We start from the raw sequence: 70,787 nt of genomic DNA, 5'->3' as shown, positions 1-70,787 counted from the left end.
AGTATTTCGTGATATAAAATGCGTTCTTTGAACTTTTAAAACCGTTTTAATTACTTCAATTTTGTTTGTGAAGTTCCCCATTTACAGTATAACTGGGCATGATCGACTTTCTAGTATACTGCCAATCTTGTGACAGCGCTCGACAGGCAAAAGTTTGCTCTACCTTTGCCAAAAGTGTGTCATTGTTATCACTGTCTGTTTTATCTATTCTATCTATAATCAATCATGTTGTTACGCCTGCAAAGGTTTTCACAGTCATTCTTTTTTTCGCGAAGTCTGAGACAGCCTGAGATAAGAACCGTGTGTAAGAGGAGGACAGATCATATGAAACAACAAGATTGGCAGCGGTTTGTTCAAGGGTGCATACACGTGATTCGAAGACATCAAAACGCTTGGTGACATTTAGAAGAAAGACTTAGCATTGGCAATATCTCAAACAATTTAGTTTTCTCCAGCCAACTGATCACTCAATTTTTCTGAAATATTGCTTGGGCAATATCTGGCTCAGCTGATGTATTATACAATGCACGACAATATAAATAGTGTTACATTTTTTGTTATATTAGAGGAACTGGGGTCTACCTCCATGTCACCGATAAGTACAAGCATGCATGCTTACGCAATAAAACACATTTGCAATACAAGTTAAAAAGGTTTCTGTCCAAGAGAGCAGCAGTAAATGTTGATTACCTCACTGAAAAATCTGGGTATAACCAGGGTTTGTAACTCCATGAAAAAAAAATGGCAGATCCCTCGTACAGTGGGAATCACTTATATGGGAAGCACGAATGAGAAATGTTGATATGCCACTTTAAAATGAGCACAACGTTACGAGGTGGAGGTAAATGATGGCGTACACGACTTCCGCGTCATGGTTATCATGTTTAGATGTGTCGTTTACCTCAGTCGCCTATTCACGTCACGTGATACCCAACTTAGTATATGTTGAGCTAGCGTAACGGCCGCGAACACGCTATGAGCGTGGTATGTTGTCATGTTTTTACTTGACACACGTGTGAGGATTATCATGTTTGCAGCAATCATCGAGTTCATCATTCATTCGCGTCACCTTACACCAAATTCGGTATATGCGGAGCTAGCAAAATGGCTGCGAGCGCATCATGAAGGGCCCAATATACTCCAATGTAGCGTTGACGCACGCGCGTGCAGGGCACAGCGACGCTACGTTAGAAACGCGAGCATTCTGTAGTCTGACGCCAGGCGCAACCAGCGTCCGTCGGCGTTGCCTGACGGCAACCGGCGCTAAATGCGACATGCTCCATTTCGTGCCGATGCGTTACCCAGACAACACTGTGTCTCCCTCTTTTCGTGACGGAGGGACACCGGAAGCGCTGAAACGCGCATGCGTCAAAGACACGCAGCGCGCGCCTGCGAGTATATGGCAGAACCGGCGCCTGGTGTGGCAACGCCGGCGTGACGCGACGAAATGAACGCGGGCGAGCACTCGCACCGCTTCACGTCAAAATGTATTGGTGCCTTGACTGTGGCATGTCTTCATGTTCTCACATGACACGCATCTCATGATTATCATGTTCGCACCAGTCACAGACCTTCGTCATGCATTGGCGTCATGTAATAGAAAATTTGGCATATGTGAAGCCAGCGAAACGGCCGCGAGCGCATCATGCGTGTCGCATATAGTCATGTTGCGACATGGCACGCATGTCGTGGTTATCATGTATGGATGTGTCGTGTACCTATGTTGTCCGTTCGCGTCACGTAATACCGAGTTTGGTACATGTGAAGCTAGCGAAACGGCCCCGAGCGCATCATGAGCGCAGAATATAGTCATGTTGTTACATGACACGTATCTCATGCTTATCATGTTTGCACCAGTCACATACCTTCGCCACCCATTCACGTCCCATCATGCCAAATTTGGTATAAGTGAAGCTAGCGAAACTGCCGCCAGTGCATCATGAGCGTTGCATGTTGTTACGGTGTTACATGACACGCATCTGATGATTATCATGTTTGCTCCAGTCACATACTTTCATAATCCATTCACGTACTGTTATACCAAATTACGTATATGTGACGCTAAGGAAACGGCCGCTATCGCATCATGAGCGTGGAATGTAGTCATGTTGTTACATGACACGCATGTCATGATTTTCGTGTTAGAGTCTGTCGCTTGTGTTCGCCATGCAATCATTACATACCAGACCAGTTTTGCAACATGCCTTGTGAACGAAACCACCGCAAGAGAAGCAAGACCATGAAATGTAAATCATAAAATTCATGGCACACATGTCATGATTTTCATGCTATGAATAGTGAAATATGTTCTTCATACAGTCATGTTATGCCATACCCTGTTTGGTGTTGCTACCATTATCGAAACGGCCAGGAGAGCTAAGTCATAGGCAGTTAGATAGATAGATAAAAAAAAGGCAGCATATCATCGGAGTGAATGATGGAGAGTGGGGCGAGGCATTCGTCCGTCCATTTGTTCTTGCTTCCGTCCGTCCATGCGTCCGTCTGTGTGACCGTTCATGCGTCCGTCCGCCCGCCCGTGCCTGCGTCTGTTCGTGCGTCCGCCCCTGCGTTCGTCCATGTATCCACCCCTGCGTCCGTTCTTGCGTCCATCCATGCATCTGTCTGTTTGTCCGTTCGTCCATCTATTCAACACTCCAAGTGCCACCATCTCGCATCTTCTCATCATATATTCCCCATATAGAAGCACCGCTATCCAGCGGACATAACAAGGACTGAACGAGAAGTAGCACACGCACACTTTTTTACGGCTTGCGCTTCGGGTCTACTTCCCACATTTAACCACCTCGAGTTCATGGTTTATACTAGTTCACGGTATTCATAGCACTGCGGCCCAACGCTCGCTAAACCTTTCTAAAACCAAGGAGGTTACGCCCAGTGAGTATAACGTAGCAACCATTTCCTGTCAGATAGTGCTCAATGTGCATGCCAATGGCTGCTAATGGGAAATGAGAGAAAGGAGAGTTCGGCTTTTATTTTTCTTACGACTTGTGCTTCGTATCTACTTCCCACCTTTAACCACCTCGAGTTCATTCATGGTATATACTAGTTCATTGTATTCATGGCACTGCGGCTCAACGCTCGCTAAAGCTTTCTAAAACTAAGGAGGTTATACACCCATCGAGTATAACGTAGCAACCCTTTCTTGTCAGATAGTGCTCAATGTACATGCCAATGGCTGCTAATAGGGAATGAGTGACAGGAGCATTCGGCTTTTAGTTAATGCGCACGCCGCGAACTTTTTATTGTTCAACAAAGCACAGGAGAAATCTCCCACCGGCACAACCTTGCAGGTCAAAATGTAACACTGGTTACACACTACGACTACGACTACGAGGGACGAACGGGTGCCGCTTTAAGGAGCTTCGCCCCTAAGAGATAGATAGATAGATAGATAGATAGATAGATAGATAGATAGATAGATAGATAGATAGATAGATAGATACGCTCAAAGTCGCCGAAGTTCACCAAGCTCCTTTTTTCACCAAGTTCACCAAGCTCCTTTTTTTAATGTTCGCATAAAAAAAAAAGACGTGGTTTAGCATCCTGTTCATGCTGCTGACTTCTTGTCAACTGACGAGAGAAGCCGGTTTCATGGTATTTACGTTTACCCCATATGTGTGCCCCTGTTATACCTTGATCTACCGCGCAGTTTTGACAGAAATAAGGCAAGTGACAGACTGTATTTTATTTTACAGTGAAGTCAGAGCCAACACTGAGTTTCTGTGAACAGCGAAGTGTGGGAGTAGCACAAACTTGCAATGCAAAGCTTTCTAGAATTAGTTTTAATGTACTACGAGCGTTATTTCTCGAAAGCACATGTAGCTGCTTTTTTTTTTTAATACGCTGAATGAGTGGCATCAAAATCTGCAAAATCGTAAAAGTGTCATGAAAGGATTGAGGTCTTTCACTTGACAGTATAACGCAAAAGTAGACAAAAAGAAAGGTCTATGGGAGTCGTTAAAGAAGCAGCGACATCAACTTGACGCATGTCGCGTTTTTTGCACCAACGCGTAGTTGTTCATCCCCTAGTAGCAATTCAGCACTAATAATGCAACAGAGGGACATATTGATTTGCATGACCAGTATCAGGCCCAATTTAAAACGGGTGCGAAACCCGCCAATTTTCAGCGCTGCCAGCGCTGCCAAGCGGTTACCTCCCGTATTCCCGCCCCATCTGATCACATGGCGACACGAAATGGCGACGCAAGTTTCAGTCGACATTTCGTCTGCTCGGCGCGCACGGGTGTCTTCGCCATCCCTATTGTCGTCGCCACTGCCATCAGCGTCCACAAACGACGGTGAAAGAGACTCAGGATTGTGGAATAGTGACTATTCACAGCGTGGCGAATCGTTTCCGGTTCGATTCTCACCTGAGCAGTCATTATAACGTATGCCGAACAGTGACGAGGCAGCTGGAGACACACGCTTGAACCACGCTGGCTGATAAGACAAATGAACGCTGCATGCGTCTTACGTGTTCGCGATGGCCGTAGCCTGAAATAATCACATTCACGCTCACGACTCCACTACAAATCACCCGAAGTGGCACAGCGATAACGCAGGATTGACACGAACGCGCTGCTCGAACCAAGCAAAACAGAGAAAGTAAAGTCGTTACTAGGAGACCAGGCGTTACCGCCAGGAGGTACCACATGTAGGCACCACGATGACAACACTAAAATTGTCGACGTCATCGCTACTGTCTGATCGTCAATTTGCTCCTGAGACGTAGCCTCGGAGCTTAGAGAACACGCCAAAATACTGCCAATGCTTCAAGGCCGGCAATGCGCCGATGAGCCATGGATGCTGTTTGCTCTTGAAATAGAATAACTTATACGTAACGAACGTGATTCATGCTTCGGTAAAAAAAAACATGCATACCAAGCAATCGAAATAACGAGACATCTCGAGTTTGATGAAATCTGGTGTCAGTGCTCCTTTAAGTACGCAGTTGAAGAAATTTATGGCTGGTCCGAGGGTTTCATTAGATGGATGATTGATTTATATGTGGCGTTTAACGTCCCAAAACCACCATATGATTTTGAGAGACGTCGTAGTGGAAGGCTCCGGAAATTTCGACCACCTGGGGCACTTTGATGTGCACCCAATTCTGAGCACACGGGCCTACAGGGGTTTAATTCGAGATCAATGGCTTTAGAATCTGAGCTGACCGATAGATTACTGACAGCAGAGTGAAGCCAGATTAATCGAGAGCTTGAAGCGCGGGGATAGCGAACGCCACATAGACAGCTTCTATCCTCAGACCAGGATAAAGGTTTCTTCAAGATAAAAAAAGAGTGAGAAAACATACAAAAAAAACTTTCTTTAAAACTTCATGTTACTCTCAGGTGGGTTACAACATCACGATTTCACTTTTTTTTTCATTTTGCACAATTTCTTACACCCTTTCCCTCACCCTTATTTTTCAATTTATAGCGAACAAATTCGGTAAACTATACAGCAGTAAGGCTGATAATAAATAAAATAAAAAAGTCAGCACAATGCACGCCTTGTGCAAATCCGTTTCATGCGAAGTAGTCAGCTAGTAGCTGTATATATGCTGCATTGCGTTACGAGATCACCCAGCCACGGTGGTCTGGTGACTAAGGTACTCGGCTGCTGACCCACAGATCGTGGGATCGAATCCCGGCTGCGGCACCTGCATTTTCGATGGAGGCGCAAATGCTGTAGGCGCGTGTGCTCAGATTTGGGGTGCAATTTAAAGAACCCCAAGTGGTCGAAATTTCCGGAGCTATCCACTACGGCGTCTTTCATAATCATATGGTGGTTTTGGGACGTTGAACCCCGCATATCAATAAACTACATGGTAGATCAACGCATTTTTGTAACTGGACTAGTTGTCAGCACATCGTTGGTTCACCAGGCACCTTGGCTACACCGGTGTGTGCTCGTGATTGTGTGTACCTTCTCATCTTTCTTCAACCTCTTTTCTCCCCTTTATCCCTTCCCCAGTGCAGGGTAGCAAACCGGATGTGCGTCTGGTTAACCTCCCTGCCTTACCTGGCATCTTTATCTCTCTCTCTTGGCTACACCGGCATTTGAAGCTGTATTCGCACGGCGGACGTAATCTCGGACGAATAACTTACGGGACATATGATGGCATTTGGATCAATCAGCAACCAGCATTCCCTCGACAGGAGATAATTCACGATACGAGCGAGAATTTCAGCGTTGCTCCCCGAGGATCCCAACCGTGACTTGGGCTTCCGTCGTTTCAGCCGTTCCTGCGTCCCCACTTCGATACACTTCGCGTGTATCGAAGTGATACACTTCGCGTGTATCGAAGTGGGGACGCGGCAACGGCTGACGTATGATGACGTAGTACACAATCCCCAGGCTTGAATCACGATTTCGTCCATCGTGTGAATACAGCTTAAAGAGTAACTTGTAGACGATCGTAACATCAGCACTAATGTTAGAGCACTGATGTCAATTTTATCGAAATGAAATGAAGAGTATAAGGTGCTATGACGCGAATATCATACTCAGAACTCGTTGGTGCACTCCCCTGTGGTCTATAAGCGCTTACATACAGCTTGCCGAGTGATAAGAGTGCGTACGTAATGCTTATTAAACGTGAAACCGGCATGGCGCCTGTATCGTTTAACTACGTAAGCAATGTTTATTAGCTTGCTATAAAATCAGACAGCCAGCCACAAGTGGTGTTGCACTGACATGAGACTAACATAGAATCATTTATACTTTGTATTTATGGGGTATAAAAGCAGCTACAATGTCTTTTGGAATTTCTGTTCTCGCCTATGCTGTGTAAAGATATGTTTTAGAAGTGTGCCGGGAAAGGTACTATCGCCACCACCTCTCACTTTGTGAAGCACTCAAGAGATGGAAAAACTTCGAGCTCAATCATTGCCGCTCTTTGAACCATCCGACAAGCCAAAGATGCCACCCGGGTCCAAGGCCTTTAAGCCGAAGCACGACCGTCGACACTTTCTACAGCTTTCACGTTCAGTGAAAGTGTCGAATTTCTTGTGGTGGGTTTCGCTTTGAAGGCGTCAACATCAGTGCAAATTCATCTGGGTCAATCATTTAAGAAATAAAATTCAGTGACCAGGTGTAAATGTTTGGCACGACGATCTAATACTACGAAGAACGCATGTCAACTTACGCGCGAACCAACTATCACTGGTCTACTATTATATATAGGCATGTGTGATAACATGTGAAGCATATTCAACCACCTCTCGGTAATTTATGTGTCTTATCATAAACTTTCTGGAGTGAAAAAAAAAATGGGCGCGATATACCGAATAATGGCAGTGTGTGAGTCCACGTGACATGCGTAGTCACGAATAATAATAATAATAATAATAATAATAATAATAATAATAATAATAATAATAATAATAATAATAATAATAATAATAATAATAATAATAATAATAATAATAATAATAATAATAATAATAATAATAATAATAATAATTACCTTTAACTTTACGTCCCAATACCACGATATGATTGTGAGAGACGCCGTTGACGGGGGCTTCGGAAATTTCGCCCATCGGGTGTTCTTTATCGTGTACTGATATCTCACTACTACGAGAGCTTCTTCCATTTCCCTTAAATAGAAATGCGAAAACCATGGCCGGGATCGAACCAGCAACCTTCGGCTGAGCAGCCGAGCACCAAAACCTTGCTATACTGCGACGGACCGTACTTGTAAATTTATCAAATGCATGTTGCACGATACAGCGCTCCACTGGAAAGTAATGAATATGCATTGACCTGGCATTGCAATACACACCCGAAAGCGTAATACGCAGATATACCAGCAAGGTTCAATACCAACAAGGATCAATACCAACAATACCAACAGCAAGGTTCAGTGGGAGTTTAGATCACTCATGAAAGCACACTGTATCTTCTCTGTCTAATTAAATACTGTCTTGCGAAACGTGAAACTGCATTCACGCCTTTAATGAAAATTATTGAAACAGCTTTATGACTTACAAACGATAAACAATTTGGAAACATGCTTAGGTCTACCCCCTCCCCCTTTTTTTTCGCAGTCATATAAACCACTCAGGCTGTTATGATACTTCGCTATTTTGAACTTGAGAAGGTGGAGCGGTGCTCCATCACGACTTTGTTCGTGCACGAAACCCGCCTAACATTGAACACGTTGTCTTTGACAATTCTTTGCCCGCTTTACGCCAACAGCCCCTGCCCACAGTACACTTATGAGTCGGTGGCGGGTATACTAACTGAAAACAAAAAGAGAAATTGAAAAAAAAAACTTCACGTGTTTTAATTTTGTACGTAGTCAATGGAACGTCAACACCTGGCGCACCATTTACAGAAAGAGGCAACAGTAAGTGATTCATTGAAATAAACTTCTACAGTGTTCTTGTACAATACAAGCATGCTGTATTCATGAGCAACTTGTTTGTGTTACAAATGTTGTAAAAGCATATGCTAATCGATTGATCATTTCATCGTTTGGGTATGCTTGTAGTGGAGACGTCCAGCAAATGACGAACAGCTTTTAACGAATAAAAATACTCGTGGAATGGATAAAGGAGAAGACACACACGCGTTCACGGCCAGAAAACAATGTGCAAATAAGCTGATAAAAAAAAATTAACGACAATAAGGCTTACACTCAGGAATTGTAGTTTCAAACAGTGCAATTTCTGTACAATTTACACAAACCTATACTTAATTTATGACCACAAGGGCCTTGTTTTCTCTGTAATACATGAAAGTGGTGCATACGACATCACGAAAGCCAGTCTGGTGACAGTATAAAACATTTCACACATATCACGCATATGCAATGTGAAACGACCCATCGGGCTAGCTTAGTATGTACAACGCTGGGCTTATCAGCTCGAGGGCTTGGGATCAGGTCCCAACCCCGGCAGCCACACTTCGATGGGGCGAAATGTACAAAAATCCGGTGTGTTTAGATTTATTTGCGGATTAAAATAAACCCAGGTAGTCGTAATTATTGTACATTCCCCGATACGGCTTGCCTCGAAGTCATATCGCAGTCTAGTAGGTAAAACCTCAGCAATAATTAATATGGTAATATCGTGAGATATATAGGAGGTCACACGATATGAACCTATACAAAAAACTCTCGCGCAGTTAGTATCAACAGCGTGAACTATGCGATTCCACATTATTCTATCCAAAGTGATTAAATGCACGTAAGAAATTAAACTCACGCATATAAGCACGATACAACTGCATAGTATCTTAGTAAGGCGTGTACTCATAACTGTCTGGGTTAACTTGAACGTCTGAACCTATATTCAGTATTCGTGAAGGAAAATAATGGGCCACGTGCAACACTGAATATGGTTTCATAAAATTGAAGATTGAGTACGAAACGCTGTCATTTTGCCGCTGGATAAACAAGAAGTTGTTACGTTGAAGGCCGAGGTGCCTGAACTAAGACCGCAATAAGTACCGAACGGCAACTTTCTTTTGCCACAGAGTCTTTTTTTTTCTCTTTTAAACATCGCAAGGACATCCTACAACCTCCCTTGAAACGTGACAACGAGCTTCTCCAGCATTCATTTGAAATGCAGCACTGTAAAATTTTCAGCGCACTGCCCAATGAAGGAGAATCTAGGCAGCGATCAGCACGAGCAAAACGGTGACTGGTAGTGCACCGATCGATCAATATCGAGTGCGGGGTAAGTTTTTTTTTTAATGTGCCTCTGTCCAGCCCTTTGTGTAGACATTGTCGTAGCTGGCAGTCACTCGCGCATTTCAATTACTTTTCGTGCTGCTAATCTCGTCTCACGCAATTCGAAAGGTGTTCACGAATAACGCAATCTAAAGAGTGGCAGCCAATGCGATAAGATGAGACCGGCTTTGCCCTAAAGCTTTTTTTCAAATGGTAGAATATCCTCACATAACCAATGCTCAAAAAAACTTGTCAGCAAAAAGAAAAAAAAATGCCAAAATAGAAAGACGAGGAACATGAATCCCACGATGCAGTTTGATCTACTTTCCATCAGCAGGAACAATCTGAAAACCCGTTTTAGGTGAGCATCGGTGAACTTTCGCTCGCGTCTCCTAGCTACTTTTGTATTCCATTGCTTTCGAACTAAAATTAATTATATTCTCAGCACAACTGAGGACACGCGCATAGAAAACAGTGAGACTCCGTGCCCCCGGTACAAGGCTGTCAAGGTCACGATGCAGCTCTGCCCCTTTCCGCTATGGATATGTGGGTCATCCATTGCTTTCTGCCCCACCTTAAGCGAGGAGGATATAAGGTTTCAAAATGAGTTGAAAACCGCCTTAGTAAAACATGCGTAAGCTGTGATACACCTTCCTTTTCTTGATCTTTTGTTCTCGGTCACTTTGAGACGGGTACTGCTAGGGCACTGCCAGCGCCGCAGATTTGGTATAAAAAGGAGACCGTGTGGTAGTGAAATCATCAGTTGAAGCTTCAGCAGCCGAACAAGACCATGGTAAGAAGCACCAGCTTGTTTCTACTGACAGTCTTACCCCAGTACGGGAGAGTCTCAAAGAGACCTCGCTTACATCGAAGCGGAAGCCAAAAGTGGGATGGTGCAAAAAAGTGACAGCTTTCTTGATCCGGGCGCACTGATTAAGCACAACTTGAATACATCGAAGCTACGCTCAATTCGGCTGCACGCAGTGTCATAGAGCTAGTGTAGGTAAAGCGTAAGCTCAGAGTAAATAACGTCGATCATTAGAAAATGTTCCAAGACGACTAATGCTTTGCGGCAGCCGGTATATACTGGATGCAGCAATTCTCTATTCATGAAAGTGTACAAGGGTATACAGAATCAATGCAATGTTAGCTCTGAAACACCAAGATTTCAGATATTGCCCTAGTAAAGAAAGTGTCTTGTTCTGACACAAGAGTGTGATGTTAAAACAACATTGTTTTCTTTGTCCAGATCCGTGCCTGCATTGTCCTGGCTCTGGCCACCAGCGCCTTCGCTGGCTACACTGGCAGCTTCGGCTATGGTCTCGGCCTTTCCAACTACGGCCTTGGCCATGGCATCGGCTACTCTGGTCTTGGTCTCGGCTACAGTTTCGCCCCAGCTGCCAGCTACGCCATTGCTGCCCCAGCTGTTGCCCGCACCGTGACCGCCGTTCACGCTGCCCCAGCCGTTGCCACCACTGTTGCCCACGCCGCTCCAGTCGCCACCTACGCTGCTGCTCCAGCCGTGACCACTGTTGCCCACGCCGCTCCAGTCGCCACCTACGCTGCTGCTCCAGCCGTGGCCACCACTGTTGCCCACGCTGCTCCAGTCGCCACCTACGCTGCTGCTCCAGCCGTGACCACTGTTGCCCACGCCGCTCCAGTCGCTACCTACGCTGCTGCCCCAGCTGTGGCCACCACTGTTGCCCACGCTGCTCCAGTCGCCACCTACGCCACTGCTCCAGCTCTGACCACCGTTGCCCACGCTGCCCCAGTCGCCACCTACGCTGCCGCCCCAGCTGTCGCTACCACTGTTGCCCACGCTGCCCCAGTCGCTACCTACGCTGCTGCCCCAGCTGTGTCCACTGTTGCCCACGCCGCTCCAGTAGCCACCTACGCCGCTGCTCCAGTCGCCACTGTTGCCCACGCCGCCCCAGCTGTGGCCACCACTACCGTCCACCACGCTGTTGCCACCCCAGCCATTGCTTCCTACCACGCTGCTCCAGTCTACAGCTACGGTATTGGCTCCCTTGGCTACGGCTCTGGCCACTACGGTTTCGGCACCGGTCTCCTCGGCTACGGCCTGAACTACGGTTACGGTCTCGGCAGCGCCTACGACTACACTGCTCTCCTCCGCAGGAAGAAGTGTAAGTGCTTCATACACATTCACTCTGTTCCTTCAGATAGACAGATAGATGGATGGATCGATGAAAAACTTTATTGGAGCCCTGAAGGATTCCGCCCCCATTTTATAGGGGTAGGATCGCGGGCCGCTCCCTTGTAAGGACGGGGGGGGGAGGGGGGGGCTAGCCTTACTGCCACATCGTGGGCCTTCTGGACAGATGTTCATGCAAAATATGAAAGCTCGTGCTCAGTGAAAACAAAAGACGTAACATGTCTTGTTGATTTTCTATAAGACCTCGTTTGTCTCGCAAATCAAATTACCTGCTTCTCTTATTATGTGTAATTTGTAACATTAAATTTACAAAATGCTGCTTTCTGATGATGACCTGGGAGCAGTGGGAACACTGTGCCGCGTAATTACGAAATGACCAAAATAAGATAATAACCAGTATATTGAACTACAATATATTGAATGAGATATCGTAAGAGCAGTGTGCTAATTTATATTGTTTTGTTTATTTTTTTCAGAAATCTCCTTCGTTGGAAACAACATAGTCATCAAAAATTAGAAGACTTAACCAATTTAGGCACCGTCTCCTTTTGTTCCGTTTCACCATGGCACAAGAGAAAGACGACAATAAATTTAACCAATTTTGAATTTGCAAAATGCTGTCTACTGTCTTTCTTCATTGACATGACCACTTTACTTTCGTCGTTTTAGAGCAGCAACATTGGTTAGTTAACGCAGTTATGACCAATTTCAACTATCGCTCCGATTAAAGCTTAGTTGCTTTAGAACAATCTTACAGTTATTCACGAGGCTGCATCGACCTGAACCATAAGCCTAATATTATCATGAATACACTGACTCGTCTAACGGCTTCAAACGTTATGACAAGTCCTGGCTATGAACAAGGATGGCGGGCTCGATTACCTGCGGGATATCGATTATATGAGTTGCCAAAGCGTGTTGTTACTGAGATATCAACAGTCTATCATTGTTTATTGAAGCTATCTGAAAGGTCCGTCAGTAATATACGCAATATGACAAAGCTAATATTGAACATGGCTGTGCCCTAAAGGAGACAAAAGACACATATTAGGTCGACGTTCATTGCTGAAATCGTGGTCCAGAAAGCTCGTAGCACTACTTTTGTTCCAAGAAAGTGCTTATTTCAGAATAATATGATGTTTTAGTGGTCCGAATCTCGTTAGCGCATTTCGAATCACCTTCTGAAAGCGGGCTTTCCGGCGTCTCTGTTTCGATGCCCAACGTTGCCCATCTTCACTGCGCGGCCGCCGACACTAGCAGCAGCAGAGCGAATATAGCGGGAGCCACAGCAGCAATAATCGCCATTGAACATTTTTCTGCTTGCTTGGTTCAACTTAAACCCGCTAGATAGTCCCACATATTCAGACTAACCTGACGAAAAAAGAACTAGTTCAACCACTCGCATCGCTCGTCACAGTGACGCCAGGTGGTTGTTTTTTTAATGAATCAAACAGAAATTGACAAGCAGCCTGTCATTGCGCGTTTTAACACACAGGAGGTTCTTTCTTTATTGCAGCTGGTTTAGCTTCCAGTGATTAATTGTAGTCGAATGCTGTCACCTCATCGAGATCGTTTCAGAAATGTCCCATTGGTGGCGCGTGCGGTGTCTGACTTTTAACTTAATTCCTCAACTTGTAGAGCACTCTTTGATAATATTGACGTTTCAGAGATTCATAAAGAATGATTTTTGCCTCTGACGTAAATTGTTACTGGCGTAATGTATCTGCCTTTAGTGTCCCTTAAACACTAATTATAGACACCTTGAATTTTAGGTAAAGGTGCGCACATCAAAACGTGTAACGGTTAATATCCGGTTTGGAGACAGTCAATACTATGTGTCGCGAAACAACCCAAATTATTAAATGGTTACGTACACGCTTAAATGCTAAAATGCCTACGTAATGCCGAAACGCTTACGCATCAGAGGATAAATTTTATGCAAGTGAACAAATACAACAACGGTCAAACCAAGACAGCAAGACGTACTGGTTGTGAGAGCCAAGGCAACAGACCATTGCGACGCGAAAAGCTACAGGTGGGCAAGCAGTGTGCGATCAGCCTTACAGGCTGTCACTGTCACTCAGCTGAGAACACTCCTCTAATTATAAAGGGGCGTGGTCAATTCTTTTAGGATGCAGGTGGTAACAATGAAACGAGCATGATTTGACCTATGTCGAGGTTATTTCATCTTCAGAAAGAAACTCAGGGGGAAACGAAGTGTTATTTAAGTGCCATGTAACGCTTACCAAGGGTATAGTTGCTAACTTGGTGTAGAAAAATATCAACAAGTATCTCTTATAAAAGCTTTTAGTGTGTCTCTTATCGACTGGCCTCCTAAACTTAGGTGTTCATCTAGTTGAGACGCGTGAAGTGTGGCCATCGGAACTTCGATTTCAAATTAACTGAGCCTGTGTGTCTTTCAAGCACTAGTTTCCGGATACATCAGCGCTGCAGCTCCACCGACGTAGAAGTCTTGCCAAAACACCGTGACATCTCGCAACCCATCGTAGAAGACTCGCCGCTTCCGTCCATATCACGTATGCTTTCATGTATTTATACTTTCAAACTTTCACAGCTTACGCTAGTATAGGTGTTCGCTCGATTCATGTCCGCTCTTAAGGTTGATGTACTGTCTGTGTTAATATTGACGCGTGTGTACATGTGGACAAAACCGACAATGAGGAGATTTAGTGGGATTCCCGTAGTGGGCCTCTGGCTATTCGATGACGAAAAAGGCGATCTTTCTAAAATGATTGATTTAAATTATTGTTCCTGTCTGTCCTGTTCGCGTCTACGTATCGCGCTCTTATTTCATATGATCTTGCTGGTTAGTTGTTGAGAACAAACTTGTCCCAATAGTTCAGGTTCTTGCAGTGGTTGAATACTTCCCCGCAATTAGGTATAGAGGAGAACCTTTTCACGCTGATAGGATGGAAGCAATAACAACGTGGACAGAATATCAACACCTAAAATTTCCGTACAAGTCGCATTGGAGCCAATTTCGACAATCGGAAGTTACAATCACCAGATTTTGATGCCGTGTTCTCACATTAAACTTATACTTTCACAAGGTTGACCCCTCTGCCAATTCTGTGGAGGATCAGAAATTATTGTGCATTACTTTTTGTCATGTTGAAGATTATCTAATATTTGAAATAGACTTATGATTACTCCGCGCATTCAAAAATAGGCCTGATCTTAACTGAATAAATTGTTTTAAGCTTCGGTGCCTCAGGCTTGGGATACTGCCACAAATATGTGTTTGATATCATGTGTAATTTTATTAGAACTACCCAACGAGTAGCATTTGAACCTGGTATTTAAAAGTCTTCGATATATCAATAAAGTCAAATCTCACTTTTTTCTTCAAAATTGTTCCTAACAGGTTAATGCGGGTAAGGTCAATAGCATAGTACTTGTAATGTTATTTATTATATTACTTATTATTGCCATTTCATTGTTTTGTTTCTTTTAATCACCTATAATTCTTAAATACCATTTCAAATTCTCAACGTTGCTTCTTGGCCAATGGCCCAAAGTGGGTGTTTGTCATGTATGGTAGGAAAAACAAAAGAACAAACAAACAAGCAAACAAACAAAAAGAAGCATGCTATTTTCGCTCTCTCAAGCTGAACGTGCGTTTTGTTCGCGTTGCCGTGTGACGCTGGTGAAGGTGGTGGGTGTAATGTCTACATGTGGGGACGCGTCAATATCACCTATTGGTTGTTATTTCTTAATAACACAGTACTGTAAGCTCATTGATCGATTTGTATGTTTGTTAGTTTGCTTGAAGTGCACTTCCTAGGAACCATGTATGAAAATACCGCTAAATAAAGCTTGTTTTGTTTTCCAAACACGTCTGTGATCATTTAGCTGTGCCTGATTCCGCGCGGATCGACCTAACCTGCTGCCGTTCTTGTTGCCAACATCGGGCTTGCATCAGGCTGTGATCGTACTTTATAAAGCCGTCGTCGTAAATCCACCTCATAAATATCCATTTGAACATTTTGCAGTAGTGGGCAAGTAAGCCTCAACTTTCGAACCGACTAGACACGTAATACAACACAGACAGTCAGCATATTCACGTACACATCTGAGAAGCTCATCACCTCTGCAGAGGCAGCTCAATGTTCCTGGATTAAAGCACTCTGGTACCATGGTATTGTTACGTCACTATTCTGACTTATGTTAGTCTATTGTTAAAAACTTGATTGGATCTCACATTACCGAACGTTAACAGATTATTAACCCATAGTCTTGTCATACGTAGCCTTGTTATGTGAACACCGAATAAGCCTCGCCCTCTGCATCGCCCTTAAAAGTTGATGCTGGCTTACAGGTTTTCGTCTCTGACGGTACACTGCTCCACGGGGCCCGCTGTTCTGAAGGCATGGTCCCCAGTAACGCAGCTCAGCGAGGCCACACTTCCTCTGGAAGACCGGTGTTTATCGGTCGCGTCAACTATATATACCACGGCACGGTTTGTGGCAGGATTCAACTTTCGCTCAAGTCGCTGTTTTTGTCTCTTACGCTGGCTGTGAGCACCGATTCATGGACTACGAAGTCCTCGTCTGTGGAACGGCTTCAGAACGACGAGGAACATGCACACATGGCACCAACTACACATTTTCGAGTCTTCGAGTTCACGGATGAACAACTGCACAGGCTTAATACCCTGTCACGATTTGCGCATAAAGAAAGGGTTTCGCAACTACCGACGGCCTAACGACGGCTGGCTGTTGGCTAAGTTTGTCTTGTGTGCATGGGTAGTCAGGATGATCGGGAGTAAGATGGCTGTGAAGCGAGCGTGCACAAATAGTGGGCGGCAAAAATAGACTAACTATGAACCAGTGTGTTGACTGTGTTTTATGTTAGAACTTAGACAAACGGGTGCCACTTCCGTATTTTTAATTAAGGATTCTATTGTATTTGCAAAAAACTTATTATGCCCTGTAAGATGTACTCGATTGAATTTGGTCATGGTGAATGAAGTGAAAAGTCAAGTTTTTCATATCTACAATGTACTTCTTTGTAGCTGGAGTGATATCTCTGTGCCAAACTGCATTCAAGTGTGAAAACACATGATGTTTCCGGTTTTTTTGAGGACCCATCGATAGGCCTTGCATGCGAAGTGATGCTTTCACACGCACCTTCAGTGTGACGGAGATCATTTCATCTATGCTTCAGCCGCGTTTATTCCCAAGACTCACGTGCTTTTGCTCTCACACATAGAACATGCAATCCATAATAGGATTCTGTACATGTGGACGTAGACTTTATACGCAACCGGACGGCGACGCCAAAAACTTGTCCAGAGTGTTCATAGAATCAATATCGCGATAAAAATTGTCAATGAAATCTTTGAAAAAAGACTGTCAGCCTAGATTGAAGCAACGTATAAACCCAGGTGCAGGGCACGAACAGAAAAAAAAATTGGACAGCTAGAATTGTCTTGTATATTTCATTTGTAATTTATCGCATTTTTGAATGAACTTTAATACCAATCTATGTTACCGGCTCCTTTTTTAATTTCTACAAATTTGGGAGCAATGAACCGTACGGGTCGTCGGTGCACGCTGCCTACGTAGAGCGTGTTACGGGGACAGGAAAGCAGAGGTGCCTGACTTACGTTCATGGCAGCTGCTCTGTTCAAGCGGTTGAATGATTGCTGCTGCCCGGCAAAACAAAAAAAAAAAAAGAAGAAAGAAACCGATCCTGCGTCGCTCGTAAAATTTAAATTGGTGTTTCCAATCCCCTATTCCCCTCAACACACGCACACACGTCCTTTATTGTTATTCTCACTCATTACTCGTTAATGCTCATTGCAGCATATCTAAGGAAAGCGAGATTATGCATATGTATATACGCCTATGTGACAAATGGAAGTAGGATGATTTATCATTTGTCACTGGGTCAGTGACCTTCGCAATGTGAACCTGGCTGTCATAATACGTCATTGCTGAACTCAAGTGAACTTTCCTGTTTCTTTGTATCACATTCAGGTAGCATATTCTGACGTACAGCGTTGTCAGTCTACCGGTGTCACATTGCATCATGCACATATGTTAGTGTAATATAAGCTAAACGATATACACACAGAGGACTCAAGAGGACGTGTGTTACTACACTGCTGTGTCAGTTTTGTCGGTAGCTTTGACTGTTTTCCGTAATATTGCACCTATACCACCAAGGTACGTGTTGGAGCCATTCCACGAAACTGCACGCTCCCGTAAGGTAAGCTTGCTTAGTTCGTGTGGGGGCTTTTCTTTCAGGTTTTGATAAGGTCGGTAATTACTACTGAACAAGTTAAGCCGTGAACATATTGGACATCAATATATTTCCGACATACGTGAACGTTAAAGGCACAATACCTGCATTTAGGTACTGATTGGACTACAAATATCTCCGTTTATCTCAAGAGCATGTCTGTAACTTAGCATCTCATAGTTCAAGCATTCCTGATGAAAGAACACTATGAACGTAACACGGCGAATAGTCAGATGTCCTGGCCCCGATGAATGAAATACCCCAAATGAGTGGTGACATCAAGTGTCAATGCTATAACAAGTCTCTTGTGGGTTTCCTCTGGATTCAATGACACTCCATACGAATAGTCAGACACAGCAAACGTTTATATTATATATTAATTCACTTCAAAAGTGTACCTAAATTCTCAATTTCCTGACCAAAGGGCATCGCAAGAGCGTCCAGCATCAGGGCTGCCAGATATCCGAAGAGAAGAACAGCCGCAAAATAACCAAAGTAGCCATAACAGTGACCAAGCGGCAGCCGTTATTTTTTTTTTATTTTGGAGCCAGAAAATAGAAGCCAAACATGATTTTAGTTTAATTTAAGTATCACCACATTGTGACGCTTAAAAATGCAATAATATACAACACAATTATGTTTATCGCGACAAAATGGAGTAAAAAAAAAAGATCGGGTGACTTACTTCCTGGAGGAGATTACTACTGCACCGACAGTAAAGAGTATACGTAATCAAGTTCACTTTTGCCAGCATGTCCCGCGGCACTGTTAATGCAGAGGGAGCAAAGCACTTCGTATTTCGCAGTAACTTTAGCGCAGTTTTCTTACCATGCTATTCTAGAGCTTGTAACATCTTTCAGACATAGTCGAAATTTGATCCTGATCGCAACAACTACGTGCAACAATCCATTCCTTAACTAGGTGTTTGTGAGAGGCACAGCAGAGAAGGCTCGCTCCACTTTTGCGGTAGATTTGCAGAAAACAGCTTCATTGCCCTGTTTCCAATGTCTTACAAAAAATTGACTTGCAATGTCTTGCCCTGTCTGCAAAGTCTTGCATCGGTGGTGTTGTCAGTGGTGCAATGTCTTGCACCACTGACAACACCACCGATTCTGGTAGCACATTTTCTGCCACTAAGGCTCCTTCACGCTGTGTCATTAAGATTTTCAAAGTGTAAGCATGGTCAAATTTTAATGGTAACGAAAATTTGAAAGAAAATTGTCGAAAACGTATTGCCAAGGGCATCAACGCCAGCTTACGATTGAAGTGGGAGGAGGGAACAAATAACCAGAGCTAAAAACTCAATATAATTTTTTTTCGAATAGCCGTAATTTTATATATCTCAAAGCTAAGTATAAATTTACGGTTTATCTGACACCTGGCTAAACTGTTGATTGCCTCAATTTTCGGTCGGGTGCCATAAATGGGGGAGGGTGGGGAGGAGCGTGTGCAGGCAACCGCTATTAGATCTTGTGTTTAGCTCGGTGCATTGTCGGGTCAACGAGGCATCGCTCACTTTTTCGTGCGTGTCGTCCTTAGTTTATTTATTTGCCTATGTGCTGTTTGCAGGCATGGCATTTGAAAGCTGAACTAGCTCACAGATTATGCAGATAGCCGCTCCTATGACTGCCGACTGCCTTCGCTGGCGCACGGCCGGCGGGCCCTCGCCTTGCGTGACAGTGATTGCGACGCACTAAGCAACGAGGCGCAGTGCTCTACGTTTGCCAAACCGATATTCTCAAGGCTGGTGTTCCAATACAGTGGTTTTGCATGACAGAACAACATGAGTTTTCGAACGATTATTGTATTGTTCTCCTGAGCAGTTATACCACAATTACAACTGTGAAGTTTTCGGTGCATGTATATTGCAAGTACTTCATTTGGCTAACAAAAAATTTTGCTTCTTCAATCTTTCTTGTTGGTCTTTCTTTTCTCTCACGCACGCAATTAGCCAACCATAAGGCACAATGAAATAGCATATTTATAGCGCCAAGTAAGTAAGCAATAATGGAAAAAAAAAACGGCAGCATATCCCCGGGGTGAACGACGGAGAGTGGGGCGAAGCATCCATCCATCCATTCGTTCTTGCTTCCGTCCGTCCATGCGTCCGTCTGTGCGACCATCCGTGCGTCCACACGCCCGTCAGTGCGTGCGTCTGTTCGTGCATCCGCACGTCCATCCGTGCGTGTTTCCCTGCGTTCATCCATGCATCCGCCCCTGCATCCATCCATGCGTCCATCCGTCCGTGCGGCCATCCGTGCGTTCGTCCATGCATCTGTCTGTGTGTCCGTTCTATCTAGTCAACACTCCAAGTACCACCATCTCACATCTTCTCATCATTTATTCCGCATATAGACGCACCGCCATCCAGCGGACATTCAAAGGACTAAACGAGAGGTGCCACACGCACACTTTCTTATGGCTTGCGCTTCGTGTCTACTTCCCAGCTTTAACCACCTCGTGTTCATGGTATATACTAGATCACTGTATTCATGACATTGCGGCCCAACGTTCGCTATACCTTTCTAACGCCAAGGAGGTTGCACCCAGCGAGTATAACGTAGCAACCCTTTCTTGTCAGATCGTGCTTAATGTACATGCCAGTGGCTGCTAATTGGGAATGAGAGAAAGGAGCATTTGGCTTTTAGTTAACGCGCACGCTGGGAATTTTTTTATTGTTCAACAACGCACAGGAGAAATCTCCTACCAGCACCACCTTGCAAGTCAAAATGTAAGATATGTTACGCACTACGACGAGGAACGAACGAGTGCCACTTTAAGGAGCTTCGCCCCGAAAACATACGCACGCAGAATCACAAAAATGCATTTAATTATCAAGAACATAACATTCAAAAAATTAAACCACTGTCCATCTCGTTATTGCATACATACGAGAACAGCGTCCAGCCACATGCAGAAATTCACACTGAATAGGAGTATAAATAGGCTTGACATGTGATTTTTATGCACCCTTTGGAGCCGTCGGTAAACATGACGGGAAAGGGCCAACAACCGTGCTATGTGCATATATATGTATTGACGCTAACGCTAGGTCTATTGGGCTGATGACGTACGCACATACATAGATTTTCGTGCACGCTGTTCACCTACGCTAAGCTACTAAGGCCTCGAGAATTTCCTTTATTGTAAAGTCATGTCACTACATCTGAAAAATGGCAGGAAGGGGAAGATGGAAGCTTGCGATGAAAAATTCCGGAAACGGGAGTTGTGTGCCCCGGTATTTCAACAAGTGAGTTCTTCTTCTAGCCTTGAAAAAGACGTCCACTGGTGCAAATGTCGGCTGATGCATGCAATCCCTGCGTGCGAATTTTTTTTCGTCATATTCTATTCGGGGCAGCCACAGCTATGCCCGTAAGCTCACTCTCATCTTGGCTGCCTCTACACAGAATCCGGGGCTGTCATGCACGTGCATTTTCACCAAATAGATAGTGCTAAAGCTAATTCTTTCTCGGCTGGCACTTTTCACCAATTAATCACGTAAAGCCAGCAGAGTAAACTCTCGTACGCCACGTGCACGTGTGCTGACATAACCAGCGCTCTTGTGTCACAACGCAGCTGGCTTCACCGCGAGGACTATCACGTTGTTCTTTCGTATTAACCGTTGCGAAGCGGCTGTCGGAGGAGAAACGCAACGAGTTAAACTGCACCCGGAAGACATGAAATATCCCCCTAGGATGTAGCCGTGGAAATGCTCAATTTACACGTCCACTTTGAATCATGTGGGCCATAAATCATACTGCGAATGCGGAAGATAGCGGCAACATCCGAGCAAGCTCCGAAGGGGTGCGTTCGATTTCGACACCACTGCTGCCGGTTCTCGTTATAGTGTCGCTAGGAAACTTTCTGAGGGCTGAGCTTGACTCAGATATAAATGCGACAGTTGAGCCTCGTTGGTATCAAGTTTTGCACTGTGACCCTGCGAGCACAGCAATCACCTCCTTAGACTGAAGGTCCCTTTCCACTTGAGTCGTTAAGGGACGCTGCTGCATCGCACTGACAGTTACTGAGAGAGCAAGCAGGCGCTTCACTAGCAAGAAAGGCAAAAGGCCCAAGGCCGGTAGTTTTATTCACTACATTGTTTCAGCACGAACATTGGGTGAGTGCATTCTATCACTTCTGCAAATGAAAAATATTGATACATCTTGTTAGGCTATTGCTGTGCTACCTTGAGTTTGCATTAGTTTAGAAAGACAAAAGATAGAGCACTTGGTAAGGATTGACCATTAAAAAAGGTAAGGTGACTGTCGGAGCGATGCTACCTTATGGCACGGATCATTTTATAAGCAGCAAAGCGTCTATCGTGAAAATTTGAGCAAGTGCGAAGTCAACTGAATATATTTATTGAAGATGTATCTCGGACATTGCGCATCCCATGACCTGTTTTCTCCTGCCTTACAGTGGAACACCTGCACTACATGATTGTAGATGTCTGGCGAATGGTACCTGCGTCAGACGCGCACTTTTTAAAAGGTCATCAAGAGGAAATGCCAAAGTCTATCGACTCGATTAAATTGTCGCGCCGCTACACGGCTGTATTCAACGAGTAGGTAGTTTAACCGCTTCATTACAAGGTGCTCTGGCATAATCAATCACAATCGTCAATAACGTCTGCAGCTTCGTACAGGCGCGCGTATTGCCTCACGAACGTGTACTGCGTCCCCCTCTTATTCAGGAGGACAAATGGCATAGCGGTTACTTCGCAACTGTAGCTCCACATAACTGTAAGACAGTCTAAAATGACCAATGTTACGCACACAGACGCCCCTTTATTTGCGGCTCCATTTAGTTGCGCGCCGAGAAGAGGAGTGCGGCAGGCGAATGAGAAGGAAATGCGATCGGGTACAGATTACGCTATTGCGTTGCATTCTCGAAAACCTGTCTCTCGCATCCTTTAAAGTTTCTTGCTTTAGAGTGAAAGTTTTTAGGGCCGAAGCTCCTTATGGCGTGGCTTGTGCGTCCCTCGTAGTACGTAACCACCAGTGGCACATACCCGAAATAGCGGTCCTTACGATTTTGACCTCCAAGGTGGTTCCGGTGAGAGATTTCTTTGTGCATTGTTGAACAATAAAAGATAGTGCTCAATGCACATGTTAATGGCTGCTAAGGGGGAATGAGAGACAGTAGCATTCGGCCTTTAGGTAACGCGCACGCTGCAATCCCCATTAGCAGCTATTGGCATGTACATTGATTGATATGTGGGGTTTATAGTCCCAAAACCACCATATGATTATGAGAGACGCCGTAGTGGAGGGCTCCGGAAATTTCGACCACCTGGGGTTCTTTAACGTGCACCCAAATCTGAGCATTGGCATATACATTGAGCACGATCTGACAAGAAAGGTTTGCTACGTTATACTCGCTGGGTGTTACCTCCTTGGTTTTAGAAAGGTTTAGCGAGCGTTGGGCCGCATAGCCATGAATACAGTGAACAAGTATATACCATGAACTCGAGGTGGTTAAAGGTGGGAAGTAAACCCGAAGCGCAAGCCGTAAGAAAGTGTGCATGTGCCACCTCCCGTTTAGTCCTTGAAATGTCCGCTGGATGGCGGTGCTTCTATATGGAGAATATATGATGAAAAGATGCGAGATGGTGGTACTTGGAGTGCTGAATAGACGAACGAACAGACACACAGACAGATGCATGGATGCACGCATGAACGGACGCAGGCGTGGATGCATGGACGAACGCAGGGACGGACGCACGAACAAACGCACGCACGGACGGGTGGATGGACGCATGGACGGTTACACAGACGTACGCAGGAACGGACGGAAGCAAGAACGAATGGACGGACGAATGCTTCCCCCCACTCCCCATCATTCACTCCGTGGATATGCTGCCATTTTTTTTTATATTGCAAGTCAGCCGAAGCGCAAAAGGCCGATTGCTTTATATTGATGATTGATATGTGGTGTTTGACGTCCCCAAACCATCATATGATTATGAGAGACGCCGTAGTGAAGGGAACTGGAACTTCTGACCACTTGGGGTTCTTTAACGTGCATCCGAATCTGAGCACACGCACATACAGCATTTTCACCTTCAATAAAAATGCACCCGCCTCAGCCGGGATTTGATCCCGCGACCGGCGGGTCAGCAGTCGAGTACCCCTTATCTACTGACCAGCACAGCGGGCTGGCTGATTGCTTTTTTGGGCCGAATATTAATAAAGCAGCGAATAAGTTGAGCTGATAATTTATTCGGGCTTGTTTTGAACCACAGAATGAAAGGAGTAGGTGGATTCTGAAGATGTTGAAAAAGAGACGAAAATAAATGACCAGAAAGAGTGCCCAAACATCTGTCTTAATAGCGTGGACATAAAGCGGAAGAAGAAAAAATATAATATTGTGAATAAAGGATACGGTTATTGAAAAAAAATGTTATTATTTGAACATCTGTCATAAAAAAGACAGCAGCATATTGACACAATATTGATTGAGAAGAGTACCAAGTACATTAAATCGTTCATGAGTTTTTTCTTAACACTTCCTGGGGAATAAAATATACCGAAGTAAGCATTTAGGAAAAAGTATCGACGTAACTGCTCCTGAATAGAGCGGAAAGGACTCATCGTGCATTGTAATGGAATTCTAGAGCGGTCACCCCGAGATCGAGTTGAGCCACCACCTCGTGGCCACTGGTTGAAGCACGATTAGTGTGGATTGCTTGCTGCGTTATCTGCTAGCCACATAGGCCTGCATGTGTGCGTACGTCATGCTTGCCCTCAAAGAGTGGTTTGTGCAAGTGTAACTGCTTATACATTTTCCTAGCATTGTCTACAGAAGCATTTAGCCTTGTTCGGTTCTATATGTACAGCAGTAAGAACAGGAAAGGCATTTGCCGAGAGTACTGTGTATCGTCGTCGTAGCCTCCGTTCGCCAGAATAATTCCTGTGCAGTTGCCGCTTCGTGGCTGAAACACATCGTAAAGTGCCCTTGGCATCGTCCAGAACATTAGGAATATTAAATACTGTGTTAATGCCGCGTTTTAGTGACACAGGAATAAACGAAGCTTTGCATTGTTGTTAGGTGTTTGATTGTGGCGCTGTTGGTTATTGCTTATGCGACGAGCTTTATTTGTGCTTGAGATGGCCTTTTAATGTACGGTCCTGGTTCTACAACATTGCTGTATTGTAAATTGTGACACTTTGGTACTCAAAATATTCCATCAGAAAGACAGAAATATGAAATGGCACGTAGGTCATTAAACAGTAGTTTCTGCACGCAATTTGAAGATTGGGCGAAATTTTCACAGACACACCCATGCATGCTCTCAGTTTTGGGTTCTCATGAAAGAACCGAGATCGCCAAAATTGATTCATTGGGCATGCTTCATATGTCGTATAATTTCACGCAGAACACAATCTTTTTTTATAACGAGCGCTTTTGTAGCGCTGTAATAGACTGACAAAAGGAGCATACATACTCGCTTGAAAAAAAAAATACTTTTTTGTTCCATCAAATTGATCGCACCTTTGTTGCATCAATGTGATGCAGATAAACAATCTAAGAAAGCTGCGGGCTGAACTGTTACCTTTTCATACTGTTATAGGAGCAAAAATCAGCGCGCTCAAGGTCTGTTAATCACGTAGCTTTCCTAAATAAACTTGACTGTCGTACGTTTATTTCTTGAAGAAGTGAATAAGACAAGAAAATTGGGGGACCCTTAAGCTTCGCCTTTAGGAGTTGAACGCGATAGCGAAATCCGGCCCCTAGTGCATCCTTCAACCGCTAAGTGCATACTTATTAATATGTTTTGCTACATACACACGCACGCACACAAACACGCACACAGTAGATTTGACCAGCGTGCGTTATTATCGCCAAGCGGGCTCGTTTTCGTTGTGACACCTGTCGAACAAAGTGCGTTATTAGGGGCCCTGAAACTCTTTTTCAAGTGACCATGGAATGAATTCAATAGAAGAGCTTATTGCCTCATGAATTGAATGCCGCAAAAATTTTAAGAATCCGCCCAGTGCGAGTGGAGTTACAAAAGTTTGTCGCATGCTGCAATCGCAGTATCTCTTCTCTCGTCCCGACGAAAGCACTGGAAGCTAAGCAGGGAGGAGTGGCAGGGCAAAGAAACTACCGCCTCTTGTGACATTGAGCACTTTTTTTTCTTCGAATGCGCGGCTTTCTCAGTGTGATCACGCGCGCACGCGTGGATAGCGGCCTCCCGCGGCTATCTCGGTAACTTGAATTTTCGGTCACAGACGCACAGACGATTTTTCGCTCACAACCAATGGGGCCGACGCCGGCTACCGGTTTTCTGCGATACGAGTTCTTTAACGCTATAGTGTTAAAATGAGGATGCATAATCGTAGTATTCCTGAGCTCATAGCTCAAGAAAATCAAATTTCGATATTTCTTTTCTTCGGTATCCAAGACCAGCATGGAGAATGAATTAGGTCGTGCTACAGCAGTGCATAGTAAACTGGACACAAGCTCAATACTTAAAGTAAAAATACACGAAACGTGACACAGTGCGAAAGCGCAGACAGTCACCAAACGCGAAGATCCCTAGATTCCTATTCTATCACAATCACTTGTAACGTTAGGCGAGCTTTATGCATCCATTCAGAAAAGGACGGAATATATATCACAAGTAGGCAGCAGCAAATGCATTTTATTTGCGGACAATTGGCCCACACTGCTCAGAAAATGCGCCGATGAGTACACATGGCATGCGCGCTGCCGGCCGTCTATTCCCACTAGCACGTGACGGTGCTGTCCTCTATAGCCAGATCTTGGGGCCAATAGTAAAACCGACTGAAGACATGAAGCTTTCATAGTACATTGCTCTCGATGTAGGTGAAACTTACTAACTATTCAGAGGTTTACGTTAATCTAAGCGGGAAAACAATAGAGTATTGCTGTCACAAGTCCCGTTAATTAGGGAGGCGATCGCCGGGCTAATTTCAAGGGCCGAAGTATCGGCCGCCCGAACCGCACCACGAAAGCGTGGACAATTTAGAAGTGGTCCTTTTTGGCGCGCCAGCGGACGCCGGCTGTGGCCCAAAGAACAAGTCAGAGCCGAGAGTTGATAAACAAAATTATATTCTATATAATGGCAGATCGAAAACAATACACAAGTATGCACACTCCACAATAGTTGAGTACAATATGTCACCAATCAAACAACGTACTACACAGTACAATCAGCCACACTCGAAACAACGGACACAGACAACAATACGCACTACAATGCAGTCGAATGCATTGAACAACCAAGACACTTAAAGACTAAAGAGATAGAAAACCTATTCAGTCCAAAGTTCTTGGAACAAAAGTCTGGATGATACTCTTCCGAGAATCACTCACTCAAAGTCCAGCGTTGTTGTCGTTCCGCTGCCCCCGAAGTTTCTCTTCCAGGAAACCTCGCGTCTTCAATTGGCCACTCTCCAAGCTTCAAACTTTTTCGCCGGAAACAGCTCGGCTTCACAAACGCAGCTATTACCACGCGTCTTCGCTCAATAGCGGCAAACACACACTCTTGCCTGTAGCTCGAGTCGTCACCCCTCAGGTGGAAATCATCTTCTTCTCCTTGTTGCTTCGCCTGCGTACTGGCAGCGTCTGGCCTGCGGCACGCATGTATTCCGCGGGTCGCTCTTCATCGCCAGCGTGCCGAAGGTGCGGTGATGACGAAACGCTGCAGCATATTGTTTGCTCCTGCCCTGACCTGGCCACTGAGCGTTGCGCACTGGTAAGCCGCTATCGTCTGCTTGGACTACCTGCCGAAACAATGGAAGACATACTTTTTCCCGCGCGCTCGAAGACGAAAGCCCTTCGAGCCTTCCTCGAGTTCTGTGCTTGCGCGGACCTCGCCGCCTTATAGACGGACTCTTTTCACTCGCACTACTGACTGTACTGACAAGACGTTCTCTTGCCATGACATTCACTTTTTCTTTCCTTCCTCTCTTCTTCCTATCATCTTTACTTCCCCTTCCCCGATCCCTAAAGGCGCTGAGCCGTGCCCCCGCGACGGGAGGCAGAAAATAGCGTCCTTTTTGTCTCTTCCTCTTTCATTAATCTCTCTCTCTCTCTCTCATCTTCTTCTCCTGCTTTGTCTCTACGGACAAAACCTTCGCCGACTACACGGCGGAATCCTTACGTGCTCTGGCACTAACTTCCGTCTTCTCCTGATCTCTCATCTCGGCTGCTCGATTAAATACCTTCCGCGCGAGATTCCAGAACGTTCTCATCATTTCGTCGGCGCGATGCGCAGCGAAGGCTGGGGGAAAGGTCGAGACGATACGAGGGCCGTCAACGACGGATGACTCAACCCGGCATCACCACGCCCCTTTCCATCTAGAAATTTCGAGGGCTTGCTCGGCCGCCGATGTGGGGTGAGGAGGTTCGTCGGCGAAGCCATGCTTTCGAGGGGAGAGGGACGCGTGCCCGAGGAGTCTTTGGCTGCTTGTTTTCTCTTTTTAGATGCGGAGCATCTTATACTCGCGCCTTGTAGTGCGCCGTCCGCGTCGTCCGCGCCGTCCACACCGCTTCTCGAACATTCGACAGCTGACGCGCGCGCATGCGCCGTCGCGCCGTCGCCCACTCTTCCACCATCTGTGCATCCCTTCCTCCTCTACACACCGCGCGCGCTTCACTCCTCCACCATCTGTGCACCCTTCCTCCTCTACACACCGCGTTCGACATCTACAATTCTCCTGATTCTCCAGTGGACGCGCATGTGGCGTCGCGCTTCGAGAACATTCAACAGCTGGCAGTGCATGCGCCGTCGTGCTGTATATATACTCAAGGTCGGCGCTCGCTCGCTCAGTTGCCGCTCGTCGGTTGGTTTGTACGGCGCGTCGACGTCCAAGGTCGCGGTGAAATGAATTCCAACGAATCCACAAACACAATGATCGACGTCCCTTCGACCAGCGCCGCCCTTTCGCATACGTGTGTACGTGTTCACTCATTTAACACCCCCTCCTACAACCACGTTAACCAATTTAGCCTTCGACCCAAGTAAGTCGCAATTTAACACCCCATTTCACAACCACGTTAACCAATTTAGCCATCGACCCAAGTAAGTCGCACTTTAACACCCCGTTAACCAATTATATGGTCCGCATCCTCCTCAGTGTTCCCCCGAGGGAAGCTGCGGGCAATTTTTTTCTTCTCGTTGACCTCGCGGCGTCACTCCGGCGTTTCGTCGTGAGAATTTGGCGGCGCGCCCTTTTTTCGAGCGCTCGTTTTGTGACAATTGCCGAAAAAATCAGCAGAGGAATTACTCATAGGAGTCGTTAAAGGCATAAATAACATGCAAAGTATATGCTATTAGAAAAAAGCGAAGTATAAAAATTCATTATACTATAATGTGATATATGAAACAAGACCTGACCATAAAAACAAACAAACAAAAACATGGCAGATACCACGCCTTGTGGGAATCAGTTTCATGCGGGGCAGTCAGCGGGTGATTGTTCTAGAGGCCTTTTTAAGATATTGTCTTTATTTATTACATATTTGGTTAGTGCCAAACATCAAAAAGTGAATAGACGTGTTTTTGAGTTGAGTGCACACCACTGGCTTAGCAAGAACATTGACTATATTGGTGTTGAGAGGGTAACTATGTTCTGATGTAACCTCAGCGCTCACGTTAGAGTATACGCACGTCATTATTGGTGAAACGAAGTGCACATTACAGTGGAGTGATGTGAATATCATACGAAAGTTTGGTTAGCGTAACGCTTAAGTATAGCTTGCCGAATAAGAGAAGCGCCACATAGTAATAATATGAGAGTTTCACATCCCGAAATCACTATATGATTATGAGATATGCCATAGTGGACAGCTCCGGAAATGCTGATCATAGGGGGTTCTTTATTGAGCACTGACAGGACGCAGTACACGAGCCTCTACCATTTCGCCTCCACTCAAATGCGACCGTCGCGGCCGAGATCAAACCGGCGACCTTTGGGTCAGCAGCCAGCACCACTGTCTGACCTTGACGGGCGTAGAGCAGTGCAAATTACTGTTCATTATTCTACTATAAAAGTGGATCCAGCACTAGAACAACAAATTATGCGAACCCGACATGTCGGCAATATCATAGGAGAACATATTTGATGCTGATAGCTTTGTGACAAAATTAGATAGGTAGCAGTACAACCACGGCTGACGTTGCACCGAGAATACGCGTGCATAGGATCTTTTTTCAAAGCAGTTTTAAAACCTAGGCATCACTCTGTGGCGATACTACCTGACAGCCACGCAAAATGCTTCGGTTAGGTTCATTTGGGGGCTTTCGTGATGAGCCCCTTAACTTGGAGTAAACCAAAATTATTATGGGAGGGTAAGATGGTTGGTGAATACGACTCACTGGTCATGACATGAATAATGTCACATTGCCGTCACGTACTTCATCAAACACTTTTTCACTAGACAGTCACACATACCCACAGGCAGGTATGTGCCAATGGTATGCGAATATGTGCCACAGGTTATTGACGCTTCATATCTACAAAAATGGCGATTACAAATAAGAGTAAATTTTACACGCGAGCGTTAAAAAAAAGGTGACACTGGCTGCGTTGACCAGCCGAATGCAAATAATAAAAAAAGCCAGGGCATTATAAGAAATCTAATCTCAGCATTCTGCGTGGCAACCAAGTATTCTACTACAGATGCACGCCAGGTATCGCAACTTCTTTTCAAATATACGGTAATGTTCATGAAGTGTCGATTGGGGATTCGATGGTGGCTAAACAACTTTACAAACATTACATATGTACTCTTACGATACCGCCGTCACGTCGGAATAATATCAACTGTCGTTAAACGCAATGAACTGAAGGTGATTGACAGTTTAAATCAACCAAATAAAAGCACGAAGAGACATTGGTAATCTTAATTCAAGAGTGTTAAGAAAAATGTATGCATCTTCACGAAGTGAATGATGAGTTGGTGAAGCTATGAGCTTCTAGAGTCCATGATGTCAAGGTTGAAATCACCGACCAGTAAGAAGGATGGACACATGGACGGATGGACGAATGGACACGTGAATGTATGCTGGGACGACACAGATGGATGAATGGGCAGACGGGTTGTCGTGTGAACAGATGCATGAATGGATGGATAGACGGGTGGCACGGGTGGTCATGTATTTTGCCGTGATATAATCGATTACACGCGACATTGGTAGCTTACACATACGTTTTTTGTTGTGCTGGTGTTCAGTTTCAGTTTGGGTTTTGTTGGACGTGTTGGACGCCAAATAGTCCGGCTATACAGAGCTTCGCCCCTAAATGCGCTGACCAAATGAACGCATAGAATAAATATCATCATACCAGCAGGAATCTAACCCCAACATTCTACGGGCAATCAAGTATTCTATCACAGAGACAGGCCAGGTTTCAAACCAGCTTTTAAAGTAGACCGTATGTTCGTGAAACGTCAATAGTGGTTGCAGAGCTGGCTATTCAATTTTATAAACAGTAAATACGTATTGCTATCACACAGCCGTCACGTCGGGTTAAAGATCATTGTAGTGAAGTGCCATCCACTGAAGCACATTTGTGTAGCACTGTCTAGTGCAGCCATCCTCGCTGGCACAAGCGGTGCATGTCAGCTTGCCGCTTCGGTTTTGCTAATACCCATGGTGCTGTTGTAATCATTGCGCAACAGTAAACATGTGACGGTTTAACATATATCTGGGCGTAAAACATTTGTACATATCTTTGGCCTGATTTCATAACATTTCGCTGAAAAAAATTACAACACAGTGACCTTCTTTTGACATGCTTCACATACCATCGACTACCAAGGTATGCGGGATCTGTCGAATTTTTTCAAGTGCAGAGCACTTCAGGGGCCCGAGGTGTCATCGTCTCATGTAGTTTGGTGTAGCGCTGACAAAAATGCGTATAGCACTACCATCGGGAGCAAGTGCTCGCGCTTAGAACTTTTCTCCCAATTGTTTTTCGAGAGCTTTGATAATGATATTAAGCGCAGTGCAATTAAAGGGTCCAGGCTGGCATATGCTATCATACGATGTCTTAATTTGGTGCAACACAGAAAAGGTCAAATTAGAAATTGAGAAGAAAATGAAGAAAGCCAGTAATAAAAAAGAAGAAAGAATGGGGGAAAAGAGGAAGAAAAGTGGAAATGAATAGAAATACAGAGAATGAGGAAGACAGAAAGTCTAGAACAGAGAAAAAGAAAGTAGGAAAAAAGAAAAAGAAAACGATTAGAAGCAACAGAAAAAAAAAGGCTACCCTTAGTGCATAGCTGGCCTCATTTTTTAAAACAAATTTTCAGAGTATTTGGAAACCCAGATGTAAAAGTTTCGACAAGAAAAAATAACAGCGATATGCATTGATAGTTAAATAAAAAGAAAGAAATATCGCTCTAAGAGAATAATTGGGACGTTTCAAAGGGGGCACCAGTAGAGGTCCTCATCATCACCATCATGGCCAGAAACAAGGAATTCACAAACGAGAACGCGCAATGCTGACATGTTTTGCGGTCTTGTGCGTTATAAAGCGTATATATTATTGTTGTATCAAGAGCATGTTTTCAAGGACAATGCTGGTACAATACATCCGTTAAAAATGCAAATTCACCCATAAAACCACCACTTATGTTCTAAAGCAACGAGAATTTGATATTAAATAAGGGCATCATCTAAACCAGATACGTAGACTTTGATTAAAACGAAAAATCGTCGCATAATATCGATGTTCTAAAAAGTTCTTTTTTCAATGAATTGAAAAGTTCACATTTCATTTAGCTCTTGAGTTGCTATATGTTTCTGGTGGTTCAAACTATTCTGAAAACGTAAAATGAGAACTCACTGCAAGCTGAAATATTATCAACGCGTTGCGACAGATATATTACAGCAGTAAATGCTTTTAACCGCTGCACGCATCAGTTCACTTCAAGCGTGTTATATAACGTACGTGGTAATTTAATAACAAACTTGTTTTTATGCTTTGTCGCCGTAGATTAACGTAAAACAGATTAGAGAGCTATCAGTTAGCTTGCAGGCAACCGACCACGTTGAAAAAAAAAATCCGATTCGACGTCTCTAAATACATGCCCACGCTTTGTCGCTTACAGGCATGTCGATGAGATACGCGCACGTGGTTTCCCTGATTGCCGCCATTGTGGCGCAGGCTGGTGCAACCGATCTGGGTGATTTCTTTCAGGCAAGTACCGATTCTTTTTTTACACGTGTCGTGTCAGCTGTTTCAGTGACGAAACTGTTAGCAACCACAGAAGGTGAGGGAGAGAAATATCCCCTTCAGGCACCAATTACGATGCACTGTCTGCCACAAAGAGTTGCTGACGATAGCGATTTTCTACAACCGTTAAACCACTACTTTGTTTTATTTTTTTCTCGCTTCTAAAACCACTCTTACCGCGCATCGTTATGGACATTTCCAAAATTTAGTATGAGGCACCAATTACCGGCGTGTTGTGTGTAGTGCAAATAATGCATATGATGCAGAGCGCGTAGCCAGCTCCCGTCCCGACAACTAACGATGCTAATCGGTTCCGCGAAGGCAAACGCGGAAGACCCGAGCATGGGAAAGAAAGGAGACTTCTTCATTCGCACGGTTCACGAGCGGAGCCGTCAAGGTCGCCTCCGTTCGGGATTAGAAGGAGAAGGCTTACTCGGAAAAGCGTCTGGCAAGAGGCAGATCAGGAGCCACCGTCGGAGTTTAGGCCATTGTTGGCATGCACGCGTGTCATTGAGAATGACGCGGGGAGGCGACCACTTGGCTGACCGAGACATAGTGGCGGCAGGGAGACGAGCATACGCTTCCCCCCTGTACGTCATTACTGAGTGCTGTGTCGGGGCGCCTCGCTGTCGCATGCACACCTGGTAAGTGCATGGAGCCAAACCTTGTACTCACCGCTCTTATAAGGAGGCTTCTACAAAGCAACATTTAATGAGAGAGCTGACCGGGCTCGAGCGTGAGAACGGCTGCCGACGGAGGCAGCATGGCCTGGCATGGGAGAGAGTGTCACACGCGCAGAACCTATCCCTTTGCGTGTTTTGTTTGGTAACGTGGTTTTAAGCAATGTAGTGCCTGTTATGAAGGTGTTTCTGCGATTGATTGTGATGATGCGAGTCCCAACATGTGATTGGTTTGTGTGAAGACTCTTTGTTCAACCGAGGGTTGAAAAGAGGATGTTTGAATCAGAAATGGAGAGCGTAGGTTCGGGCTTGGACTCGGGCAGTCGCCTGAGGCTGCAATAAAGCGTCTCTTCACCGGACTACGGCTCTTCCTTCGCGCTGCCACCGTGCACTCGAGTCATCGAGGGGACCCCTTCCGAACCTCAAACATCTTCCCTCCTTAGCTAGTGTTGAAGCTAATAAAGGAGGAGGAAATTCACCCCAACCCAGAAAGTTCTCTGCGTCTTTCCTCTATTTTTTTTCTTCTTTTTTCCATCTCTTTACCCTAACACCCCACCTACCCCCCTCAATTCTCCTCTTTGCCCTTCGTTTCCTTTTTTTTGTGTTTCTCTCTTTTTGGCCCATTTTCATAGCATTCTCGATTTCCCTTTTTGTCAGCCAACATGCCTCCAAGTTCTTGAAACCATTCCGCTGAGCGTGTCACCTACGGAGATACTGGAAGTATATTTTCCAATGACCTTCCCCAATATTGAAACACGTGCTCTTCAGAACCCATCCGGTATCGCATACCTCCGATATCTTGGCGTTTAAATTTACGCCGCCTGCTTCTCGCCCTGTTAGTCATTGCTTTCTTGTTGCGAGTCCCATTCGTAGGTGTTCCAGAACAGGCGTACGCCGCTATATTGCTCAATGTTTAGCATTCATAGTTGGCCGATTGTGAATTAAAAAAGCGAATATTGCGCATATCTGAGGCGCCATAACAACATGTCTATGTTTTGTATGTCTGCCTTTATACTAGAAGAGGCACGCATAAGTAACTCTAAGGACTGCAGCGTTTAACACGCTGCACTGACAGTGCAACGCGATGCCCGAGAAGCTGTTTCCAACGCTTTCCTACGACGGAATGGTGGTGGCACCTGCCCGTCGCTTTGCATTATTCACCCTATCACCTCCGTGACTGGCACGCATCTTTCTCCGCAGTCACGCACGCCTTCGTTTTCGAAGATACCTGCCAGATGGCATTTGTGTCTAACGTGCCTAGATGCGCTCGTTCACCTCCGCCACACGATCGAGGCACTCTAACGCAGCGCCTTCAGAACACAATTCACAGGTTTTCTTGCGCAGAACATCAAATAAACGTTTTTTTCACTCTCTCCAGAAGCAAGACTATCGTCTCTCGACGTTATTTACATTGTAACATTTACATTCGGACCAATTTTTTTTCGTTTCCCACTCTCCGAGGACATTTCTGAGTCACTGCCACCTGACTTGAAGTGAAGTGAGGACTGCACTCCGGTGCTTTATAGCTTTCTGATTACTTTTCAGACAGCCATTATCAACAGGGACACGCGTCACAACCACGCGATGACGTCACCACCAACCCCTTTAAAACTAACACGCCAAGAATGTTATGGCGCCTTTGAAAAAGATAGGTCGTTCTATCAAAACGTCAGCCAGGCAGTCTGAGGCACTTACAATGTTCACCCTGATTATCCCACTACTTAAAAACGCTAAGTAGGCTGAAGGGCTAATTTTTCTTGTTAAAAACCATATTAATCAGAACAAAACATCATACCAAAGAAAGCGTATAAGGGATGTTATTAAAAGTAATTGTAATGTAAATGTGAAGAAAGAAAAGTGGACGAAAGGATCACTTGCTGTGGACATGAACCAAACTTTTGAACTTCGAATAAGGCATTGAATGTTCTAGCAGTGAGCTACGGCGGTGACCATGCCTCCGTCTGGTCTGCATTGTTATGAATTCCATACGGGTGGATGACTGCCATCTTGACTCAGTGGTAGAGCATCGGAAGCGTTATTCGAAGGTCGCAAGTTCCATTCCCGCCCCCGGTAAGTTACAATTTCATCCACTTTTCTTTCTTCACATTGATTGATATGTGATATGTGGGGTTTAACGTCCCAAAACTACCATGTAGTTATGAGAGATGCCGTAGTAGAGGGCTCTGGAAATTTTGACCACCTGAGGAAGTTTTAACGTGCACCTTTCTTCACATTCATATTGCAGCTAATACTAATTACATCCCCTATACATGGCATAATTTCCTGTTAGTTCTCACTACTAGATGCGAAAGAGCTCTTCGACTAGCCTGTGTAACGCTGTCCCTCCGTCCACATCGCTCTCCTCAGTGCAGGTGTTGGAGTGTTCCAAGTAGCTCACGCCCTCCTTAACAGTGCGAGGTGACGTCCCTCTCTCTCACCAGCCGTACGCTCGTGGCATGTCAGCTCTCTTTCACTTCACTGTCTACACCACTCGCTACACTCGAGCCCACTCCTCACGTGGGTATTATCTCACCCGCACCTCCTCTCTCCATCTGTCCGCGATTAGACGCCGCGAGTCGGCAGGTGCGCGCTGCGCGTGCCTCGAGAATCTCGCTGCGCTCAACAATAGAGACGGCGCACCGCTGTCTCTATTGTTTAGCGCAGCAGACAGCGGTGCGCTGCTGACGGCGGGACGCCGTCGCGACATGCTTCCCACTTGTGGGCGCGTAGCTTTCCCGGCTGTCACCGGTGTTGTTAGGGTTAGCGAAGCCGCTCTCGTTCGCAAATGGTGACGTCAACACCAACGAGGCGTGAGCCACGGAAGCCGAACGGAAGCGTCGGCAGTGGAAGACCAGTGACGCCGACGAAATTCGAGTCATGAACAGCGATCGCGTTGGAGAATACAGACGACGCGCGGGTAACACGTACGAGACCCGAGTGCAAGCGTTTTCAACTCGTCTCGCCTCCCGTGTCTGCGTTTTAAAGAAACGTTTACTGAAGTAAATGCTAAACCGAGTTTCGCTTCAAACCATTCTTCCAGCACCCGCGTCAGCGCCCGTTTCAACCGGGTCAATGTCGTGCGCACCACTGCTGCGTGGCATCCCATCACGGTTTCCTTCGGTGAGATGGTCCATCATCATTATCGTCATCAGCCTGACTACGTCCACTGCAGGACAAAGGCCTCTCCCTTGTTCCACCAGTTAACCCAGTCCTGTGCTTGCTGCTACCAATTTATACCCGCAAACTTCTTAATCTCGTCTGCCCACCTAACCTTCTGTCTCCCCCTAACCCGCTTCCCTTCTCCGGGAATCCAGTTAGTTACCCTTAATGACCAGCGGTTATCCTGTCTTCGCGCTACATGCCCGGCCCATGTCCATTTCCTCTTCTTTATTTGAACTATGATATCCTTAACCCCCGTTTGTCCCCTAATCCACTCTGCTCTCTTCTTGTCTCTTAAGGTTACACCTACCATTTTCCTTTCCATTGCTCGCTGCGTCGTCCTCAATTTAAGCTGAACCCTCTTTGTAAGTCCCCAGGTTTCTGCTCCGTAGCTAAGTACCGGCAAGATACAGCTGTTATATACCTTCCTCTTGAGGGATAGTGGCAATCTACCTGTCATAATTTGAGAGTGCTTGCCGAATGTGCTCCACCCCATTCTTATTCTTCTAGATACTTCAATCTCGTGGTTAGGCTCTGCGGTTATTAGCTGCCCTAAGTAGACATAGTCTTTTACAACTTCAAGTGCACTATTACCTATCTCGAAGCGCTGCTCCTTTCCGAGGTTGCTGTACATTACTTTCGTTTTCTGCAGATTAATTTTAAGACTCACCTTTCTGTTCTCCTTGTCTATCTCCGTAATCATGAGTTGCAATTCGTCCCCTGAGTTACTCAGCAATGCAATGTCATCGGCGAAGCGCAGGTTACTAAGGTATTCTCCATTAACTCTTATCCATAACTGTTCCCATTCTAGGCTTCTGAAAACCTCCTGTAAGCACGCGGTAAATAGCATTAAGGAGATTGTGTCCCCCTGCCTTACACCCTTCTTGTTTGGGATTCTGTTGCTTTCTTTATGAAGCACTATGGTAGCAGTTGATCCCCTGTAGATTTCTTCCAGAATGTTTATATATACTTCATCTACGCCCTGATTCCAAAGTGTCTGCATGACGGCTGATATTTCTACTGAATCAAACGCCTTCTCGTAATCTATGAAGGCTATGTATAGTGGTTGGTTATACTCTGAGCATTTCTCTATTACCTGATTGATAGTATGAATGTGGTCAATTGTTGAGTAGCCTGTTCGAAATCCTGCTTGTTCCTTTGGTTGACTGAATTCTAATGTTTTCTTTACTCTGTTAGCAATTGCCTTTGTAAATAGCTTGTATACTACAGAGAGCAAGCTGATCGGCCTGTAATTCTTCAAGTCCTTGTCATCTCCTTTCTTATGTATTAAGATGATGTTAGCATTCTTCCAAGACTCTGGTACCCTTCCCGTCAGGAGACACCTCGTAAACAGGGTGGCTAGTTTTTCTAACTCAATCTGTCCTCCATCTTTCAGCAGATCTGATGTTATCTGATCCTCACCAGCATCTTTGCCTCTTTGCATGCTCTCCAAAGCTTTTCTGACTACTTCTATCATTACTGGTGGGGTGTCATCTGGGTTACTGCTAGTTCTTATAGTATTAAGGTCGTGGTTGTCTCGGCTACTGTACAGATCTCTGTAAAACTCCTCCGCTATTTTAACTATCCTATCCATATTGGTAGTTATTTTGCCTTCTTTGTCCCTTAGTGCATACATCCGACTTTTGCCTATCCCAAGTTTCCTCTTCACTGCTTTGACGCTTCCTCCGTTTTTTTTTTGAGAGCGTGTTCAATTATCTCCATGTTATACCTTCCTACATCGCATACTTTACGTCTATTAATCAACTTCGAAAGCTCTGCCAGTTCTATTTTGTCTGTTGTACGTGACACTTTCATGCTTTGACGCTTCTTAATTGATGGTTCATAGTTCTTATTAAAGACGCACTGAAATATAGATAACAGCGTTTAAGGAATCATACGCCAAGCTAAGCAAAGTCTGTGAGACGACATGTTCTCACAGTTTCTTAAAAAATTTTTGGAGCGAACTGTGGCGTCCCCGTGAAGGCGAGTTTGCACCGTCTTAAACACAATGGTACATGTGTTTGGCTGTAGTCGAGTGACGCTTGACCAGAAGCGAACATTTCGTTACACAAAGAAAGACTAGTTTGAAATTAAATCTTCCTGGCAAGTTTCCACTAACCCATATGACATCTCTCGATAAAGTTTAAGTATGTGAAGTGCGTATTTATGGTGCGAAACGAAACTACTAACGAAAAACTGCCGCAGTAGGAGCGCTTACCGCATTGTTGTTAAAAAAAGTTAGCTCATCAATGACACTTTCTATGCTTTGATCGTGCTAGAATTCGGGAACAATTCTAAGCAAACAAAATACGGTATTACACAATTTAAAAGAAATGAACTTTTGCATGCTGCTTTATAAAAAAATGCCGACGTGGAACCAACTGGCCAGGTCTTATGGCTCTTCAAGTATTGTGGCAGGGCTAAATCATCATATTGCGGAATTACCGTGCACACTACAGCATACAGATACATTTTCATTCCTCTACGCTTCTGTGAGAATCCCAACGTTTTTTCGTAAGGTACACTGTGGAGCTCAATGACCTCACCTTGGCGCCAGTGCCATTTTAGAGCACAAAGCGTTGGATCGTCAGAACGTTGAAGCAAAATGGCACTAAAGTGTTAGACATAGGGTTTCTAAAGCGATAAAATAGTATGACATGCCAAACGCCTCGCGCATCTGCAGAGGATACATGATGAAGGTAACGTGACGACGTACCAGTGCTACCGAAACGGGACCACCCTCGAGCCATCTTCATCACGCAATTTTACAGTCCTGTGGAGAAGCGAGGGCCAAAGCGATAACGAAGCACATTGCACCTGCACATACGTCTCCAAGAGAGACAGTGAAGAGCAAAAGTGAGTGCTTTCTATTCTTCGTTTACATTTCCAATACACTTTTATGGGTGCTTTATTGCTTGTGGCGCTCTGCTATTTCATGTTAGGTAATGATAGGTTCACGTGATCTCCAAGGCAGCACACAGTAGTGGCTGCGATGGAATAATACTGTCACGTGGGCTCAGTTTCGGGTGTAAATGATAGGGACCGATATTAACGTTGGAGTGTTCGACTACGGCATTTCCCGTAGGCCAAGCCTTGTGTATAACTAAGGTACTAGCTTCTTTTTGCGCAACTTATACAGCAATATACAGGCGGGACCCATTGCTAGAAATTACTGCCAGATGGTCTTGTTGGTCAAGGAGAAGTACATCACCAGCGCAAAATATCAGCTATTGTGGTGAAATTATTGGAAATCAGTGGCCTAAAATACGCTAATACTGCGACACTCGATTTGGGGTACCAGTCACATACCTTCGTCATCGAGTCACCTACCGTAATACCAAATTTGGTATATGTGACGCTAGCGAAACGGCCGCGAGCGCATCATGAGCGTGGCATGTAATCATGTTGTCACATGACACGGATGTCATGATTTTCATGTTAGGGTCTGTCGCTTGCATTCGCCATGCAATCATGCCATATACCATACCAGTATTGCAACATATCATGTGAACGAAACTATCTGCAAGACCATGAAATGTAAATTATGACATTCATGACATACATATCATGATTTTCGTGTTATGACAAGTTAAATATGTTCGTCATACAGTCATGTTATGCCATATCAAGTTTGGCATTGATACCATTATCGAAACGGCATGGAGAGCTAAAAGTCGTAGGCGGCTAGATAGATAGATAGATACGCTCAACGTCACCGAAGTTCGCTAACAAATGCTTCGAATTTAAAAATTCGGCAGATCCCATGTACCGGAGAATTGACGTTATGCTAAGCACGCGGAGGGAAGGTGGCCATGTTGCATTTTTTTATTGGGCGATACGTCATCAAAGGACGCTAAATAGTACAAATGTTGCACGCACAGACAAATGTTGAAGAGTTGCAGATGTTTATATAACCAGTTGTTTGCACTTGGGAAAAGATGCCAACTGGAACATGCGTATTAGCAACACTAGAAGCTGATATGAAGCGCTGATGCTCGCGAAGATGCTGGCCATGGACACTGCTACATAAATCAACTTCGGCGCATGACACTTTGCTACGATTGACGTTAACTCGACGTGACGGCTGTATTGGGTAAACCGCACTGCAACCACTATTGCCGTTTCACGAAGATTAGCGTCTATTTGAAAAGTCGTTCCGAGACCTGGCGTAGCTTTGTGGTAGAATGCTTGACTGCCACGCAGAACGCTCAGGTTTGATTCCTGCTGGGACCCTAAATTTATTATTTGCATTCGTCGGAAAGTTAACGCTGTATATGTCAGGTTTTTCTTAACACTGACATTTATTTTATGCCTTCGTTGGGTTGGCGCTACCGATGTGTTTTGCTTAATGCTCGCGAATTCAAATTGCCTATGTGTGTTCTCGTCGTTCCTGGGTAGACATCAAGTGTCAATAACTTGTGGCACATACCCGCATACCAGCGGCACATACTCGCCGGTGAGTATGTGCCGCTGTTTGGCGGGAAGTGTTTGACGGCGTACACGACGGGATTGTGACATTATTCATGTCTTGACCAACGTGTCATATTCGTCAAACCATCTTACCCTCCCATGCTAATTTTCTTGGTCCACGCCAAGTTAAAGGGGTGACCAAGAGATCACCCAAACGTAAGCGGATATATATATATATATATATATATATATATATATATATATATATATATATATATATATATATATATATATATATATATATATATATAATAAAATAGAGGTGTTGTACGTCGAGAAAGGTTCAGACGTAGCTTGGCAAAATGTCCTTTATCAGGCAGGTCTGGCTAATGGCGAGCGGCGTGCGCGAGCTACTACTGCAGCCACCGATCATCATCGTCTTCTTCGTTGCCAGCAGAGCGTCCGTTACTCAGATTCATTAATTCATTACAATTACTCCCCGCGAAATAAGGAGCCATCCTGGCGACCTATGGACAAGTAAACACGGGAGGGTCGTAGCAGGGCTTGAGTCTCGAGACGTGGACGATTTGCTGGCCACGACGACGTTGGTCAGAAGATGGTTCCAGTGGCTCGATGAGGTAATTCACCGGTGACGTTTTTTGTAGCCCACGATATGGGCTGTGATACCTGGGGACCAACTTGGTAGAAAGGCCAGGTGTAGCAGAGGGAACATGCAGCCAGACGAGTGAACCTGGATCGTAGGAAGTGGTGTTATTTGATGCGTCATGGTGGTGCTTTTGGCGTCCTTGGTCTTGGGTTGTGAATGCTCTTGCCAGTTGGCGGCATTCCTCAGCGTATGTAGCGGCTTGAGACAAAGTCGTGGACTCTGAGGAGTCAGGTTTGTACGAAAGAATGGTGTCCATAGTGCAAGAAGGTTCGCGTCCGTAAAGGAGGAAAAAAGGAGAGAACCCAGTAGTGCTTTGAATGGCGGTATTATAAGCGAACGTGATAAACGGGAGCACTCGGTCCCAATTGGAGTGGTCTGACGAGATATACATAGACAGCATGTCACCAAGGGTGCGGTTGAAGCGCTCTGTCATTCCATTGGTCTGGGGATGATAGGCGCTTGTAGTGCGGTGAACGACGTGGCACTCACGCAGCAATGCTGTGATGACGTCTGACAAGAATACGCGACCACGATCGCTCAGTAACTCCCGAGGTGCTCCATGACGTAATACGATGTTGTGAAGAACGAAAGTCGCAACGTCTTTTTTTGCTGTAGACGAGGGAAGGGATGAAGTTTCGGCATACCGCGTGAGATGGTCGACGGCAACTATGATCCAGCGGTTACCGTCAGCAGTGTTGGGAAGGGGACCATAGATATCGATGCCGACGCGGTCGAATGGTCGGGATGGGCATGGTAAGGGTAGCAAGGTACCGCTGGCGTGACAAGGGGGAGTTTTTCTTCTCTGGCACGTCGAGCAGGCCGTATAAAACGGTACATGCCACGCCAGTAATATCGGAGACGTATGCGAGAATAAGTCTTCAGGAAACCTGCGTGGCCACATTGGGGATCATCATGAAACGTGGAACAAATTTCGGATCGCAGATGACGTGGAATCACGAGTAGCCACTGACGTCCACCGGGTGCGTAGTTGCGTCGGTACAGCACGTCGTCGCGAGTGGCGAAGTGCTCCACTTGCCGACGCAACGTGCGAGAAGGGGGGAAGCCGTCCGCCCAGCCAGGATGTCTAGAATCGAAGCAACCCAAGGGTCCTTGCGTTGCTCAGATGGCATGTCGGCGATGGTGACGGCAGTGGCATCACAGGTTATACTTTCGCAGCAGTCCGGGTCAGGGGGTAGAGGTGAACGGGATAGGGCGTCTGCGTCCGAATGTTTCCGGCCGGAGCGATAGACCACGCGAATATTATATTCTTGGAGGCGTAATGCCCATCGGGCGAGGCGACCGCTTGGATCCTTCAATGACGACAACCAGCAGAGGGCGTGGTGGTCAGTCACGACGTCAAAAGGGCGCCCGTACACGTAAGGTCGAAATTTTTCTATCGCCCAAATAATGGCGAGGCATTCCTTTTCAGTGACAGAATAGTTGCTTTCGGCTTTGCTAAGAGTTCGGCTTGCGTAGGCAACCACGTACTCTTGGAAGCCGTCTTTCTTCTGTGCAAGAATAGCGCCTAGCCCGACACCACTAGCGTCGGTGTGGATCTCTGTGGGTGCCGATGGGTCGTAGTGTCGCAGAATAGGCGGCGACGTGAGGAGGCGGCGCAGTTCATTGAAAGAGTCGTCACAGGTGGCAGACCAGGCTGAAAGGTCTCTGGAGCCGGCGAGGAGCTTGGTCAAAGGAGCGATGATCGTCGCGAAATTGCGGACGAAGCGCCGGAAGTAAGAGCAAAGGCCTATGAAGCTTCGGAGCTCTTTCATGGTGGTCGGTTTGGGAAACGCTGAAACGGCTGTAAGTTTGGCAGGGTCAGGAAGAATGCCGTCTTTTGAAACCACGTGGCCAAGGATCGTAAGCTTCCGAGCGGCGAAATTGCACTTCTTCAGATTCAGTTGCAGCCCCGCGGCAGAAATACACGCGAGGACTTTCTCGAGGCGGGTTAAATGGGTTGCAAAATCAGTTGAAAAGACGACAATATCATCTAAATAACAAAGGCAAGCGTTCCATTTGAGGCCTCGAAGGATAGAGTCCATCATCCGCTCGAAAGTAGCTGGCGCGTTGCAGAGGCCGAAGGGCATCACTGTGAATTCGTAAAGCCCGTCGGGCGTGATGAAAGCAGTTTTTTCACGATCGGCCTCTGCCATGGGTACCTGCCAGTATCCAGAGCGGAGATCTAAAGAAGAGAAAAATTCGGCTCCCTGTAGGCAGTCCAAGGCATCGTCAATGCGTGGCAGCGGATAGACATCCTTGCGCGTGATTCGGTTGAGACGCCGGTAGTCCACGCAAAACCTGATGGATCCGTCCTTCTTCTTCACCAACACAACTGGAGAGGCCCAGGGACTGCTTGACGGTTCGATTATGCCACGTGTCAGCATGTCGTCAACCTGTTCATTGATGGCACGGCGTTCGGTAGTTGACACACGATATGGACGCTGCCGTAATGGCGTCTCTTGACCGGTATCTATACGGTGTACAACATGACGCTCGACCTAAGGAAGGCTGATTGTGGTCAAACGAGGCTCGAAAACGCTGTAGGAGCTTGATCAGCTGTTTCTGCTGCCCAGGCGTGAGGTTACAATCGATGGACTTGCAGAATACATCCATAGGTTCATTAGCGTCAGTTGCGGGTGTAATGGCACAAGTCGGTAGAAATGGCTTGTCTGGATAGATCGGGTCTTCGAAAAGACAATTTAAGGTCTCGAGGCTTCCCAGACACTCACCGCGTAGCAGGATGTACGGGCAAGCAGAAACGTTGCACGCATAAAGTACCGCAGAACCATTGTAAAAGTTGATGACGGCAAACGGGAGGACGATGGTTCGGTGTTGCACACTAGCTATAGTTGGTTGGAACAGGAGCATCGAGTTAGTGGCAGCAGGGGAAAACACAGGCACTAGGACGGCGGACAACGGCGCGATGCGGACGTCAGCTGCGGCAAACACTTTCGAGGGACTGTGGTGGTCGATATCAAGGCACGGATTCGTCAACGTGAGTTCAGCACGAGCGCAGTCGACGAGAGCCTGATGGGTAGAAAGGAAATCCCATCCTAGTATTACGTCGTAAGATGAACGTGGGAGAACAACACAGTTGACGGCGTACCAAACATCTTGAATAAGAACGCGTGCTGTGCACTGAGCTGTCGGCGCGATGAAATGGGAGGTGGCTGTACGCAGAGCAAGATTCGTAAGCGGCGTTGTAACTTTTCTCAAATCGCGCCACAGTTTTTCACTAATTACAGAAACGACGGCGCCTGTGTCGACAAGTGCACGTACAGCAACACCTTCTACTAGCACATCAATTTCGTTGGACGGACAAAGAGGAGGTCTTAGAAAGTTAGACGACGACGCAGTTCTTGCCTCCGGAACTGCGGCTGTCAGTTTTCCTCTCGAGCGGGGCTCGTGCGCCGAAGCATCGGGGAGACAGATCGGCGACGGGGCGGTAATGACCGACGAGAATCGACAGGGCGTCGTGGGGACAATGAGTCGGTGATAGGAGAAGATGGTTGCCGGGGATTCTGGGCAGCCTGGTAATTTGCAGAATTCTCGTGGTCTGGAGGCTGGAAGTTGCGACGGCGACAGTAGCGTGCTATATGTCCCACGAAACCGCATGCGAAACAGATGGGTCGATTATCCAAGGTGCGCCATGGGTTAACGACAGAAGGGGCAGGGGGCGAAACGGGATGGGGTGCCGTGTATGTAGGCAGCGTCGTAGGGTAGGAGGACCCGGTGCCCCGGTATGCGCCAGAGACAGGTGGGGCTGGGGGTCTAGCAACGACGGCAGCGTAGGTCAGCGGCGTAGGGACAGGTGGCGATGGAGGCAGTGCTTGCGTGACCTGTGTCTCAATGACCTGGCGTAGACGTGGGTCTAACGAGGTCACTGGCGCGGATGCTTCGGCCACAAGAGAAAACTGACGCGCAACTTCCTCACGAATGAATTGTTTGATTTGGGGCAGTAAGACGGTGTGATCAGCAGCGACGTCGTGTACGAGGGCGGAAACTTCAGCCGTATCTTCTGCGGCCCTGCGCGTCGAGACACGCTGCTTACGCAACTCGTCGTACTCCTGACAGAGGTGGACAACATCGGTGACGGTCTGTGGATTCTTAGCGACGAGCATCTGGAAGGTGTCGTCGTCAACTCCTTTGATGATGTGTTTGATTTTGTCGCGTTCGGTTAGAGATTCATCGACGCGCTTGCAAAGGAACAAGACATCTTCAATGTAACTCGTAAAGGTCTCGTCCCTGCGCTGGACTCGACTACGGAGACGCTGTTCCGCGCGAAGCCGGCGCACGGCGGGACGGCCGAAGACCGCGGAGATGGTGGTCTTGAAGGCGGACCAGTAGGTAATTTCGCCTTGGTGGTTCTTGAACCAGAGGCTGGCCACATCAGCGAGGTAAAAGCGCACGTTTGTGAGCTGATCGCAGGCGTTCCACTTGTTGGAAGCGCTTACGATTTCGTACTCGACGAGCCAGTCCTCGACGTCTTGTTCATCGTTGCCGCGAAAAATTGGTGGGTCGCGTTGCCGAGGCACGCCAGTGCAGTAGACTGTCGTTGGTGAGGCAGCTTGAGAAGGGCCAGGAGCAGTCATGGTGAACGGTGAGGGTAGCGTCCGATTGCGAAGTTCCAGGTTGATGGGAACCCCGGCTCCTCCACCACTTAAAATAGAGGTGTTGTACGTCGAGAAAGGTTCAGACGTAGCTTGGCAAAATGTCCTTTATCAGGCAGGTCTGGCTAATGGCGAGCGGCGTGCGCGAGCTACTACTGCAGCCACCGATCATCATCGTCTTCTTCGTTGCCAGCAGAGCGTCCGTTACTCAGATTCATCAATTCATTACAATATATATATATATATATATATATATATATTCGTAATATATATACGCTCAAAGTCGCCGAAGTTCCCTAAGAAATGCTTCGCATTTAAAAGGCAAGGCTTATTTACAGCATGATAAGAACTAGTAAAAAACTTGACAATAAGTGGTGTGTCCCGTCGTGTCAAGACACTAGCCCTAGCTTTTTTAGAGGCCAAGCTTTCTATGGCCTAAGGTAGTTCATTCTTCTGGTGTAGCCAAAACAGCGTATCCACAGACAGACAGACAGACAGACAGACAGACAGACAGACAGACAGACAGACAGACAGACAGACAGACAGACAGACAGACAGACAGACAGACAGACAGACAGACAGACAGACAGACAGACAGACACTTCGCCCCACTCATCCTCATTCACTCCATGGTCATGCTTCGTTTCTTTTCCTCGTTATTTTCGCTCTGTAACTATAGTGAACCATGAGGCGAACTGAGTTCAGTGTTTTCCTAAATAAAGAGAAAAGTATCATATTCTGCACTTCAGAAAAAGAACTAAGGAAAAATTTCGCGACTAAGTTTGGTATTTTTCAGTTGTGTTGTTTAGACCTCTTGCAGCTCTTCCTTGTCATATTATTTTCAACACACTGCAGAATCGAAGTCTCTGCCAAGTACGACGAACAAGGGGACTACGGCATTCTATCAGGTCAAGGTAGGTTCCGGCATTGGAAACGCTATGCGCAGTATAATTCTTAAAGCTATGTCCAAACCGAGGCAATGTTTAATCGCACATGTTTGATTTTCATTAGGAGTTGATTTCATTATATAAAGCTTCATGAAAAGCTGAAGTTGTGTGGCCGATTTCTACAGAGCCAATTTCATAAGACCTGTAACGTAGACAAAAGCATACGTGATGAACCAAGGACGTACTACTTAAGGTTACAAGGCTGTCAAACTCTTCGAAGTATCCCATCATACTGATTAATTTTATACTCGAGAAAGTTTTCGTAATGCGAGTTATGACGTATTTCTGGGCATACAACGGGATTTCATTGGTAGCAACAAGGGTAGTACTTCAAGCCAAATCATATCATATTTTCTTTTTATTTTGCGAGAAGGCAATAGTTTCTTGCTATTTCGAAGGTAAATTTTACTATAGCTCAGATATTATATTTAGAATTCCTATCTGGCGGCATTCGTAACTGGTACGGTGATGTCCGATGTCTATTTCTGGCCGAAGTAAACATCAAGAAAGGATGTTATGGATATATAAAACAATGTAAATGAGAAATTGGTCCATATTCAAGACCGGCGTTGACGTTCAACAACACAGGTGGCTTTCGGCTTTTATTCCTATTTTTTATGTGTGAATATAAAACGTTTGGTTATATTCGTCATGAAACAAGTCAGTTTAAAAATGGTAGAAAGAAGAATGACAATTTATTTTAAAATGAGAAAGAAGGCATGACAACTTGAATAAGGCTGAAATATGCGACACCGTGGTCATGCAGCTTCAAACTGATGATTGAGCCACACGTTTTTTTTTTTAAATGCGTAGAGTCGCTATAGCCTCCTAAGATCACTAAATTTAAAGCTGCGTGCTGTACTTATATGTGTGCATTGAATAGTAGTATAATATATTTGCTACACAGATGTTAAAAATAAATCACAAGCCTCTTGAGCACCCGAAAAGTTTATACACACCGCTGCGTCACTCTCAGCTGAATCTCGAGTGTGTTTCATGGTGGAACATTTTTTCACGTGGCTCCTGCGTATTAACGTTATGATGCTTATACTTTCTCGAACAATCTGGGCAGAGTCATCTTTATTATAGCGCTCTTTACCTTTTAGCCTCGTAGTAATTTATGTAAAGCAGGATGTGAGGCTGATAAATCAGGAAAAGCTTCTGAGGTAAGGTAAAATTGATGCGTGAGTGCAAGAACAAAACATTGTTGGTTTGAGAAAACTTTGGGCTGCGTAGTCATACGTTTAAAGGTAACTAATTATACCTTATTTACAATATAACATCCAATTTCAAGAGATTTGATTATATGTTGGTCACGGGCTTTGGTCATCTAGCAGAATAGAAGCACTTAATCCTTTCTCCCGGCAAGCGTTTTACGTATCTGTGTCCAAATATCTGGAGCATATTGGCTATGACGAACTTTTTAAATATAGGTGTTTCGTGAATGATAACATTTCGTGACCCAACGAAGTTATTTTTTTTAACCTTACGTAATGCTTTGCTCACTTACATTGTGTAATAATTCGGGCAAGGTAGGGATATTTTAGCAGGAATATCAAAGTTTCGGAAATGTAGAAGTGATTCAGGCTTTTACGTCTTGGAAGGCCTGAAAGGAAGTCCAAAACTTGATCACTCTTCCAGATTACCTGTTTCAGTGACTCATTTTATTTTTATTACAGGTGCATCAGCATACCTTTACCAACTGCTGCCTCCATACCAAAACGAAAGCTACTATTTCAAGGAAGGTGAGTAACGAGAATTCGCCGCCTCTTATAAATATATTCATGTGGTACTGCTACGCCATCGGAATAAGTGGTTTAACGTGATGCGACCATACCAGGGAAAACTATAGCCAGTCGTGTTGCAAGGTCTTGGGAGGTTTAACAGTCTTTCCCACACTTTTCATCGTCTTCATGAAAATCAAATAGACTTTCAAAATCAAAATACACAGACATCGAGCTCAGTAGCCCAACGCCTCCTGCAAGCCGGCCTTTGCTACAATCACATGACCCGTTATGGCCGCTGGATACGCAAAAACAGGTTACACACGACAATGCTTCACTTCATACAACACAACGGCAGAACGGCGCATATATATAGTGTAAATACACATGCACGAACAAAATATTATGCCTTGAGGGCAAGTCTATGTCGTAATAATAATAAACAAAGCCTTGATAATTGCTGGCATGCCACAGGTTCAGGGTAATGTACTTGCGCAGCTGGCGTAGTAAAACGTTAAAATTTTGTAATCTTTTTGGACTGTTTTTGAAATGAGAATAATTTACCACACCACCCAAGCAAATAAGATGAGTTGCTGACATTCTTGGAAAGCGCCTGTTTGTCTTCTCGCCTTTCGTTTTCTTGTCTATTGTGTGCGGGCCGAAATGTTTCCAGGAATGGCCTCAAACCAACTCGATCAACATTCCATACTATTAGAGGGGTTGCTGATGTCAAAGTCACGGGTTCGATTTCAATGCCCGGTGCTCTCTTAACATTGAGGGGTTCAAATGCAAGAACACACATGTAGGTTAAAGGTAAGAAGGTCTCGATGGCAGGAACGGCGGGCTTCATTTTAAGGTACCTGGCTCCCCGCCATCGTCCGCATAGCTGATCTTCGCCAGTGAGGAGACGCGTTCGTAAGAAAAGTAGAACAAAGATTTATTTACATTAGTGAAGAAAGAAACGAACTGTACAGGGATCGAGAAGATCCCGCATTATGTGCAACGGAGGTTCAGCTCATGATTCCGTACAAGATTCAGCCCCTTTTTACAATCATGCTTCGGCTTTTATAGCTCACCGTCACCACCGTCCGAAGGAGGCGGTGAACACTCTTGCGCCAATGCAGGGGACGAAGGTTTTGTGGTCCACCCACCAGAAAAGGTGCAGATATTGCACCACTCGGCTGGGCGAAACGGTCCAATGGTAACAGGAACGCACCACACAAAGACGCACCCGGCCCACGCCTTGAAGGCACTGCAGGGCGAGGAGGTAGAGTCTAGAGAAAGAAAGTTGAGCTCCTCCGGGGAGATGGCCGCTAACCCGAACGTCAGCAGCGGTCCATGCTGCTTTCAGCTTCAGACAGTCCAAACCACACTATTCTTACACTGTGGTCCAAACGCTTGATCCCGGTGAAAGGCTTCTTCGACGCGTTCTTACGCTTCCGGGCTGTCGGTGCGTTGAGATGGCCTCGCGTAGATGACAAAAGCTGAGTCAAAAGGTTGACTTAATCAGACCCGCCACAGTGGCGCAGTTCCGCCGCTTTACGAGCCCGTTCGACAAAAGGCTTGCCTCGCGAAGCTTCCTGGAACATCTATACGACAGGGTCTTGCAGACTGGGCGCCGGAGGAGTTGAAAGCCTCCCTAGTCGACCGGCTTCACCAGAATGGCGACTGCCCAGATGAGTTGGCGGGCCAAACGTAACAGCACCTAGAGTAGGGCGCTGCCTTGTGGTCCCCACGCGGTAAAAATGAATCCATAATACCCCCATATAGGAGTGCTTCGTTATCAAGATTTTGGTGTTTGATATGCTCAACATTTTTTCTCTATGTCGGAATTGAGCATTACAGTCGAAACTTCGCTTGAGTAATAGCCTCAGTATTGTGTTTTTTTTCTTTTTTTCTGGTTGGTACGCAGTGGTCACTTTGATCGGCATCAACTATACCGTGTTCAAGATTTACGACACAGACGAGAGCTGCACGAACGCCGAAGCACTTCGCCACCAGGTCTGCGCTGAGCCATGCGACCTGAAATTCGTGCGGTGAAGATCCTACAACGATAAAACGATAAAAGCTACAATCACAAGTAAAAAACGTGGTGGGAAAATTTTACGGGTATTGCTGGTAGAGTGATGAACGCTTGCTAATAAAGTCATCCACAATACATACCAAAGAGTTATTTTACGTTTTTGCCATTTTGGAAGGTGGGGGGTTCTGAGTTTCCGACGGCCATATTTTCTCTCTTTAATCGTTAGTGATGAGGGGATAATATGGCGAAGTACTCACAGATTAAAAAGGAGATTTTCTTTTTTTTTGGTTGAGTGGCTGTAGGGAGCAATTGCTCGTGATAATCGCGTCATATCTCTGAAAATCGGGCCCCTCAAGGCAACAGTAGTACAGCCTTAAGTCTTTCGGGAAGGATAGGGGTGGGGTGATAACCGCACTTTATGTATGTATGTTTCAGCACGCCTTTGTGTGTGTGCGTGTACGATAACATAAAGTAACGTATACGTAACGTAGAGTGAAGGAGTATACAAATGGTAAGTTGAAAACTTCGGAAGAAAAACTATATCCCCCCCTGCTTCATGCCTACCTACGCAAATGCAAGGAAATAATGGGTCTCATGGGAGTGTTCCAGTCAAAATTACTCTGATTTGCCATTAACTGCAGAAGCTGGAAACGAGAGCACGTGCATTACTTAGCACTATTTTTTTACGTTTTAATGGGCGAGTAACGTAGATAGCATTATGTAAAGAGAAGAAACGATAGGGACCTATATAGCCCATGAAAGCTGGTTTGCCACTCTACACGTGGGAACAGAAAAGGAAAGATTGAAATCATTACATAAATATTTCTTGCCATTCTTTCTCATCCACTGTTCAGGCTCAGCCGAACCTCGTGCTGCATTACCAGTTAGAAGCGCAAAGCACAATTACAGCACAGTTAAAAAGTAATACTTTATGAATCACTAAATAATTTTAACTATTGGCAATTTAGAGAACTAGAGCAGTACTCCTGCGATGTCATATTCCGGCTATACATCGCATTCGTCCCCACTCGTGTGACCCTAAGCGGGACGTATTCATGCATTCGTTAGAACGAATGAAGTTTCTGAAATTATGTCATACTTTTCGCAAAGTGCCTCAACAGCACTTAGTACGATATATATCGCCAAACTTCTCGCAGAAATGAAACGAATTGTGTACTTTTATCACTTCCAATAGGATCGAAATGCGTCATTATGTAAGGGTGTATACATGCTGATTGCCCGGTTCGTGTGAGTGTTACTTTTAAACATAGGTGGAAGGGATCAAATTCTTTACCTTATCCTTACTAAATCAGACTCTGAAGTCATCGTTTAACGTCAACGTTTACGGCGGCGCATGTTATTTTGACAAGAGTGGCGACATAAAATCCAAGGTGTTACATATTCAGAGATGTTTCCTTGACACCTTTACTTCCAGAATGCCAGGACAAATGACACCTATACACCCTAGACCTATCCACTCAAGCCCCAAAGTGCTATAGGGACCGGACGTTTGGTGCTATAGATATCATAATGCCGTGCTATCAGAGAAGAGAGAGAACAACTTTGCAGAAAAGCAGAGAGGCCGACCTTGCTATGGACACCGTGCAAACGTCAGGAGCCGCCACAGTAGCGAGCTGCCTCCAGAGCCAAAGCTGCCGCCACATCAGATTTGGCGGAATACGGGAGCAGATAACGCCATTGGTTACGAGCCACTGCGCCGAGCTTTAGTGCTTCGCTGGAAGAGTTTTTGTTCCCATTTGCTTTCAAAAGATGATTAATCGTTGGTAGCCACGAGAGAATCGTAGTGTTAGCGCTGCTTTTGTTTTCTCTTTTCGCCGGACTTCATGCACCCTTGGGCGAACGTGGCCACCTCAAATTCTTGGCTGCCCCGCTGCGTTGGTCTAGTTGCTAAGGTACTCAGCTGCTGACCCGCAGGTCGCGGGTTCAAATCCCGACTGCGGCGGCTGCATTTCCGATGGAGGCGGAAATGTTGTAGGCCCGTGTGCTCAGATTTGGGTGCACGTTAAAGAACCCCAGGTGGTCGAAATTTCCGGAGCCCTCCACTACGGCGTCTCTCATAATCATATGGTGGTTTTGGGACGTTAAACCCCACATATCAATCAATCAATCAATCAATCAATCAATCAATCAATCAATCAATCAATCAATCAATCAATCAATCAATCAATCAATCAATCAATCAATCAATCAATCAATCAATCAATCAATCAAATTCTTGGCTAAAACGACAACGGAGGCGATGAACAAGTTGAGCCAAACTGCATGCGCGTAACGCCAACCGCTACGCTCATAAATGAATTAAAGCTTATCATCATCTGGCTAACGCGGCAGCGAACTCGGCGGCAGCTAACACACGACAGCAGTGGCTTGACTGCCAAAGCCAACGCGGAGCTGGTATCGCGGAGCGATGCCTTGTGCTATGCTATTTATATCGTCTAACACTCGTGACTTGCTGCTTGCATTGATAACGTGGACGGAACATCGCACTGGCTAAGCGCGAAAGGCACAAAAAGCAGGCGCATCGGAAAAGGCGTCGTTATTTGATCACCCTCACCATCCGCTGTGTGTATACGATGCTGGACAATGAGCGTCTGCGCTAAAGGTCAATCACCAAATTCGAAAATGTCCTCTTAGGCCCGTATTCACAAACGCTCCTTCACTCAAGGGCTCCCCTCGACTTGACGAAGTCAAGGTGGAGCGTGCTCTTCCACTCAAGGGGCCGCTGCGTTTCATGAACGCTCCTCCACACTTCCTTCGCCAAGGGAGGCCTTGGAAATGCTGCCTTCACTTGAGTGAACTGCATGCGCCGAGAAAAGCGCCTGATAACGAGAGTATTCGTAATTGTGGTTAGGACTTGCCTATCTATGTACATTAAGAAAACGCCTTTTCTAGTTATTCTTTTTTAAAAATTGACATTACAGCAAAATACGTGCAATTAGAGTGGTATTGTTGTTTTTCTAAGCCTTGTGCTGATAGAGTTAGCGAAACCCTCCTTCACGTCTGGCAACAGTCGAACCCAGGCAGCTGAACGAACAGCTGATGGCATTTCGTCTGCTGCTGAACCTGTCTACCTGCTTAGTTTATTTTGTCTTGTATGCGTCTATTAATTGCAGTTTATATTTACGGTAGTGTTTGCGTGTGTGTTGTTTGAGAGCCTACTTTCGCCGGGGTGACTAACGAACTACATGAGTGATGACAGGAAGCGCAATAGATGGTTTTTTGCTTTGTTTACTTTCGCTTTACTGAGAGCCTTCTGATCACTAATGTAGCCACCGAATGTATAACGCGGTGGAATGAGTATTTTTTACTATATATCACAGTATGTTGGCGTGCTTTTAGCATTCACCACCGCATTATGTATAAGGATTACTCGTACGTAAATTCGTTCACGCTACGGGAGTACCTGCACAGTTCCTAATTTCAGGGGCCTGTGCAATGTTTATTTTTCTCATTTACTGCGAATTTCACCGTGGCGCTTTCGTAGTTGTTCCTCTGCGTATAATAGGAAATTTGAAAGACATTGCTCGCAACTGATATTCAAGGTTATACCAGGGTAGCGTTAAAAACTAGGCATGTTATACTCGTGGCTGAGCGTTTGAATTAGACTGCTACGCAAGTTAAGAAAAGCGATCGTGTGCCTTTCTTTCACTATTGGCGAAAAATACATTTTAAAGTTGTTTTCTTCATTTAGTAACATATATAGTCGGTTAATAGGGACTGATGTGTGTGTGTCAACTTTAACATTTTAAACTTGCAAGCAATAAGTTATTGTTTTTGCATTGTTTTTCTATTTGCCCTGCATTTGTGGATGCGTCTAATTTGTCAGATTCGCATAGAAGTAAACTTTAAATTTGTGTAGCTTCCGTCTCCAAGTTCACACAGCGGCAACGTCTTAATTTTTTTTTCCGTCTCCTTCATCTGCATGCCCAGAAGCACAATCGTTAGTGCATGAATTACCTTTGCACTAATGTTTTGGATTTTATTTGCAATATAACCACTGGAAATACCTGTTGAAAAGGAGCGTGGTGTCTGTGCTGCATTCCAAAGCCCCGGCACAACATAAATTATAGGGGATGTTTTATTTTTTTGGAAATCATAAAATTCAAGCCGCGTCTGACTTTTGGCGCTGTTCTGTTTTAAAAACTATCCTGTGGTTTCTCTCAACCTTTGAAAAAGTGTCGTCAAGAGCAGCGTATATTATTCTGCTGATTTATTGAAGACCAGTGAAACAAAGCGGTGAGAAATGCTCAAGAGTATTGCAGTCATCGCGGATACATCTTGTCAGAACCTTGTAAATAAAATATCCGCTATTGCTGCATCATTAGCAAGTCTACCAGTTAGAACCACGCCATCTCAGTTCCGTGGAAGAGGAGTGGTGCTGCTTTATATAAAACAAGTTTAATTTTCCTAGAACTGCTTTCCTGTAGAATCGGAGAAGTGGTTTTTGCAGTCCTGTCTCATCATGAAAAGACAAACACGACGATAATTATGTATTGATAAATGAACAAAACAGCAGTTGTGAATGGCAAATGGACCTTTATTACATGTGGCTGATGAAGAGCAACGTGCCAAACATAAGAATGCAAATGAAAAGTGTTCATCAATCAAACATATGCAACCTACACACTGCAAAGATTAAGTACGAGCTCGGAGGACATCATAAATAAGATTAAGGAAGTACACGACATAGCGTGCCTATTGCAGTGTAGCTGCACGCATTCACTGCTATTTTTGTGCTTTTGTATACAGTCGTGCAAACTCTACAATGCATTGATAATACGGCAGATTTTAGGAGGCCTTTTCTCTGTGTTCTTCTGTCGGCAGCTGGTCCCCTGCACAAAAGAGGCAAGAAATAGTATTAGAAAAACGTAATAGCTTGGATACAAAAGCCGCATTTTTCTTTAATTCTAGCGGTGCACACATTCATTAGTATGTCTCGCGTTAAAGAACAGACATGGTTGAAGTATTGAGCTTTGACTATTTTGACACATGTTTGGCTCAGGCACTTAAGCAGCTGACGAGGCATATTGGTATATAATTTCATTAACTAATTGCACGAATCAGTGCCATAGCCAGCAATTCTTCTTCGGGGGGTAGGAATGGGGTTAAATTAAAAAAAACTATCTCATTATGTATCTGCTGCATTTATATTTCATATGTTTGCGTTTTCATACGACACTTGACACACGTTTGCGTACATGCAGGTTTCACAGAGCATGATCATCTGCTTGAACCCCTAAATATGTACTTGGTTGTTCATTGGTATTGTGAGCTGCATAGACACTGTATAAAGAAGCTATGTTTCACGCGTAGTAGCTACAGCAGCACACTCATTGCGCCCAATGTATTGTGTTGTGCTTTTCTAAAACTGTCTTTAATAGTAAGCTGACCGAAGCAGGAAAAAAAATAAAAAAAACACAGGAGAACTTACCTTCTCATTGGTACAGATGGCCGTCTAACAGAGGTGTGCTTCGTCGTAAATTTCGGCTAGGGCAGCAAAGGTTCACCGGAGAGGAAGCCACTCTAAAGTACGGTGAACCCAGCGCATCAAAAGTTTGCTATGCCGCTCACTTGTCAAGCTTTCGCACCACGCTTGAACTGATGCGGTGTGCGAGCTTCATCAAAACACTTCAAAGCACTGGATTCCGCAGTAAGTCATGGAGCACTCGCACGAAGAGTATACGCACACACGAAGGCAGGTAATCCACTGGCTCATGCACGGAACGCAACACATCACGGCACTGGTGAGTGCTCCTTTTGACACCACGCCCGCTTGTCCCGGCGCCACAGTAGCCGTTGCTGAACTGTTCGAAGACAGCTCCGTAGTAAACGCGCACCGTCATTGTCGAAAGAACGCGGCGGTGGCAGCCTACTTGATCGAGAAACGCCGTCAAAGCGAGACGGGCTCCGCCATGAACGCGATGCTGGCGCAAATATTTCACTCGAGGGACGATTCAAGGTAGCTCGATCGCTTCCTTGACAATCTCGAGGAAACGCTCAAGATTTTTTCAAGTGAAGGAAGCCTTTCAAGTGAAGGGCGGTTTGTGAATGGGAAAAGGCCACTTAAGGAGCGTTTCGAGTGAAGGGTCGAGTGAAGGAGCGTTTGTGAATACGGGCCTTAGTACCCCACAACACTATGGAGGGCATCCATATGTTCAGGCGAAACGTCAGCAGCGATAATATTTTAAATTTAAACTGAGAACCTTTCATCTATCAGTTATCTCCCAGAAATCAGCGACCATAAAATCATACATGCCCTATTTTCATTCAGTTCTGCTCCAAAGTACACATACGCAAAAACAATATGCCTTCACGACCGGGAAAACTACGATGCAATAACTGAAGACCTTAACACCTCTTTTTCTGAGTACAAATCAGTGTTTCCCACTCGCACAGTACATGAAAACTGGTCAATATTCAAAAATAAGTTGAGTGTGTTCACTAATATGTTCATTCCGAGGGTTACCTTTCATACTAATCACAATAGGCCATGGTTTTCTGTACGTTTAAAGCGGCTAGAAAATAAAAAGAAACGGCTCTTCCGTTCGGCCAAACGCCGTGACACGCGGAGTGACTGGGGTAAATACTTCGAAGTGGAAAAATCATATCTAGTTGAGATTCGGAACGCCAAGCATACATTTTATCACGATGACTTACCAAAGCTACTAACCAGCAACCCCAGAAAATTTTGGCAACCTTTAAATCCAAAGCAGACTCACGACATCACACTGACTAACGACGCGCATGAACCAGTGACAGACCATGAATGTGGGAAAATATTTAACACCGCATTCGCATCTAATTTTACTCGAGAACTTGACGCACCTTCACAAGTCACCATCAGTTAACATCGCAGCATTCATGCCAACTATCTCATTTTTCGAAGAAGGCATTGCGTCCGTAATCGATAACATGAAGCTTTCATCGTCAGCTGGCATGGACTCAATTAACTCTAAGCTACTGAAGAATGGTAAATCAATTTGTGCCGCCTATTTATCTTTGATTTTTTCACAGTCACTCGCCTCAGGAATCATTCCAGATGACTGGAAAACGGGGAAGGTCGTTCCGGTGTACAAATCAGGTAACAGAGACTCACCCTTGAACTACTGCCCAATTTCATTAACTAGTGTACCCTGTAAAATCATGGAACACGTCATTTACTCTCAAATCGCAAGTTTCTTGGACTCATGTAATTGTTTTCATCGATCACAACACGGATTTCGTAAAGGTCACTCCTGCGAAACACAATTAGCGCTCTTTCTTCACGACTTGCACACTAACCTAGACCGTAACATGCAGACTGATGTAATTTTTCTAGACTATGAGAAAGCGTTCGACAAAGTTCCTCACCGCCGCCTTTCGCTAAAACTTTTACACCTGCCTCTAGACCCTAACATTCTTCGTTGGATTGAACAGTTTCTCACTAACTGTTCTCAGTCAGTCTTTGTTAATGGCCACCTATCTAACTCTCTCCCAGTCACATCAGGCGTTCCCCAAGGATCTGTCCTTGGTCCCCTTCTTTTCCTAATATATATTAACGACTTGCCCGACCATGTATCCTGCAGCATTCGCATGTTCGCGGACGATTGTGCCATTTATCACACTATCAGTAACCAGCATGATCACCTGTATCTTCAAAGTAAACTTAACAACGTGCTTAATTGGTGTAACACGTGGTTAATGACCCTTAATCCTTTTAAATGTAAACTTGTGTCTTTTTCTCGTCGCCACTGCCCATATCGCTTCCAGTATTCCGTCGTTAACCCCGCAATTGAATCAGTACCTTCTTATAAATATCTTGGAATAACCTTGTCTTATGATTTATCATGGCGTACCCACATCGCTAATGTAGTTTCAGCTTCTACTAAAGCACTTGGTTTTCTCAAACGCCATCTCCGCCTAGCCCCCCTACATGTAAAATTACTTGCGTACAAATCTTTAATCAGACCAAAATTAGAATATGCATCTGCCATAAGGAGCCCACATCAAGCGTATTTCATCAAAGCATTAGAAGCGGTACAAAACCGTGCTGCCAGATTCATTCACTCATCTTACTCATACGATATCAGTATTTCATCTTTGAAAGCGAAATCTGGACTGCCACTCCTTTCTTTGCGGCGCGCACTGCAACTCTCGTGCTTTATCACAAAGTATTTCATTCTTCCCTCAATCAGCCACCTTATATAGTAGCCGCAGCACGCATATCTCATCGAACCAGTCATCCATTTCAGGTTTCCCGCCCATCTTCGCGCACCACTGCTTTTTCTGCCTCGTTCTTTTTTCGAGCAGCCACGGACTGGAACGGCCTCCCCCGGGACATCGCCAACATCGCCTCATCATCTGCCTTTCAAGACCGTATTATTGATCATCTTCAATGGTAAAACAACTCTTACTGCTTATTGTTAACCTAAATAAAAACCCCACCCCTTATGTAATGCCCCTCCTAGAAAGGGGGGCCTTTAGGGTAATAAACTGAACTGAACTGAACTGAATTTGATGGCTACCATAACTTCTTTTTGGCGGTGCGTGCTGCGTAGGAACAGCATCCAGAGCGAAAACTTCGAACCTGTGAATCCAGCAGCGAACAAAGAGTGGCTACGGATATGCCTTGTGGGAGCACTTGAATTGTGAAGCAGAAGTTTACAATGAACAGCCAGGCTCTATATTTAGCCGTGATGCTCAGAACCGTATAGGAAACAGCCACACAATGCGTGAGCAGGAAATCAGGGGACGCAGCGTATATAGTGTTCTCCGTCGGGCACAGCTGCTGAGCATAACATGACGTACGTAATAGTTTTCGAAGCTGGATGAATAAAGTCACTGCAATTTAATCGACATGAAGGTTGGCCAGGGGGGTCACTGTGTTGTGCCAGTGGAGCAAACAATAATTGCTGGCGAGACAATCCAGTCCAAGTATGAGTTCGGGAAGTGATGTGGCAAGAACAGTAAACAGGATGACCACCAGATGGCCTGCAACAGAAAGTGTGCAGTACACATTCCTACATCAGCAACAGCGACATGTATACACTAGTCAAGGGTGGCAGAAGGATCTTCAGGCGACGACAAAAATCCGCACTCATAAATGAATCGAGAGCGCCTGTTTCGATTGGACAGGACTGCCGTCAACATGGACCTCAAGGGTGTTCCGGTGTAGACGCAAAAGCGACATATGATTTTTGGTTACGGTCGACCATGTATCTTCACCTCCAGGGTCTGCGCAGCCTAGTTTTCATGCAGGGATTAAACGATGGCGAGGGTGAGCAGTGACTCGTGAGGGGGATCGAGACAAACGGCTTGGATCGAGGGGGCCCGTACCGGTGATGACGGGAGCGTGCAGCTATAATCCTCGGGAATGGAATGCTGAAGACTCAGTGCGGGACGAATAACGGTGAGGCATATTGTAGAAAGGACTGTTGTAGGCTAAATACGGACAAGAAGGCGTACAGGGCCACTGGTTGTGACGGTGATGAGCAATGTGGCCTGCACGGCCGCCGCCGAAGTAGATCTGTTTTTCATTTGCTGTTTCCTCACTCGGATGGGTTTCTGAAACGAGGGGATTATTGACGGCTGCGTGGTGGCCCTGTTTACAGAAGCTACAGAGGCATCCTTATTGTTCATGGCGCAAACGACCAGACCCATTTTAGCAAATTCCTGGCAAACGATGGCCTAGATCAACCCGACAGTGGGCACCAGTGTCTCGGTCGAGGTTAGTTTGTTGGCAGTCGAACACACAGCCTCGAGTTGTCCTTGGACTATGCGTGTCACATCTTCAGATGTGGATGGCTGACATGGGGTTCCTTCGCAAATCAATGTGACAGCGGTGTTGGCGAGACGATGGAACTGGTGCGGAATGCGCCAACTTTTTGCTTGCTCGAGCTGACGACGTTCTTTAATTACGGCATCGATGGTCGTTACGTTGGTAAGCACGGACAAGTTGAATGCCTCATCGGCAACATCCTTTAAAATGTGCGAGATCTTCTCAGCCTCGTACATGGTATGGTCCTCTTCTGGCACTAGGCCAGGATGTCTCGTATATAGGTCAAGTAAGGCTCAGTGGACGTCTGAGTACGTACGACCTATTGTTTCTAGCAAGCTGTAGTTGAAAAGGGTTGTCATCTCATTGTCTCTTGCTTTGGTCGTGTTTACTCGTTGGCTATAAGTTTAATTGTGAAGAAAAAAGGTGGCTTTTGAAGAACTTAAAAATAGATGCGATTAAATGACCAAATTAAGTGACGAAGTATCTATACCTTAAAGGCAGGGATACTGAATGCAGGAAGAAAAGCTAGGTAGTTGTGAATGAAAGATAGAATTGTTGAAAAAAAACGTGAATAAGTGAACAGATGTCATAAAAAGAAAGGCAGGTGTGCACACTGACACAGAAATGAATAAGAAGAGTTGAAAAAAAAAGACAACAAGTATTCATAAAGACGACGAAAAAGAAGTCTGAGAAATCTTTTTGATGGCCGATCCCTCTTTGTGGGTGTGCGCCAGGATCATCATGTTCAGCATGGAAAGGTCGCAGCGTTCTTAAATAGGAAGCCGCCGCTCATTACCCGAGGAATATAATATACCGACGTAGGCATTCACAACAGGGTGATGAATGCGTCTGCTTCTGAAATAGACTGGAAAGAACTCAACGTTCATGGTAATGCAATATTAGAACGTTCCGCGAAACTGAAGAAAGACACGAAGTTTTCAGAGGGTCACGTTTCGAAAGTAGATGCGAGTTACTAGCTGGTCAGTACTTGATTTAAGCAAGAAATCATTCGACCATTTTCTGAAAAATAAGCAGAGAGGGACCAACAAGAGTCGTTAAAGGCATACATAACACTACATATCAATAAATGCTTGCGTAGTTTAGCAAGCTCAATCACGAGTTGGCTCATGCAGACTCACTCAGATTCAGAGCAGGCCACGAGTGTGAGTATGAGTGAAGTCCGGGTGAGTATAGCTCTAGAATATTTTGCTGAGTCTGAGTCTGAGCAGGCCCGAAGCGTACAATATATTTCGTGTGCGAGATTGAGTTTTACCTTTTATTGCCAACTTACGTTTCTATCTATTCATTTCAGCCTTCTATCAGCCTTTTTTTCAGCTTCCGTTTATAGAGTTTATTTACACATACCCGAACGCACTGGCGTTCATGCGCCACCTCAATATTTATTGCTCCGAGACGTGATTCATGGAGGGGGGAGGTACCATGACTCATCCCCACCCCCGCAAGCTATTTTATGGAAGTTCATGATAGAAATATGTCATGTGTGTAACGTATCTTATAAAAACGTCATTTTTAGATTGAAACCACCGATAAACCATATTCAGAGGTACAGGATCAAACGGCGTGTCGTAGAGCCTTTTTTCTGTGAAATAATGTCATCAAGGAGCATGACAAGCTGCGAGTTTGACAAGCCGTGAGCTGACAAGCCGAGAGTTTGTCTAAGTAATATGCTGGTGAGTCTGAGTTCATGGGAGCCTGGTTGTAAAAAAAAGTGTTGTCAGACTGAGGCCGTGTCAGTCCTCAGCGCAGAATTCATTTCATGAGTGAGTCTTAGTGAGCCTAAATGTCTTGCCGGCCTACGATCGCTTGTATACAAAATGAAAGAAAGCCATAAATGACAAAAGGTGCAGCATAAAAAGTGTGATGCCACAAGTGCTGACTGGACTGGCGATTTATTAGAACGTACGGATTAATTAAACACTCGCAATTAACATGTAGAAGATGTGCAGAGCAGCTGTAGATGGACCATAAAAAATCTAATTTAACGTCTCTAAATGTATGCCCACGCTCTGCCGCTTACAGGCATCCGACGAGATAGGCACACGTGGTTTCGATGATTGCCGCAATCATGGTGGTGGTTGGTGCAACCGATCTGGATTATTTGTTTTATGCAAGTACCAAGTCCTTTGTACACGTGTCGTGCCAGCTGTTTTGTATCGAAGCTATTTTTGTATAGAAACATGGCAAGTGAGGGAGAGAGAGAGGTATAATTGAGCACCTTGACAAGTGATTAAACGAGTTAACGAAACAAAAAAAGCAGGATAGAAGGCATACCATAGGTGTACGGAATCTGAGTGTCACAGTGCATTACGGTATCTGTGTGCTCGTGATGATGACATTGCGGCAATCTGAAACAGTTACATTATCGAAGAGATAGTACGGTGCATACCGTGCAAGCCATGAGCACTACCGTACAGAAAAAATAACCCAAATCCTTTTTCTTATATTATTTTTCGCTACAGCATATGGCGGTTCTATTACGAATGCTGCAATGAGTTTTACTTGCTACATGCAGTAAGACTGCTTCCTACGCAACCCTTCATCGGAAATAACACTCATCTAAGCAGATACTTCCTTCCCAAAATGAATACCAATAGAAACGTAACACAATTCAATCGAATCGAACGGAATATCGAATATTTTGCCAGTACCGAAGACTCGTTTTTTTTTTAACATTGTAAAACGACCTCCATATCTTGGCACGCATTTTTTTAGCGACAAAAGTTCAAAGGAAGCATCAAGAGCAATCTATTGATATGTGGGGTTTAACGTACCAAAACCACCATATGATTGTGAGAGACGCCGTAGTGAAGAGCTCCGGAAATTTCAACCAACTGGGGTTCTTCAACGTGCACCCAAATCTGAGTACACGGGCCTACAAAACACCAAGAACAATTAGATCGAGTTTTGGCATTCAGGGAAGTGTTCATAAATACAGATAAATTATTGATAGAAGGTAAAATTTGTCTCCCCGAAAGATGCAGCCGGCTTGTCTAAATCATCTCATGTTTTTTCTTCTACACGCCTCTTACAGGAGTGGAACTTAGCATGGTTTTTCGCCACTTTTGAGTTTGGTTCGAAGTAGAAGACACTCCGGAATAATCGTTAACAGTTCATTCATATGTGGGGTTTAACGTACCGAGACCACCATTTGATTACGAGGGACACCATAGTGAAGCGCTCCGGAAATCTTGACCCACTGGGGTTTCTTAACCTGCACACAAATGTAAGCACACGCGCCTACAGCAGTTTCGCGTCCATCGAAAATGCAGCCACCGCAGCCGGTATTCAATCCCACTACCTTCGGAGGTGTCGTCGTAAGTGATTAATATTCTTAAGAGATGGCGAATTCCTCGCCATACTTTCACGTCATTTTTACGTGTATTTTCTCAGCAGCGCATGTGTTTTTGACGATAACGTCAAAACGCGTGCGCCTCATCTTGTGTTTCTTTGCCTCATAAGCTCGTTAAGAATGAACCAACTCGCCCAACATGCCACTATGCTGAACGTCGACCGAAAACCCAAGGTGCTGCATTCAAAAAGAGGTTTCCTCTAAATCTTTACTTCTGGAAAGCAAGGACCAATGAAATGCCATTAGAAGCAGCCTTTCAACGTTTCATTTTGATTTTTGCCTCAAATAGGGAGCTTGGTACCTTTCGGACTCTCGAACTCATCTAGCGTAGCGGTGGAAAACCAACAGAGGGGGGGGGGGGGGGGGAGAGGGTAGGTCCTTCCTCTGCACCTTTTAAGAACCTTGCACACGTAAAAGTTTCCGAGAGGACAAAAACAACTATATAACAGTACCGTAGTAGGACAAATTAACAGTTGCGCAAAACAGCAATCTTTCTTCATAGTTTTTCACGTGAAAGTCAGTGGAATTTTTGTCTTTTTGGTTTCTAGAAATCAGAGTAATCCAATCCGACGCCAGGTGTGAAGTGTTTCACTTAATTGTTTTGTCCGTGTGTTTTATGTGCTGTTTTCGAGATAAATATAAACTGCTATTACAGAGTAACCCAGCTGTCCATTATTATAACGTAGCCCAAAAAATTTCTTTGGTGCTGGGACGGGGACTTAATTCATACATTTCTGTGCGTGTAATCGGATGCGTGCGCGCTGTTATGCCTGCGAGTCCACAGCGAACGGCCGTGCCTCTGAAAAAGGCAATCTGTGTCAAGGCCAGCCGCGAGCCCGCCTGACGCGATCAACAACTCAACGGCGTCAGCACGCCACGGCGCCTTTCTGTCGGCGCCTCTCTGGCGCCCACGTGCAGTGAGTCAGCGCACGTGCCAGCGAGCCCGTCGAGTAAACAACGGGCGTCTTCATGTCTGGGGGACTGACGCATTGCGCGGCGACCTCATTAGAGGAATCTGCCCTGACGACCAGCGGCGCCTCTGGTTGGGCATTTGCGTTGGACCCGGTGCATATAAAAGAAGCCCTGCGGCGCGTCGCCATCGATGGTCCTAGGTGAAAGCTGACATGTGTGTCAGAGCGGACCCGTTTGAGAGCAGACCTATGTGTTAGAGAGGAGAGCTCGGCTCTTCGAGTCTCTGTCGGCCCCAGTGCCGAATTTGTAACGCCTCTGTATATATGCTGTACATAAACCTTGTTTAACTCACCGTCGTCTCGTCCGTTCGTCTATCAGCTCTGCGCAGAAGCAGTCGCGAGCTGAGAAACCTACGCTACCAAACGGCTAGTGACCTTCCCGGCAGAATTCGAAGCAGTGGCGCCTTCGGGACCGTGTTGGCGTCGCCGTCTTTCGCAACAGTGGTGGCAGCGGTGGGATCGGCCGGCGCCAGCGACATCGATGCGGTGAGTGCCTGATGTTTTCCCCTCAGTTCACCAGACTACTCTAGCTCAGGTTGTAGTAGTTTAGAGAAGGGCTGTGTGAAGCATTCGAGTGAGCTTTGATCGTTTCAAGCCAAGTTGAAGTGCTTTGAAACCAAAGTTAATGCGGAGGTGGTAAACACGGGAGTGTGAAAAATTGCTTGCGCGTCTTGCTAGTAGACCTATAGTGGGTACGGCAAGTAAATTCTTAACAGGGGCAAACAGCAAGAGGCTAGTGTGAACGATGGAGAACCTTAAAGTGAAGGAACTCATCGAAATTTGTGAGGAACTCGGCATTACTTTGGGCCGTGCGAAACGAAAACAAGCGATCCTTGAGATCATGAAGGATGAGGGAGTGTCGGCTGAGGAAGTCGATGACGCCTGGGTGGATATCAAAGCACGCCGCGAGGAGGCTGAAAGGCGAGAAGTTCGTGAAGCTGAAAGGCGAGAATGCCGCGAGGAAGCCGAGAGACAGGAGCTGCTCGAGTTGAAACGAATAGAATTGGCAATACTGCAGTGTTCGCAGGCGCCTAGCGTAGCTTCTCCGACGACTCAGGTCAGCGGTTTTAGAATTCGGGACCAACTGCCACCGTTCGTAGTAGGCGAGGACACGGCGAAGTATCTCGTCAAGTTTGAACACGTCTGTGAGCGAAACGCTTTGGAGCGGTCTCTTTGGGCGCGGAACCTGTTGGCTCTTCTTCCCGGCGAAGTGTCCGACGCGATAACTTGCTTGTCGAGGGAAGCGTTTGAGAGTTATGACGAGGTTAAGGCAGTGCTCTTGAGACGTTATAAGTTGTCGCCCGAGGCTTTCAGGCAAAAGTTCCGGTATGCTAAAAAGGGGAATGAGTCGCACGTTGACTTCGCGTTTCGTCTTAAAGCTGATTTAATTGAATGGCTCAAGGGCGAAGGTGTTTATGACGACCGCGATAAAGTGGTGGAATGCGTTGCATTGGAGCAATCTACCGCTGCATCGAGGAGGATGTCAAACTTTGGCTGCAGGACAAAATTGGTGAAGTACAGCTAAACAAGGCAGCAGAGTTAGCTGAGGAGTATTATACTCGCCGAAAGTTGCATAGCAGGGCAGTGCGCGTTGGAAAGAATGAAAGAAAAGAGGGCTTTTCAAAGAAACGTGATCAACGGAAACCCGCTCCGCACCGTAATTTCAAAAAGGACCCGTCTCTTACGAAGGACACTGTAGGGGAAGGGCAAACAGAAGCGGAAAAATCGAGTGAGGTTTCTAAACAACGCACTGATACCACACGGGCGTTTGATTCACGGAAGCCACTAATCTGCTACAACTGCAAAAAGGAAGGGCACATCGCGATAAACTGTGAGCAAAAGTTTGCTTTTGCAACAATTAGAGAGTCGGAAAAGAACATGCGGTTGTTGGAGCCGTATATCCAAGAAATTAGTGTGAATGGGCAAACGTGTCGAGCACTTCGTGACTCAGCGGCAACCATGGATGTTGTCCATCCTTCATTGGTGTCTCCGGATGACTTTACAGGAGAATGCGCATGGATCAGGCAAGTCGCCGAGGAGCAGAGTGCTTGTTTACCAATCGCCACGGTTGTCATTGAAGGCCCGTTCGGTAAGCTTCGCACCGAAGCGGCTGTGTCTGCCGCGCTAAACGATCGTTCTCCTTATCTTTTCTCCAACAACTCAGAGCAGCTTCTCAGAGCAGGGCAAATCGTTCTTCCCCAACTTAGCGTGCATGGCCCTCACGCGATCGCAAGCGCGAAAGCTTTCGCGGAAGCTTGACCTTGTTCAATGCGGTGAACTCTCAAGTGACCTTGTCGGCAGCTCGACGGAACCCCAGAAAGGAAATTTTCCGTGTGAGTCATTTGAGCAGTCACGCGAGGGGCCCGTCGCCGAAGCGACCGGTGCGGTATGCGTAGGGGGAGACGACATGGCGCCATTGAATCAGAGCGAGAGGGCTGCAACGCTCTCGCCTGTAGCGGAAAGTTGGAGCGAGCTGCCGAGAGTTGATCGAGAGACGCTCATTCGAGAGCAGCGTGAGGACCTCTCGATTGAAGCGCTAGTGGAAAGCCACAAAAATTCGGCACAAGTGCTGTCGAAGGAGCACTACGAGAAATCGGTGAAGAAACGCGCTTTTGAAGTTGATTATCAGGTAATGCTGCTGCAGCCGTCCAAAAGGAACAAGCTTGATGTTGATTGGGAAGGGCCCGCCAAAGTATTATCGAAGCCTTGCGATACAAATTATGAAGTGAAATTAGGAAGGCGGCCGGACAAAATTTACAACTTGAAAGCAGTCGTCAATCAGCTGTTGAATGCACCAGAGCAAGAGGGAGCAGAAATTTGGAGTTCTAGTGGTATAATCGAAAGGGGATCGGAGGTAACCTTGGAGCAGTTGAACCTAGAGCCTAGGTTAAGTGAAGTCCAAAAGGAGGACCCGAGAAAGATTGTTTCCAAGATTGGAGACGTGTGTTCGGACCGTCCCAGAGACACGACGGTGATCGGACACGACATAGAGCTAACTTGTGACGAGCCGATCCCTAGCAAACCGTATCGTTGTTCCCCTCTGCAACGTCGCAAGTACGAGCAGCTGTTGGTACCGCATAGGTATCGTCGCCTTAAAGTGGCCGAGTGGCCGGTTACTGAGATGGAGCAGGATACTCCGACAGCGCAACTTTGACGTTCGCTAAAAAAAAAGGAAAGCTAAACGCTAATGCAGGTGCATTGAGCAGTGCGTTCTAGCTAGTACCTTTTCAACCTTTCGGTTTCTCGCTGGCGATTCGGGGCAAAATTTTGACCTCATCACGACCTGGGCTAAGCGCTCTCGTCCAGAACGAGCTCAAGGAGTCAACTTTATGTTGTATTCTAATTCGTTGCGTTGTTGTACGTGGGAAAAAAAATTTTTGAGTTCTCATTTTAAGAGTCTTGTGTCCCACATGTGCCTCTTGATGTAGAGGGAACGAAATTCCGATAGACACGTAGATAGGTATATGTTGTACTATACTTTGTCTGGTGTTCTGTCGGGTGACCGAGGGCACTTGCTTGTGTCGTGTGTTGTCTGTTGTCGATCCGTTCTTGGCAAGTTGCAGAACCGTCGACAAGTGCTGAAACCGAAGGTGGTCAGAAGAGACGAGTGAAGCTGGTCGACAAGTTGTGGCGACAAGCCAGTGGAGCTGGGATCCATCGTCAAGAATGGGATGTGTTCCCGGAACAGAGTCTGGAGCTGCATTCTCCCCATGGCCCTGGAGGCGAACCTGGAGGGACCTGGCGAACGAGCGCACCTGTCATCCGAGCCCCGTGGAAGCAGCTCGTCTTTTCGGCGCATTGTCTGGCGGCGTGGGTGCTGTTATGCCTGCGAGTCCACAGCGAACGGCCGTGCCTCTGAAAAAGGCAATCTGTGTCAAGGCCAGCCGCGAGGCCGCCTGACGCGATCAACAACTCAACGGCGTCAGCACGCCACGGCGCCTTTCTGTCGGCGCCTCTCTGGCGCCCACGTGCAGTGAGTCAGCGCACGTGCCAGCGAGCCCGTCGAGTAAACAACGGGCGTCTTCATGTCTGGGGGACTGACGCATTGCGCGGCGACCTCATTAGAGGAATCTGCCCTGACGACCAGCGGCGCCTCTGGTTGGACATTTGCGTTGGACCCGGTGCATATAAAAGAAGCCCTGCGGCGCGTCGCCATCGGTGGTCCTAGGTGAAAGCGGACACGTGTGTCAGAGCGGACCCGTTTGAGAGCAGACCTATGTGTTAGAGAGGAGAGCTCGGCTCTTCGAGTCTCTGTCGGCCCCAGTGCCGAATTTGTAACGCCTCTGTATATATGCTGTACATAAACCTTGTTTAACTCACCGTCGTCTCGTCCGCTCGTCTATCAGCTCTGCGCAGAAGCAGTCGCGAGCTGAGAAACCTACGCTACCAAACGGCTAGTGACCTTCCCGGCAGAATTCGAAGCAGTGGTGCCTTCGGGGTCGTGTTGGCGTCACCGTTTTTCGCAACAGCGCAAATGTACACATGTAAAAGTGAACAAAAAATTGGCAGCATATCCACGGAGGGAATGATGGAGAGTGGGGCAAAGCATTCGTCCGTCCATTCGTTCTTGCTTCCGTCTGTCCACGCTTCCGTCTGTGGGACCATCCATGCGTACATCCGCCCGTCCGTGCGTCCGTCCGTCCCTGCGTTCGTCCATGCATCCGTCCCTGCGTCCGTTCATGCGTCCGTTCATGCATCTGTCTGTGTGTCCGTTCGTCCATCTATTCAACACTTCGAGTACCACCATCTCGCACCTTTTCATCATATATTCCCTATATAGAAGCACCGCCATCCAGCGGACATTCCGAGTACCAAACGAGAGGTGGCACACGCACGCTTTCTTACGACTTGCGCTTCGGGTCTACTTCCCACCTTTAACAACCTCGACTTCATGGTAAATTCTATTTCACTGATTTCATGGCACTGCGGCCCAACGCTCGCTAAACCTTCCTAAAACCAAGGAGGTTACGCCCAGCGAGTATAACGTAGCAACCTTTTCCTCTCAGATAGTGCTCAATGTACATGCCAATGGCTGCTAATAGGAAATGATAGACAGGAGAATTCGGCTTTTACTTTCTTACGGCTTGCGCTTCGTA

At 45.8% G+C, this 70,787-nt stretch overlaps 2 protein-coding genes across 5 annotated transcripts; both read left to right on the top strand.

Annotated features, from left to right (window-relative positions):
- The first annotated feature begins 10,354 nt into the window (after positions 1 to 10,354).
- LOC119172220 (uncharacterized) lies at positions 10,355 to 12,488 on the top strand. Of its 2 annotated transcripts, XM_075893339.1 has the most exons (4): positions 10,355 to 10,493; positions 10,950 to 11,203; positions 11,258 to 11,844; positions 12,350 to 12,488. In XM_075893339.1, coding segments are annotated over exons 1-4 (846 nt in total). In that variant the 5' UTR covers positions 10,355 to 10,490; the 3' UTR covers positions 12,352 to 12,488. The 2 variants fall into 2 exon arrangements, with proteins under 2 accessions (XP_075749454.1, XP_037279149.2); XM_037423252.2 differs by having other exon boundaries at positions 10,950 to 11,844.
- Positions 12,489 to 17,946: 5,458 nt separating this feature from the next.
- On the top strand, positions 17,947 to 51,694 carry LOC119171433 (uncharacterized). 3 transcript variants are annotated; one of them, XM_037422251.2, is made up of 6 exons: positions 17,947 to 18,107; positions 33,228 to 33,316; positions 39,875 to 40,047; positions 47,734 to 47,792; positions 49,505 to 49,570; positions 51,462 to 51,694. In XM_037422251.2, the coding sequence occupies exons 2-6, from the start codon at positions 33,230 to 33,232 to the stop codon at positions 51,587 to 51,589; spliced, it is 513 nt and encodes a 170-aa protein (XP_037278148.2). In that variant the 5' UTR covers positions 17,947 to 18,107; positions 33,228 to 33,229; the 3' UTR covers positions 51,590 to 51,694. The 3 variants fall into 3 exon arrangements, with proteins under 3 accessions (XP_037278148.2, XP_075748045.1, XP_075748044.1); XM_075891930.1 differs by lacking the exon at positions 17,947 to 18,107 and adding an exon at positions 22,084 to 22,257; XM_075891929.1 differs by lacking the exons at positions 17,947 to 18,107; positions 33,228 to 33,316 and adding an exon at positions 36,903 to 37,152.
- Positions 51,695 to 70,787: the final 19,093 nt, after the last annotated feature.

Source organism: Rhipicephalus microplus, chromosome 4 (genome assembly GCF_043290135.1).
Source record: "Rhipicephalus microplus isolate Deutch F79 chromosome 4, USDA_Rmic, whole genome shotgun sequence".
Taxonomy (NCBI): domain Eukaryota; kingdom Metazoa; phylum Arthropoda; class Arachnida; order Ixodida; family Ixodidae; genus Rhipicephalus; species Rhipicephalus microplus.
This window is presented reverse-complemented; position numbering and strand designations above follow the sequence as displayed.

What these genes read in the sequence shown, in the direction of transcription:
- LOC119171433 (XM_075891929.1), top strand. Translation starts at nt 37,036, where the DNA reads ATGCTAAACCGAGTTTCGCTTCAAACCATTCTTCCAGCACCCGCGTCA. An exon ending in AGAGACAGTGAAGAGCAAAA is followed by an intron (nt 40,048 to 47,733) that starts GTGAGTGCTTTC and finishes AACACACTGCAG; the next exon opens with AATCGAAGTCTCTGCCAAGT. An exon ending in AAGCTACTATTTCAAGGAAG is followed by an intron (nt 49,571 to 51,461) that starts GTGAGTAACGAG and finishes GTTGGTACGCAG; the next exon opens with TGGTCACTTTGATCGGCATC.